This window comes from Ornithodoros turicata, chromosome 4, assembly GCF_037126465.1.
Source record: "Ornithodoros turicata isolate Travis chromosome 4, ASM3712646v1, whole genome shotgun sequence".
NCBI classification, from domain to species: domain Eukaryota; kingdom Metazoa; phylum Arthropoda; class Arachnida; order Ixodida; family Argasidae; genus Ornithodoros; species Ornithodoros turicata.
Window position 1 is genome coordinate 22,009,313 of NC_088204.1, and position 72,089 is coordinate 22,081,401.

The 72,089-nt window shown below is 46.6% G+C and overlaps 1 protein-coding gene and 1 long non-coding RNA gene across 2 annotated transcripts; one reads left to right on the forward strand and one right to left on the reverse strand.

Annotated features, from left to right (window-relative positions):
* Positions 1–25,477: 25,477 nt before the first annotated feature.
* LOC135391409 (presenilin-1-like) lies at positions 25,478–26,653 on the reverse strand. Its single transcript, XM_064621664.1, has one exon. It carries the CDS (start codon positions 26,651–26,653, stop codon positions 25,478–25,480), a length of 1,176 nt encoding a protein of 391 aa, XP_064477734.1.
* Positions 26,654–27,011: 358 nt separating this feature from the next.
* Positions 27,012–36,799, forward strand: LOC135392798 (uncharacterized). Its single transcript, XR_010422225.1, has 4 exons — positions 27,012–27,144; positions 35,061–35,182; positions 35,299–35,413; positions 36,533–36,799. It is a non-coding gene; the product is annotated as an uncharacterized LOC135392798 (long non-coding RNA).
* The last annotated feature ends 35,290 nt before the right edge of the window (positions 36,800–72,089 follow it).

Here is a 72,089-nt window from a genome sequence, read left to right on the forward strand (position 1 = left end):
TTCTAAGAATCCCAGGTACATAATACGTGTGCATGCATGAAAATACTTTGAATCAAACCGTCAACCGTGATATGTCGAGTGATATAAATCTTGCGACACACATAGGGCACAATTTGCGAAAAAAGAAGCGCTAACCATTTCTTGTTCTATGTGGATGGAAAATTGCTAAGTTTGCTGAGTTATGCAGCCTTATGCCATCAAACTAACCAAGAGCACATATTTACGTAGAATGTTGCATTCGGAAGACCATTCGCCAATTTCCAGTCCTGAGGAGTAAATGTCGGGATAAGGGGACTAGAACAGGGAGTAATTGCAGTCCAGGGGACTAGAAGCTGCAATTACTCCCCATTTTACTCCTTTCTTTGTTAGTGTGTACTTGTTGAAAAGACACTCCTTAATCACGGATTAAAACTATTCTGCCTGCTATTTGTCCGTGTGCGCAAGTATAGTCCGATGGGTGGCGACCTCTTCAACAGCCGCAGCGAGCCCATAAACCTAAACAACACATGTTGAACACATGCATTCTAAAATGGGATTGCAGCTGTTGGACGCCTTGGTGGCAGTGGGAATTTGTGACGCCAGTGCTCGCTCTTGTAACTTAAGGCCTTGGCTCATTAGACATCATTAAGCGGTAATTTATTTCCGCAGTCAGATGGAGCAGAAAGCACCGGTAACTGCCGCTGTACGCAGCCCTTAATTAAGATTTAACGAGCAACGTATTTATAATTTAATGGCATTCTAGACGTACCTGTGATCTTGTACGTTCCCGTGAACAGTTTTCTTGCACCGTGTATATAGCGGAGCTCGAAGGGAACGCGTACCCGTGTTGAGGCTGCTCTCCGTGCATCCGACTACCTTACCATCAAAAAAGGAAGAGGTACGATTAGACGGGAGAAACCGGACTCCATCAGCCGCTTCTTACATGCCGACTCTGTCACAGGCAGATCAGCTGCACTAATGGGCACAACAGTCAGAAACGTGTTTCGAGGGAAGGCACCCGGCCACCATGCCTGTCGTGAGCGTGCTTGGAGTAACGGCAGAATTTCCCCCCAGCTTGTAGCGTTTTTCGTAAGCATCTGGTCAACCTTTCATTCTGAGCTGGGCACCCCTCAAAATCAAGTTTATATATATATCTATATTTCGCGCTGGCAGCGAAGCATCTGTGCAAGGCGTACAGACGTGCACAAATGGAGAGAGGACAGCAGGAAGGAGTGGGGGACAGGGGTGGGGGGGGGGGTGGCAGTGAAAATCAAGTGCTACTGATATATTACAATCGGACTTTTCCGTGTGTGATCGCTTTATTTAAGTTGCGGTTGTGCAGTTGAGTACCTCAACGTTGTCGTTGAGCTTATAATACGCAGTCGACCCTCATTTATATGACACTGCCCGTTTCAAGCGATAAATAAATGATAAAAAAAGATAAGTGAAAGTAGACGAGCCATTAGTTGGTAACCAAACCTGCGCTTATTTCGGAGGGCATAGCAAACTGTCCATCGTCATTTCTGTAAAATATATTTCCTGTAAACTCTTATTGGTGATGTTTAAAAGAAAAGAAGAAAAGACTGCCACAGCCGTTCTCTATGGACTTCGTGCATTCTCAAGAGTCACAAAATTGGGTTCGTCACTGTCACCGGACTCATGCAGGAGATCACTCAAAGCGGCAGCGCTACTGACATAATCTCTCATCGCGGAGAGTGTACCATCATGTCGGTCAATGTTGACATACACTCTTAAAAATGAACTTCACCGCATAGCACGCTCCTAGCCAACCATCATATCGAATGATATCGTTATCTGCCCCGATTTGTCGAAAACGGGAGGCGTACGCCTTTTCTGTGACACTTATGCTGTTCATAATTGTCACAGAAAAGGCGTACGCCTCCTGTTTTCAACAAATCGGGGCAGATAACGATATCATTCGAGATGATGGTAGGCTAGGAGCGTGCTATGCGGTGAAGTTCATTTTTAAGAGTGTAGTCCGGAACTATTGTGCCGTTCACAGCTGTCGAACTTAGTTTTCGTATCAGAGAACGCAGATGACTGGACTGTGGTGGGGTGACGTTGTGGTGGAAGAGAGTGAGGTCTGCCTGCTCAGGATGGGTGGCATGTTACACTCTGACTAGTCTAGTCAACGGGCGCTACACGGGTACAATGGGAAAGGGTAAAATTCCTGAAGGCTGTCGCCCCCGCTTGACGATACACGGGATGTTTCAGCTAAATCCCCGGGCTAAATAATTCGCGAACTGGTGCACCAATCGAATAACTTTCTTTTTGCAAGTACTTGTCCGACACCACCTACAAGTTCCGTACCGCGTGAATCAGTGGGAGGCGCTTATTAAAGAAACATTCAAAGGAGTTTCGTGTAAAACATAACTTCTAAAGCAGGGTGCCGTCGGCATTAAAATGGTTCCTACCAGGGTTGGCTACCGAAAATATTATTGTTTCCGGTTCCGTTTCCGGTAACTGAAAAACTCGGCTGTTCGTTTCCGTTTCCGTATCCAACAGTTTCTGTTTCCGTTTCGTTTTAAGAATTTCGTTTCCGTTTCCGTTTCCGAGGTAATTTCGGTACTGGTTTCTGTTCCTCATCCGAAACTCGTGCGGTCTGGTTTTGGTTTTTTCATGTCAGATATTCTAGTTACATAATGGATGCAAAAGGACAGCCACACCAAACACAAACACTAAAGACTTTAATGCAAAGTTCTTCACGAATCTTATACACCCCAAGTAGACGCCTCTCTAGGTTGCGGAAATACATGACTTTAAGTTTCAAAAGTCTCCGCTCGTGCGCAAAAATAACACGTCATCCAAAACTTTCGCGTCCATCTTGCTGCGCAGTGGGCTCAACACGAAAGAAAGTCCCGAAAATAAACGAATGAATTAATGATGACTGGAAGAATAGTGCGGATATATATAATTTTCATATTAACGCGAAAACACTGAGGGAAACGACCTGCGAGTTTGGTTTCCGTTAACGTTACCACTTTTGAATTTCGTTTCCGTTGCGGGTTCTGCTAGTGGAAACTAAAGCAATGTTGTTTCCGTTTCCATTTTCGTTTCCTGTTGAATTTCGATATTTACCGCTTCTCGTTTCCGGTAGCCAACCCTGTTTACTACCTCTTTTGGGACCTCCAGTGAACACCTTTTAGAGAAAAATCTGCAACCGAAGCGTGTCATTTGTTGCAGTAATTAATTGGTTTTTGGTCTACATATTTTTGTCGCGGCTGGTCGCGGCGAAGCGCAAAAGGACGTAATTCGTTGGTGTAAGGACGGAATTCATTGGTGGATAAGGAAGTGCAAGAGCGTCCTTTTGCGCTTCACCGCGACCAGCCGCGACAAAAATATGTAAACAGAAACCAATTAATTACTGCAACAAATGACCCGCGTCGGTGGCAGATTTTTCTCTAAAAGGTGTCCACTGAAGGTCCCAAAAGGGGGAGTGCCCATTTTAATGCCGACGGTGCCCTGCTTTAGAAGTTATGTATTTCACGAAACTCATTTAAATTTTTTTTAATTTAAATAATGAGCGGGGGGGGGGGTCTATCTATTTTGACAGGAAAAGTCAGCCAGAAAGGACGGCTTGATCGAAAGTGCGGCAGACTACGGCAAGCAGTTCCATCACAATCAACACCACCCATCTCATCATCGCCTCTTTATGTGCGTGTGTGTGTGTGTGCGTGCAGGGGTGGATCTAGAGAAGGGGGAGGTCCGGATGTCCTGACTCCTCAATTTCTGTGTCCACATACACAGAACTTCACCACATAGCACGCTCTTAGCCAACCACCATTCCGTATGATAGTATTCTGTGTCATGATTCGTTCGTCAAAACAGGGGGAGGAGCCTATCTGGAAGCGATAAAACCCCGGTGCAGGGGACACAAAGAGACAACACAGACGAAGCACTGACTGACAAACAACTTTAATGGCAGGGACACATCTTAAATACACCAACTGCACACCCGACCCCTAGTGGCGGCCAGGCCGTCATGCTGTAATCACAAATTATCACAAAGTTATCAAAAAGATATCACGCAAACAAGGCACCAGGTAAACGCCCCCCCGAAACAGAATTCGCGTTACACTCTTAAAACTGAACTTCACCGCATAGCACACTCCTAGCCAACCATCATCTGGAATGATATCGTTATCTGCCCCGATTTGTTGAAAACGGGAGGCGTACGCCTTTTCTGTGACAATTATGAACAGCATAAGTGTCACAGAAAAGGCGTACGCCTCCCGTTTTCAACAAATCGGGGCAGATAACGATATCATTCGAGATTATGGTTGGCTAGGAGCGTGCTATGCGGTGAAGTTCATTTTTAAGAGTGTAGTTATCAATGAATTGCTGGATTGTATCCGTTACCAACACGGAAGGCACGGTAATGCAACTATCTCCAGCCTGTTTTATCAACAAGGCTTCCTTATAAAGAAGAACACCTAACTTATGACTTTTAAACATCACTTTTGTGTTTTTAAACAGCGGCTCGCACCCGGAACAGGTTCTTAAGTGTTCCGCCAGCTTACTATACCCCTTTCCCATGAGCCTATCTGGGACATGCATAATGTCTCAGATAGGCACCACCTCCCAGTTTCGGCAAATAAGGGCACAGAGTGATATCATTCGGAATGATGGTTGGCTTGGAGCGTGCTATGCGGTGAAGTTCATTTCTAAGAGTGTAGGGTCCATTAAACACTTCACCTTAGACAATAGACCTTCACCACATAGCATGCTCCTAGCCAACCATCATGTCGAATGATATCGTTATTTTCCTTGATTGGTTGAAAACGGGAGGCGTACGCCTTTTTTGTGACAATTATGAACAGCACAAGTGTCACAAAAAAGGCGTACATCTCCCGTTTTCAGCAAATCAGGGCAGATAACGATATCATTGGCGATGATGGTTGGCAGGGAACGTGCTATGCGGTGAAGTTCATTTTTAAGAGTGTATATCGCCTATCTAGCATGCTGTCCATGGCTGGATTCCATTCTTAGAAAAATCCTGGATCCGCCCCTGAGTGTGTGTCTGTATTTTGAATGCGCTAGTTTGAACACCCAGGAATTTCACTAGACCAATTAATTTCTGTTTCGTCTCCTTCCTCCTTTGAATGAAGCTTTCTGCATTGAAAGCAACATGCTATAGAATCTATGGTGTAAACATTGTATGGATACTAAGGAAAAGTGAGCGAGCCGGAAATATCACAGGATGAGTATAATGTCGGAAGGCAAAATGGTTTTTACCATTCCATGCGGCTTTTTTAAAAATGATACATTCCTTTAGAATATCGAAGAAGCACATAACGTTTTGGTAGTCGGAGTAGATGCATGATGTAAACTTGATGCTTCCTCAACATTGTCACCCTCTACTTTCTTTCTCAAGCTCATCCTCAACTCTCCCATTGAATAATGACTGTCTAAGAAAAGGCACAAGCAGTGGAACATGTGCTGCTACTACTGCATCAACTGCATCATCTACGGCCACAACTACTACTTCGTTTCAACTCTTCCCGTCTCTATTAGTATGACCCTCCTCGTCTTCCGGGTACACCTACGTATTACTTTTCTATGCTTCCATTGCTTGCCTTATCATACTCTCCCAATTGATCCTTTTTCCTACGCTTTGATCTTAGCTAAAAGCCGTAAACGTCACTTCAGACGGTTTTATACACATTATTTATCCCTTCACCCAGCCCTATTGCTAGTTGTTGAGGCAATCATCCCCTTTAGCAGAGATTTTAACTTCTTAACATATATTGGGATTTTAAACGTTATGTAGTTTTAGATAGATGGGTAGAAATCCAGCGAACCGGTAGAGAAGTACGAAGGGAGTTGCCTCAGGACAGGAGCCGCCGATATTTCGAACAGAGAGTGTTCTTCTTCTGGGCACCGTCCTCATCATTGGCATGGTATTTAAAGGGTTTGATGTGACGTGTTAAAGGTTCATGTGAATTGTGGGTCAACAGCCCAGAGGGAAGAAAGGGTTCGAAATATCGGCGGCTCCTGTCCTGAGGCAACTCCCTTCGTAGTTTTAGATAGACAGTTTTAGACACCTTCCTCACTAGTGATATTTAATTTTAACTAGTCACACCACTTCCCATGTTTTCGCGCATTATGACCTTTGTTGTCGATGCGCAAAAAAAAAAAAAAAAAAAAGGAGACTCGAATCATCATCATCATCATAATCTTTTTTCCTACTGGCCTTGCCTTACTCTTCAGTAGCGCCGACTTCTCCTTCCCGCATTCCGGGAACATTTTTTACTATTGCTACATGCTGGTACTATTTTCTTTCTCTGAGCATGCTTCGTTCCCAATCGATTTTTTTTATCTGCACATTCAAGGCGAGAAAAATTCTCCTCAAACAACCAAGGAGTTTTATTTGTGTCAGCGATTCGTCCCCAGCCCTTCAAAGCTAGAACTTTCAGCACATGGTCCTGCAATGGATTAAGATCATCGACAGCACCGACGAATAAAGAGTTTTTGACGTATAGGTAACTCATCACTCTGCACTGTCGATGCGCCCTGTTTTTTGCAAAGATACATATACCCGAATGAACTTTCCGACTACATAAAGTTCTCGTCTTAATGTGTGTCAATCTATCTTAAAGTGTGTCAACGTCATCAATGACGTAGGGGTGCAGGTCGCCTATAGACGACCCGCACCCATACGTTTTTGATTACGTAAGGCCGCCGCGCAAAGAATATGCTGGTGGGCACCAGGGTTGCAGAATGGGATCACCCATTCCATTCCAATTCCATTCCGAGGAATGGAGATTTGTGATAATTCCATTCCTTTCAATTCCTCGGAATGAAAAGGTATGGCTAATTCTCACTCCTGGAATGGCTTGGCAATAACCCAATTCCATTCCTTTAATTCCATCAATAAAAGAAAGGGGACCGGTAACCGTGCTGGGTAGCCCAGCAATGCTATAGAGGAGATTGACATTACACATCACGGAAAAAGCAAAAAGACAAGGTTATTTCGCCGTTGACTGTGTGGCACCCAGACCAGTCCATTCCAATTCCATTCCGCCTGCAAAAGAAAGAAAAAAAAACGCCTAATTCCATTCCATTCCTAGAACAGTTTCCACCATTCCATTCCAATTCCATTCCGGGCCATCTGGAATCATTCCAACCCTGGAGTGGCAACTCCGCAACCCTGGTGGGCACTATCAGCCTATCAGCACACGCGTCTTTCCCGCTTCTTTCCCACCACGGCAAAATATATCCTCGAACCGGTCTTCTCGTGACGTCACATGTTAGTAAACAGAGGGTCGTCTATTCCACCCGCCATGGCACGTCATATCAAGATATCATATGGTTGGGAAAGATTAGATCGTTGGCGAAACAAGCCCACGTTACCTACGTAAACGTTCGCGTTGCCATCGTGTAACTTCGTCGTTTTCGCGCTTCGTGAGTTGTAGTTGTAGTTGTAGTATCTGCGGCACACATGAAGTTTTCCTTCGTATCTCCTTCGCTCAATGGCATGTACCATCGGAAACAACCATCAAAATAACGCGTGTGATCGGTGGCTTCAAACGCACGTGACTTTCTTTCGCCAACGACGGGTCGCGACATCTGGCGCTGTGACGTAGATTGTTTGCAAACAGCCAATCGTCTATTGCATGGATTGAGATGCGTAATAAAGTTTCTTGTCTGTACGCATATAAGTAAGGCCCACATAAACGAGGGTCGACCGAAAAAGGAATTCGGTGAATCAATCAATATACGCAACTGAGGATCGGCTGTTATTTATTGCTACACAGAGGGAGAGAGGGAGAGTGCGATAAATAACTGCGTTTCTTCCCTATGGGTGCCTTTGATACGAAATGAGAACAGCAGACGACAGTGATCTTCGGAACGAACTTGCAGACACTTTAAACAAACTCTTTACTTCTCGACCCTTCTCGTATAACCCTTGTTCTCCAGCATGCCACGCTAAAACAAACCTATTGGTGGAACTCGATTGCGAACAACACGCTGCAATTACTCGCGTCGTTCTTCTATTTAATAAGGGGGTATCGCGATTATCTCCAAAAGCGGATAATGCACATGAAGAGTTCGAGACTTTCGGTCCACTTTCATCCAGCCCCCTTTCGTCCATGCTGTCCTTGTCATGGGTGGGGAGAGGACCACGGCCGCTGAATCGATCGCTGCCGACATCCAAACAGATAGCAAACGTACCAGAAGAACATCATTCGCAGCAGGTTGTTACAGGGACAAACATTTCTTTTCGTGCGCGCGTTTGAGAAGCCCTAATTTTGAAAGAAAACTTTCGTCCTCTTTGCCTTTTACACGTCGCCGTTAGCGCTGTTCTCTGAAATTGTGGTTAATCATGAATGGGCTGTCCCCTTAAGTTTGACACGTTCTTCGGAGCATGCGGAACATCTGTTACGCAGATAAAAAAGAAAGAAAGGAAGATAGAGCTGGAGAAGTTAATACCAAAACTCAGGCACAAGCACAATGCCTATATATTGTTCGTGTCTTGCTTGCTTTACCAGCTCAATGACATTTTTCTTTAATGTCATATACAGATATCCGGACGCCCCGGGGTTCACCCTCTATCGCCCGAACGCGGAATTTCAGGACAAGCGAACCAAATTCGGAGATGCGTGCATCTTTTTGTTCCAGAACTGCTCCTACTTCCGCACAATGTCGTAGATCGTGGACGTTCTAACATAACGACCAGTGACTTCTTTGGCCGGGGAATGCTCCGGCAATGCTCCTCCATGCTGAATGGTTCCAGTGCTTCATGTCCGGGTACGGATACCGAATTCCGGATAACAAAAAGCCAATCGTAGCAAGTTCGTTCCCGATCAAGCAGTCCGGATCTTTTACAAGGCGAGTCACACACAGGCGTATCGATAAGGATCAGTTGCACAGACGACATATTTTCAGCCAGACAATATGATCACCAGGGGGTGCCAAGGAAAGTGTACTACATGACTGTGCTGTACCAGTGGTGTAGCCAGAAAAAAAAAAAAAATCGGGAGGTGATATATGGGGACCTTACACGGGAGAGGATGCTTTCAGCCTCTTTTCCCTCTAACCAAATACACTGCCAAATGTACGAGTTCTGGGGGCAGAGGTGGAAGAACCCTCCCATATGCGAATGTTTCCGTACTCTCTAAAGAAAAGAAACTCCACAGAACTTTGTAAACACTTTCATTACAAGTAAAAAAGTCTCAAACACAGGTGCTTTTGAGTAATAACATATTATAACCAGCAAGGTACTGCAGCAATGCGCACTCACGGAGCCATTTGTTGTGAATGCCGGTCCCGCTATTCACAAGGCACCTAATACGCGCAGCGAACGCATTATTTCAGTTGACATTTTCATCAGTCTGTTGCACAATCCTCTTTGTGTTTTGCATGTTGGACGCTCACACAAGGAATATGTTTTTAACATCCGCAACAATCTTCTGGCCTTCTGCCGAATGCGATCCACTCGAGCAGTCTGAGCAATTCCGCCTGCCTCCATCTATGGGGTCTCCCGAAAATTGGCGCGACCGGATGGGCCTAAGTCGAGACTAATCCCTGTTTGGCCACTGGCGCGCGTCGCCCCTGCCTCTTCTGTCGCCCACTACCAAATACCTACTCGGCTCGGACTTCGTAGGCAGCGTCGCATTTCTACTGTTCGCCGCCGCTCTGGCTGCCGCTCGCCAAACGCTGCTGCAGGCTGCTGAAAAAAAAAACAAAACAAAAAAAAAAACGCTGGAGAGACACCACATGCGGTTGGGCCTTTATACCTCTCTCATACGGGAAATTCAGTAGCATTGCCAGCAAATGATATTCGAACTCAAGAAGAGGCTGAGAGGCCTGCGATTGGTCTGCTCAAACGATCTCCCACGATGATTGGTCAAATCGTTTGAGGAGACCAATGACAGCCCGTTCCGCATTGTCGGGAGTGGGAAAGCGTAAATTGCGGTTTTTGTTTCTCTCATAAATCACGAGTGACGCAACTGAATGAATCCCGTTCCTTCTGTGTTAGAGTCGATGTAGCGGCATCTTTCATTCCGCGAGGAGAAATCTTTGCACTTTAGTTCCACCCTTAGAGGCAAGAGCGTTAACCTAACTTGAACTTAACTTGAACACCATTCCGGTCTGCGGGCCCTGGTGGTGCTATGTAGAAATAACGGCGGAGGGTGTTTTTGTCATCTATTTACAGTTAGAGGGGTGATTCTCGTTATGAAGGTGTTGTTTTTTGCTAGGCGCTGCCAGGGCGGCTCTCTTCCCGATGAAAAGCCGATCAAAACCCAAACGAAACTTTACGCTCTTCCGAAAGCTTACAACATGGAAACTTCATTCACATTTTTGTTCCGTAAAATATTGAACAGTTTTTACAGCAGTGGAAAACTTTTAAATTTTAATGAGCCCTTCTCCAAGCGCAGGCGCTGCGAACTCCCTTAGCCAGCAAAGCTGACGCGACTCAATACGCCATCTATCGGGAATGCACGCAACGCCGCTCAAACCACTTTCCCTTTCGCCCATTGTGAATTGGAACGGTGTAATACAAGACGCTTGTCGTCGAGAATGTCCGGGAGGGCGCATCCAGGAACACTGCACGTTTGGGTGGCTGAACAGTAGCTGCCTTTCTGTACACGCACTGTTAAAACAGAGCTTCACCACAGAGCACGCTCCTAGCCAACCATCATTCCGAATGATATCATTGTGCGTTTTGATTTGTTGAAAATGGGAGGAGGCGCCTATCTGGGACAGATTATCTTGTCCCAGACAGGCACCTCCCCCCTGTTTCGAACAAATCATGACACAGAATGATATCATTCGGTATGATGGTTGGCTAGGAGCGTGCTATGTGGTGAAGTTCTGTTTTAACAGTGCAGAGGAAGCTAGTATTCACGTAGTTCAGGCATCCATGCGAATCAGTTGGAGTCGGAGCTTTGCTCACTGCATTGACACGCATGCGGTAACGCGTAATAATAAATATATGTACAGGGTGTTTCACCTAAAGTGATAAAAAATTCTAACTGGCGACGTACTCGCCGGAGGATTGTGGGACTTTAGGCAATTGCCTTCTGGAAACCTTTGCCGCCATTTAGGAAGGCTTTGGACAATTTTTAATTGAGGGAAATTTATTTTGAGTGCGTTAGCATTAGGACTGTCAAAATGGAAAACGCCGTATGTATGTGTATGTGTGTGTGTGTCTGTGTGTGAGATGGTGAAGCCTCACTGAGGCAGAGGTATAAGTGGACATGTAAAGGGGTTATAAGAGGGTAAATGTAAATGGAGGTAAATAATTTTAAATTGAAGTAGTCGAAGGTAATTAACAGTAAGAGGTAGGAGTAATTGAAAGTAATGAGAGGCAATTAAAGGCTATTAAAACATGAAAGTTGTGTTTAAAGGTAATAAATATATGTAATTAAGAGAAAGATGAAATGAAGATTACCCACGGTAATCGCAGGTTACTGGAGGCAATTAAATGTGATCAAAGGTAATAACGTCAACAACAACAACAACAACAACAAATAAGTTAATGATAATGAATGGGGAAATTCGCCACTTAAGGTGCGGCCCACTACCCCAAGGCACAATGGGTCAGGATGTGATGTGTCCTGATGATGAGGTGATGAACGATGCTAAATAGGGATAGTCAGTGGAGTAAGTATGACATCACAACGGTAGGCAAAACCACAGCACACAAAAATACACACACAGCGCACACGTACGCAGGCAGATTATAGGGTAGAAAGGAGACCAGTGTCCCGGAGAAACATCTTGAAATACTCAAGAACTTGACGATGGTCAGTCTGGTTAGACCCAGGGCCGAGAATGGTTGCCAATGTGAGTGGTGCGGCCGTGATCGACTGCAGGCGACACTGTAGAGCTGCTCTTTGGGAGGTGTATAGATGGCAGTCGAGGAGCACATGCTTGGTGTCCGCCAAAACAGCACAGCGAGAGCAGAGCATCGAGTCAGAGCGGCCGATCAGATGCTTGAAATGGGGGGTGAATGCAACCCCAAGACGAAGCCTGTGTATCAGCGACGCAAAATGGCGAGGCATACGAGAAGGCATGGTGAAGCCAAAGTCAGGGTCCACTTCACGCATCAGAACTCTTGATGGAACATCTCGAGACCATTGCGCATGTGCGAGAGGCCCCACCACATCATTTAGGAAGGTTCGCCTGTCGCCTTTGGGGAGGGTAATCCGCACGCTTGATCGGGAATGATACGCAGCTGCTGCAGCCTCGTCAGCCTCTTCATTGCCGCGGATGCCGCAGTGGGCAGGAACCCACTGGAGGTAGATAGAGTGCCCGCTGATCTCAAGACGGCTTAGTTCCTCCAGTATGTCCACCACCACAGGCGCGTGTGATCCACGAATACCCATGTTCGCTATACACTGGAGAGCTGCCTTGGAGTCGCAGTATATCACCCAGCTGCTGATAGCGGCTGATGCAATGTGCTTGAGGAAGAACAAAATGGCATGCAACTCCGCAGACGTAGATGAGGTGCGGTGCGAGAGGCGGTATGCGTGGCACGACGACATAGTCGGGATGGTAAAGGCAGCAGTGGAGCCGTGTAATAACGTCAATTAAAGAGGATTAAATGGAATTCAAGGTTACCTCAGGTATCCTCCGGTTATCTTCGGTAAAGGGTAATTACAAAGTAATTGAAAGTAATTGAGGCTAATTAAAGGTTAAATAAATGAACTTCCATATAGTAATCGAAAGTGTCGAACCGGAAGTCAAGTAGAGACCGCAGGTAGACAACCGGAAGTCAGGTTAGACCGAAAGTGGAGAACCGGAAATCGAGCTGGACCGGAAGTGCATACCGGAAGTCCAGTATAGACGGGAAGTGGCCATCCAGAAGTCGGGTTTAGACCGGAGGTGGACAACCGGAAGTTGGATTTAGACAGGAAGTCAAGTATGGACCGGAAACGGCGCTTAATGCTGACGCATTTCCCTCCCATTTACCGCTAAATCGCCACTGAATTTTTTTTCAATTGAACTTTGAAAATTGCCAAGCGAACCTCACTTTTTTTACAGAAATATGAAGTCCTCCACGGATAACCACAGCCCCAACAAAAACTATGCACAGTATCGCAACAGAAATAGTGGGAAAAATTAGTAAAATTTCCGCTTTAGCCCCGCATGCTCGATTGTCGCAAAGAAGAGCGCACGGGAGATGCGGGGAGAGGAGGAAGTGTTCCCTTCCTCTTGTTTTACCTTTCTTTCCCCGCTTTGACCTTGATGCAACCGTCTTATTACAAAGAAAACAATACAAGTCTTATCACAAAGAAGGCAAAAGGCGGGGACACTTCCTCCTCTACGCACCGACCGATCAACCGATCGACCGTATGCACCATGCCGGTTCCCGAAAGCCCCCTAGTAAGGGCACGCAGCATACCGTATTTAGCGAAAACCCGCAAAAGTAACTGAAGGAAGCTCCGTGAACCGATTTTTTCCAGCCCCGTAAATAGGTCACATCGTACACTTCCGCTCGTCAAAAACAAAAACAAAAAACAAAACACAGTTTCTTCATGCACCGCATAGCACGCTCTTAGCCAACCATTATCTCGAATGATATCGCTATGTGGCCTGATTTGTTCAAAGCGGTAGGTGTACGCCTTTTCTGTGACACTTATGCGGTTCATAATTGTCACAAAAATGGCGTACGCCTCCCGTTTTCAACAAATCGGGGCAGATAACGATATCATTCGAGATGATGGTTGGCTAGGAGCGTGCTATGCGGTGAAGTTCATTTTTAAGAGTGTGGGGCATATCATTACAGAGTGTTAGTTTTGTGATCCTGTCATTCGAGTACCTGAGGTGTGAAAATTTACGTAAGCGTGACTTTCTTATAACGTTTAAATGGGCGTAAATATCTCGAATGCACGTGACGGTTTCGATCTTTCTAATTAATGGTGACAGATATAACAGGGCTCCTCCTCTTTATCTGGATCCTGGTAGGAGACGTGACTAAATTAAGGTCTTTCACGGCAAAGTGTACATTCTCATCGGGAAGGTTCCACGCAGATATTGACCCCATCTCATAATAAACCATACAGCGAGGCTTAATATAGCTGCATGGGGAAGACACGTGCCGTCAGCACAGCGGCTTATGGGGGAGCGGATATATTTATTACAACAAAGAAAAAAAAAAGGGAGGAAAGGTCAGCCAAACGGCATGTCGGCTTGCTATTCAAAAAAAAAAAAAAAAAGAAAGAAAGAAAGAAAAGAACAAAATAAAAATAAATAAAAGTAAACTAAAAAGAAAAGATAAGAATTGGGAAATAAAGGATAAACTAACAAAAGGTAAAAGCAAGATGAGATAGATTAAAGACAAAGATGACTTAAGAAAAATGCGTATGAGGGTGAGAGGTGAGGGTGGGGCACTGAAGAATGAGATGGCTCGACTTGAGTTCACAGGCTGTTCATAGGACCTGTGACGCTGAGGAACGTCAAAACTGCTTTTGTCACAGACCGCTGTGTGGGATGTCGTATTGGGCCGAGCAGAGTGGCTGGAGAAAAGTCTGTGCACCGCAGCTCGCGTAGGCGTCGTCTGAGCGCTGCTCGAGGGGTGTCGAATCTGCGGCAGCCGAGGAAAAGGTGTGGGATGTCAGCTTGAACAGCGCAAGTGGAGCATTTGGGCGAGTGGAGAACACTCATTTTATAGCGAAGCAGAGGTGTCCTGGCGACATTAAGTCGTAGTCGGTGTAGAATGGGCGCTTCTCGACGCGAGCAGTGGTGTGTGGCAACGAAATCCATCGACGGGTCGATGGACTGGAGGTGATCGTTTAATCGGACAGCGCCCTTTTGAAACTGCCGAGTGCTGCTGTGGCGGATTCGGCGTATCTGTAATCGACATGCTGAGGCTGAAAGTGGTAGTGGTGGTTATTGACGGGGACGTCCCCATGTGCCCGATGTGCTAAGGCGTCTGCGCGGGTGTTTCCGAGGCCGTGTAGAATAGACAGGCTGTGTGCTGTTGAAGCTGATACATCTTCTCCTCGACTGTCACAGGTTCGCGCCCCTCGAGCCACGCTCAGACGGCGCCTACTCGAGCTGCGGTGCACAGACTTTTCTCTGGCCAGTCTGCTCGGCCCAGTACGACACCACACACAGCGGTCTGTGACCAACGCTGTTTTGACTTTCTTGAGCGATTCAGGTCTTATGAACAGCCTGTGAACTACAGTCGTGCAATCTCACTCTTCAGTGCCCCACTCTCACCCTCAGCGCATTAACCTCATGCTTTTCTTTTAAAGTCATCTTCTGTAATTCATATCATCATTCATTCACTGTTTGTTACTCATCTTTTCTTTCGTAATCTTTGCCTTTAATCTGTCTCATCCCTCTTTCACCGTTTTGTTGGTCTATCCTTTACTTCTCAGTTCATTTCATTTCTTTTTTATTTATTTTATTCTTCTTTCTTCATCTCCATTCTTCTTCTTTTCTTTCTTCTTCATTCTTCTTGTTTTCTTTTTCATTTGTTTCATTCTTCTTTCTTCATCTTGATACTTCTTCTTTTTGTTGCGGAATAGCAAGCCGACGTCCCATTTGGCTGACCTTTCCCCCGTTTTTTTTTTAAATTTCGTCTAATAAATATATCCACCCCCCGTACCGCAATGTGCCCAGAGTCAACGCTGTGTGCACGTGACGGAGGTCAGCGCATGAAGGGCCCCACGACGATCCCGCAATGCAACGTAGAGCATTTACAAAACCGCTTGTCCTTCAAAGGCGCATCATATAATAGCTTGGTCAGCAAAAAATTCAGCCTTGTTCTCGACTCGTCCCGGCCAGAACCGTGACACTGACCACATGAGTGAGACGAACAACAGGGAGGTATAATAGCTAGAGATGTACGCGGCTAAGTAATTTCGTACCTGCGCCAGATGTACCACAACATGTACCACACTCACCCGCAAACCGCAGCGTGTGCTGTTGGTATACCCGCACTACTGGGGACGCAATGCGGGTATACCCGCATTTTACCCACCATCTGCATCTACACCGACTTTCTATTGGACAATAACAAAACAGCAAAAAAAAAAAAAGAAGAAAAGAAAAAAAAAGGACAGGATCATTCTGGATGACAGTTACTTCTTAGCGTGTCATGCAGTGAAGTTCTGTGTTCAGGGTTTGCATGGGAAAACGACTGACATGGTAAGAGCTAGTGCAAGAAGTAACTTCAAGCGCGGAACCACAGAGACAGGGTCCAAGTTACATCATGTTGTACTATCAAGCCCAGACTTCTATACGTTGTTCAGCTACTGGAACCTGGTCGTGATATTGTGAGATGTTGTGTGAGATGATGAGATTGTATTGTGAGATGATCGCGATATTGTGAGATGAGATGTCAGCTCGTGTGCTGTCGGATAGAGTTGAGTTGAAAGGAACGACAGGAATTTCAAATTACCGTGGGTTTATGTGAACAAAATTTACTTTTCCAGGTATTTTTCTCTATGAAAGCTAAGGAACATGCGAGAACTTAATTACATGTAGTAAGTAGCAATGTAGTAAATTAGTCCGACGACCGGTACCAGCCTTGAAGTGCCGTGAAGTATTAAGTCTATCCGGACATTGTTGCACTGTGTGTTGTAAAGTGTTTTCGCAGTTTACGTACTATACTTTGTTTGCAGTTTAGTGAAAGGTCGCAGGGCGAAGCTATTGCAAGCGAGGAAGGAATGTAGCAATAATGGCTGCAGCGCCACACAGTTGTAACAATGAAAGGCCACGCTTGTGTCAGGGGCAGCAGTTACACGGAGTCACAAAACTCGTGAGAGATGCACAAGACGGTCCGTTCGAGAATTTACTGCCTGGATGTACTTACTGGTTGACTCGAACTTGTTGACAGCGACTGATTAGTCTGTCAGATTGGCGACGAGAATGGGGTCGCAAAACGTTAGTTTAAGGCAGGCGGTAGTGTGGGTTTACCCGCACTACTCGCGGAAGCATTGCGGGCACACCCGCAAGTTACCCCCAAACCGCGGCGACATTGAATTTCTGCCCGCAAATCGCGAAACTGCGCGGGTATGTGCGGGTAACCGCGCGTAAGCCCACACTTCTGGCAATAGCGTGTGTACCTCAATGCGATAACTTTTGCGTTCTACAATTCACAGAGTTCAGTATTTCTTGACGTGTTAACTACATTTCGTTGATAAAACTAGTACTAAAACCTACTAAAGTCGATCCCCGATTTATGAACGGTTAATATTCCTGGAAAAATCGTTCATAGATCGAGGGTCTATAAATCGAGGTGTGAAATGAGGAAGGGGATGTGTCTTGTGCCCGCGAGCCACTAAATAAGCTTCGTTTCAAAGTATCCACACTGTGTTCCAAGAGCGAGCATGCGCCATCATGTTTCCGCGCCACGGTAGCCACGCGCACGCGCACTTTAGCGCATGATGCCACATATCGTGCGTGCGTGAAATGTTCCTTTCCCTTGCAAACAGCTCATGAAGGTTGACGGCCTTGAGCTCACCTTGACATCCTCGGGACGCTCTGGTGGACAATACACGGATTATGGTACATCAATAATACACGATTCTCTATCCCACAGGGAGCATTATGTTCGGAGTCTTGATCCTCAACAGGGGATGGTGCCGGTGTGCTGCGGAAACAAGATGGCGCTCCTTTTCTCCCTTGGACCTCAGTGTCGATATTCTGAAGCGAAGCTTATTTAGTGACTCTATTGTGCCCCAAAGAGGGCACCGTTCATCAAACGAGAGAATTCATAAATCGGGGGCTCATAAATCAAGGTTGACCGTATATGTAGTGAAGACTATCGGCTTTACGAGATGCTTTTGGACAAAAGGAAGTATAAATTTTGATCTATGGGCTGGTGTATGGATAAGTGAATCTTATAGTCCACGATTCACGAATATAGGGTAAGGTGAGGCAAGATGAGGCAGTATTTGCAATTAAATCGACGTTCACCTGTCTGTTGTTCGTCTGTGTACCTCGTCGCTGAGTTCGTCATTTGCAATTGAAATTTTTATTTTTCCTGTAAAAAAAAAAAAAAAAACTAGTCATAAGCATGTTCAAAGGGGTCTAGAGCATTTGACCTGTGAATGCAGAGCGGGCGTGGCCGGTGTAAGGTAAACGCAAAACAAGAAATTTAAAAATGCAGATTGTCTGATCTTGCCGCAACCCTCGGGCCAAGACGAGGCATCGCGTGGGGCAAGATGAGGCACGCCGTGGTAATAAACTACAGAAATTAGTTTTTGCAGTCGATGTAGACAAAGTAAAGTCCATGGGCCCCTACACTATCCCCGTATAAGCCCACCGTCCACATGCTGTGCAATGAAACCACACAGAACCCGGTGCTGTTTTGCTCCACCGTCCTTTGCAAACGAGGCACCGCCAGTGTGATGTGTCGTCGGTCGCTCGCTGTTGCGTGCGCTTCTGCTTTGCTGGAAATATCATAGGAACAGGAAAAATTGCTGGAAAATCCTAGTCAATACGAAAAAAAAGAAATATCTGAGGAACAAGCATAAAGCCGCCTAATAGTTGACTTGTCCGTTTTTAAATTACATTAAAATGTCGCGTCTTGCCCAGTGCATATCATCAAGTGAATTAATTTTTCTGTTCAACACCAGAAAACAAAGAGCGCCCATATGTAGAATGTGGACTTATGACAGAATAAGCCTGCGAAACGCTGCTGTACAGATGACAAGAAAATGGACTACAGAAAATCGTGCCTTTTCGGCGGGTCTTTAGGCTCCAGGCAGAAGTAACAGATTTTTTTTTCTCTTCAACGCATACACCAATTCGGACAATTCTCACGTGCAATAAAGCAGACATGCAGTGCTACCTATCAGTAAAGTCTCAAGCGCATGGACCAACGCGTCACTGATAGTGATACCCCTGCCCTGACACACGGGCACGTTTGAATTCCTTTCCATTAGGTTTCCTTTACAGCTGCAAAGAACACCTTCGCGAAAGGAGTACGTGCCGGTGACACTCGGCAATAGCGAGCTCCTTTTGACGTTTCGTTTGAAAAATATACCCAAATGTGTCGCGCCAGATATTTCCATTAGAACTATAGCCTACACGTACGACATAGTAACAGTAAACATAACACTACGACAAATGAAATCAAAATACGTACTGCAACTGCAATATCTGTAGGCAGACTTCGAGTACTTGAAAAATGAAAACACGCGGTCTAGCCTTCGTTCGAGAGTATTGTCGTCGTACCGCCCTTCGTTCGAGGCTACGCCATACGCCTTTACAGATGAATAGGAGATCGCCGATCTCAGCTTCCCAAAAGGACCGCTTCGTAAAAGCAGATTCTCCTTTGCCGTGTTTCACGTCACGCAACGCCTTTCCGTTAGGTGTCCCTTTGTGCAAAGGAGTTCAAACGTGCCGGTGTGTCAGGGGTATGAAACAGGTGGCGTGGATAAAAAATTGTCGCGTCTTGTCCTGTGTCTCATCTTGTCCTACCTTACCCTATGTCACCCAATGACGCCTTCATCTTCATGTTTGTTAAAGATCTCACGATGTCTCTACATGAAGATTATCATTGTGGCTGTTGCGTGTTAAAACGGGTACACTATTGTTTAGGCACTTGCTGTTTGTACCAGGGATCAGAACCGAAACTGAACGCGAACCGAAAACCGTTAAAAACTCATATTTTTGCTGAACCGCAACTGAATGAACCAACATATTGTTTTTCACGCATTAAACCGAACTGGAACTGAACCGAAATAAATTTAGGCGGTTACCGGTTCGCGAAACGGTTCAGGTGTAATGTGTGTTGTGAGAGATCGGAACTGCGATTTACGCAGCGGGTTGAGCCGCGTTGCCAAACAAATTCTAAACCGAAACTAAAAAAAAACAAAAAAAAAAAAAAAACACCTACAACTCATGTGCGCGAGGTATTTCCACCTCGCGGCTTTTGCGTTCACCCGGTTGTGTTATAATTTTGAGGTCGTCCTTTTGGAAGTTGTAGGCTTCCTTGAACGCGATTTTTGTCGTCCAGCAACCTCAAGTATTCATTTTCGGTTGTGAAAATAACGGCCAGTTCTGAGCAGGATGTAACAGGGAGTACACGATGAGTGAACGTAGAGGGTACAGTATGCTACCGTAACGTTGCACCTGGTATGCAGATCTGTAACACCCAGTGCTGCTGTGAACCACTGCTGTGTCGGCAGCAACAACAAAAGCAGGTTTGTGTTGTTTGAGAGTCGTAAGCGTGTGCTTGCTTTTAATCCATTTCCATTTGCTCAAAATTCACTTTCCTGAACTGGTTAAAACCGATTTAAACCGGTTCAAACCGATATTTTGTGCTACTGCGTCGCCGGATCCGAACCGAAGCAATATGCCTGATCCTGAACCCGAACCGGAAAAAAAGTTCCAATCCCTGGTTGTTATTGCCAACTATAGCATGGGACAAGACGTAATGCAACACTCACGGCGAATTCCGCTGGTTGTTGTAATGCAGAAAAAGTTACAGTGGCTCGAGCGTGACTGCCACTTTTTGTTCAGGATAATACTTACTTACTGTCACACGGACGAAAGCTCAATCCAACGTGCGTCGCGTTTCATTGGTCCTTCTGTCCGCTCTTCGTTCGTGTCGTGTCGGCACAGTTCCTTAAGAAGTCGGCTCGTGGTGCACATTCCCGAGAGTCGTGACGTTACCCATCTCTGTAAGGTCGACAACGGCGAACGCTACCACCACCACCTGTGCTCGTTGCTCGCTTGAGTGTGGCCGACTACGGCAAGCATTTCCACTACCACCACCTCTGGGCTCAGCTACAACTCATACTGCACTATACGCTGCACAAAGACGATCAGCTGAACTCGCCAACGCGCGCAAAAAAAAAAAAAAAAAAAAACAAATAAAAAAAATAAAAAGACACGTCAGCAATGGCGTTGAACAGGACGCATTGTTTTGGCTGCACTGGACATGCTGCTTACTTGAAGGAATGCATTGTGTAGCTTTTATTTTACACGAGGGATCGTAGCCACAATGGTTTGCGTGAGTGCGCGCCGCGCCGCACTGAAACTATATGGTAAGCGCACCGTATACTAAAACACGCCACGCATGTGCAGCGTGATGGCAACCGCTAACGCATAACATACCCTGTCTAACATACTCCTCTTTACTTGTGTTTTGTGTTCCTGTCCCTACCCCCATCTCAAGGAAATGATACCATCAACATACATAAGCGCCTAAACGCTATACTAATGCTGCTTGTTATGTGGTGCATCGCTTCATGGAGGTTCGCTTGTGGCGTTATCGTCAACTGCGCGCCTTAATCGTAATTTGCAACTAGTTGTGATTAGATGCTCGTCTGACTTATGGGGCGCGAGGCAGTGATGAATTCGCGTCCTTTTACTTCACACGTGGACACCCTAAGGAAAAATGAAATGCCGATTGTCTATCTTTTCACACATTTTACTGTCTTTTCACTATTTTCTTACCTCCCTCTTATTGTACCTGCAAGTCCCACAGTGCGTTTAATGGAGTGCCTCTCTCTTTCTTTTACCTCTCTTCTTTGCGAGACCACGACCCAGAGCCACGGGAACATTGGCAACATTCGGATGTCAGACCCGTTTATTTTTCATCTGACCTGGTTGTTGCAGACTTCGTCGGCCTGAGAAACGTCGGAGAGTATGTTTGATCGAAGTTGCGTTCAAGCTCGTGAGTACTCATGACCATGAGGTCTGTGAGAGTCTTCACTGACATTGATGAGCGAAATACAGTTCTCATCTTCTTTATACTGAAAACCTGATCACCTTCATTATTGCTATGCAGTGTGGCAAGTAGATGAACCTCAGCTTTGCCACTGTGCAAAACTTCAGTCTTTCTTCTTTTAAGATGACGCTGGAAATATCACACGCCTGCGGTTCCGCGAATTCGACTTCCACTGCATGCAATCTTCTTCTGGGGAATCGCTATACCCCTGGGGTAGTAGTTCCTGGAAGGCGTCAATAGGCCAGTGAGGTCTTTTGAAAAATGCTTTGCTCTCTGGGAAACTTCTGTACTCTTCAATGTTGCATCTTCAAGTGGAAATTCAGGCCGGATGTAATCAGACACCAAGGTAAAGTAAAAAAAAAAAGAAAGAAAAGATAGAAAAAAAAAAGAAGACTGCTGCTTCGCGTCTAATCAGGCTCCTGAAATGCAGTCACCCTCACCCTCACTTTTGCAACTCTTTGATTCTTAATACTTTGGTAAGGATCTTGCAGTGAAGGACAGAGGGCCTTAATTGCAGTGGGGTTGGCAAACTTAGCCATAAGGTCCTCAAGCAGCTGCAGTAAGAGTCTGTAACAGATGAACTTACTGGTGCCTGTTACTGAAGCTGGCATAGCCCTATTTTTTGAAAAACAAGGAATACACCTTCCAAGAAAAGGCCATGACCAAAGTTTACGTTAGAGGGGAGGAAGTAAAGTAACCGTTTCTCAACGGCTCGAGTAGTGATGTGCGGCATCCTCAGATGAAGGATTTAATCTTTTTGCTGATGGAGCATTGATCTTGAGCTTGTGGTAGAAAATATTCACAAGAACCTCATCAAATTTTGCAGGTGGTTGGGGCGCTCGTTTTTTGGCCGCAAGATTATCATATGACAGGGGCACTCAACCACATTAGATTTTCTTGAGCTTCCTTTAGCACAGTTACAATGCCGTTTTTCTCCAATTATGGCACTTGCGTTATCGGCACACAATGCGCAAGGCAATAGACGATTTTACATGCAGCAGCGCCGTCGGCGGGGCAAGGTATTGTGGGATATTTGAGGGAGAGAGCCCGCCCTTTCGCTCAACCCATAGTTGCAGTGGATGACGCTTGTGGCCACGAGAGCGTGGCCGACTACGGCAAGCAGACGACGCTCTTCGCCTCTCAAGATACCCACAGTGCCTTGCGCGGCTCACTTGACGGCGCGCGTAACTTCGTGTAATCGTGTATTAGCACTGGTATACCACGCGACTTGAGCACGTCGAGGAGAAGGTTTCCAATCTCCCGTCTGGCAGGGTCTACTTGCAGTGTTTGCAAATACCCTCCGCGACTCCTTTACGTAGGGAAGAACTGGGAGAGTTGTCACAGTTTTTACTTCTGACTTTGCTGTGACGAAAGTACGTTTGTCAGGCTGATGAAACCAACGCTGGACTTTAGTGCGATCTTTTGGCTACACATGCACATCTTAAACTAAAGCTGGCCTTCAAAAATAACTTATAAAAGAGATTTGCGCGGAGGTCATGAAGTGTGACAATACGCCCCAGTAGCTGGGCAGGTTGTCACACGGGCTGGGGCAGGTTGTCTCAGCTACATTTTCTCGTAATCTTTATTGTGGAGTTGTACCGAATGAAACACCATTGGAAGTGCATATGGAAAACGAAATAACCGAGAGAAGAACCAGATAGGTTCAGAGAAGAACCTATTATCTTAAGCCTTACGTTTTATATTTCCACGTCTGTCCTAGCTGTACAGGATTCATGCAAGCTAGCCATTAGTGGCTGGTAGACCTGCATTGTAAATGTAAAAAGCGGCATTAAGTTATTATCTCTAAAATGTACTAAAAAAAGCTCCTGAAGCAATTTCGCGCGGATGTAGTTTGCGCTGTTAGTTGCTCTACCAGTTGAAGCACGTGACAAGACAACTTGCCCCGCATCGTATGGAACAACTGACCCCTATGATACCCGCAATGATTTTGTCAGCAGCTGACTTAGCTGTGAAGCGTATTCCGTTGAAAATCCGTGAAAATATTTTCGAAACTTGAATAAACATTATGAACTCGTGCGTTCCTTAGAATTTTAGTGTGTGTCGTGCAAAATTTGAAAATTGCAAGGAGAGAAAATTTTACTCACTCGTGACAGAAACAAGACTTGTGCCGTGTGCACCTTGCCATCACACTTTCCATGACAATGGAAGTTTCTTCAGTTAGTGTTTGCTCGTGCCTCTAACAAACAGCGGGAAAATATGATATAATGTGATGTGATAGCGGGAAAATGGCTCAGCTGCTCGGCTTCGTTTTCTGTAAATGGCGAGTGTGACAACCGTCCCCGGCTTGCCCTAGTTAGTTGCCACGATTCGCGTATAGTTGCGACGCACTGCCATTGCTCCCGTCTGCCGCGATTGCGAAAGCACGTCGTCCTCAAATACTCTAAGATTGCGTTTCATGCCTCCGTAGCCGTTTCCCCGATAATGACTAATAATTCGCCTCGTCCGTCACACCGCACTTGGGAAACATCTTCCGCACTAACGGTCCAACGTGCGCACTCGCAGTCAGACGTAGATTGCGCTCAACGAGAGAACTCGCGAAAGGGCACGGGACGCAAATCACGTTAACCAATGTAGTTGTGCCAGAATGAGATGATTGTGCCTTATTAATTTCACGGTATAGCTTTGCATCAGCCTTAGCCAACTCGCTTTTATATTTACAGGTCCGAAGCTCGAGATCCCCAAGAACGCCCGTGGAATCAACGTTTTCGAAACTAAAGCTTAAAAAAAAGAGAGAAAAAGAAGTCGCTTCGTCGCAAATGTGTGCCTCGTTTTGCACCGGGTTACCCTAGGTTAATATTTAGAGGAGGGCTAGGCCTGTGAGCTCACGGCCTACTCATTTACAGCAAAAAGAAAAAAAAAAAAAGAAAGAAAAAGATGAAGAGGAGAAACTGAAGGTTACAAAAAACAACAACTTTATTTTAACGATGATGCTTGGGCACTTCTATCGCCAGGGGCGATACTTTACCCCTGTGTTTTTCAACCTTGGTTCCGCAAGCCTTGTCCTGAAGTTCCGCAGATAGGATACTCCTCAGCACAAGCGAGTGTACCTTGACCACCTCCCAAGGCTCGCTCTTGGACAGCGTTGTTATCGGACCGTGCTTTGATCGTTGGCATTGGGATTGACATCGAGATCGCAGGACTGTCATCTTCATCGGTTGGCTCAACCTGCAACTCAACCCGACGATTTCTCCGCACCACGCTCTTGCTTTTCTCTTAATTGTGTTTCGAAAGCATTACAAGCATTTCCAAAGTCGGAGCTGCTTCCGGAGTAACTTCGGAGCTACTCCCCTGCCTACATGAACTAAGGATTCACAAGCATCAGTGGCAATCCACAATGCGTTATCTGCGGGGATGTATTGGGAAACACTTGAATGAACCCGGCAAACCTCAACCGACATCCCGCGGAGAAACAATAAAAAAAAAAATATAATTAAAAATTAAATATTCAGGTATACAGAACTAAAATTTGCTACTTGTATGAACGCCTCACCCACTTCTACCGAGTTGCGCCACTCGAGGTCGTGCTGGCACGATCAGTGACTCCCTCGAATAAGAGAGAGAGAGAGAAGAGAGCCACCGGACCGCTCTACCCCATTGCTGGCATGAAGGTTACAAGAGTGGATTGTCTTAATTGCTTCTTTGGCTAACATTTAATTACTTAACTAGTCCTAGCTACAAGAAAGTAGCGCTAAAAATCTCGAGAACGAACTTCATATCAGAATAACATTGCACCAAACATTTATTTCCAGGTTAGTGTGCTATTACCTTATTTCGAATGAAAAGATAGAAGGTGAACATCTGACGGTACAATTAAATAAAAACTTGCCGCTGTGTCAGCTGATCGGTAAACATCTCAATTGGTGTGCTAAATACAACAGACAGCAAGCCTAATGCGAGCGACATCGGCAGAGCTGGTAACGGTGTCCCCGCTATGACTAGGAGCAGTAACGTTAGGCACACTCCTACAAGGACGGCCACGAAGCACGCCGCGATCAAGTTCCAGTTGCCGTATGACGCAACTTTGCCCACAAGGACACTGTAGAATACGAAGTCACCTAGTCCCATCACGACTCCACCTTCAAACGCGCCTTCCCGGAGATTCTCCCTGTTGTCAGGGCTGCCACAGGTACTCCCCTTCCTCGTCCTGTCCGGTCGACCTGTAATACTCTTCATTTCTGTATCATCCGTGTTACTGAACCTCTTGGTGGAAACATTGGACGTGCCCGTGGAGAAAACCACCCCCCTGAGAATACTGTCATCTGCTTCTCTCGCCATTTCGATAAGTAACCTCAGCGGTCCGACGACACAGAGCACAGCCATCAAGTCCCAAAGAGGCATGAAGGACAACACGAGCCACAAGGTCCAGTTTGGTATGAGCTCAATTATCATCAGTGCTATGAAGCTGGACTGTATGATGAGGTACACTTGTTGCAGAAACAGTGGTCCCTTGTAGTAGACACAGATAATTCCAACTGTGGTGAGATTCCAAACGACGAATTCGGCCGTAAATATATCCACTTCTACGTTGGTCGCAAGCGTCAGATATCCCAGAAGGGCAACAAACGCCTGGCTCAGAATGAAGCAAGTGTTCATCATGATCCACGTCTTGAGGAAACAGTAGAAATGAAAGTAGAACAAGGCTAGCACTAAGCACGTTGCTGCTGCGATTGCGAAGATGAATACGGCAGCGTCGTATAGCGAGATGATGGCTCGTTGTGTTTCGTTTTCGTGATCTTCGAGGCGTTCTGTAGTGGGGAAGATATCGGTGTTGAGTTGAATGGCAGGGGGACTGAGGACTCTGCATACGATGACTACCATCATGCAGAAGGAAATGGCGGCCAGGAGGCGTACGACGTGCTGCAGGCTGTCATCGACGGCGACCCACAAGTCCCGGAGGTCTTGAGGTGAGGGGCTTTGCGGGCAAGGCGATGGTTCCTCTCGTAGCAAACGCTCTCGCTCCGGTGACGAGGCATTTGAGTCAGTCATGCTTGTTACCACTTGGCGTGACGTTAGCATACAGACAGTGTTCGGTGTTAGACGACGTTGAATCGGTTGAATTCCAACGAAACCTTCCTCTTTTTCTTCTTCTCCTTCCTCCCGCTCTGAGCTTCATCCACCAAGGGAGATTGACCAGGGTAAATTATATCTAAAAGTGAAGATCAGGATGTTGAATGTGCGTGTAGGACAGATAGAGTGCAGAAAATGAACGTGCGGAAGTACAGTGCAATGCAGTGCAGTGCAGTGAGGTATGAAACGTTCAAATGACGTACTTCGTTTTTCTCAATGGCGGTGACGAAGACGATGATGATGATGCCATGTAGTGGTAGTCATGGAACTGCTCCAATGATGATGATGACGATGCAAGACGTTTCCTTCAGAATGTAGCAAGCAGCCAATGCCTGCTGAAAGCGATGACGACGATTGTAAATCGTGTGAAGACAAGCGAGACGATAGGGTTATTCTCCTAGCGAGCAGAGGTGAGGAGTAATGCATTATCAAGGGTGGATTACATTTTTTGAGTCAGTTACGAATTATGTATTGAGTGTATGTATGAATGTGTATGTATGCATGAATTATGAATTATGTTTTGACTGAGTAATGCAGGGTGACATTACTCATTACTTTCGTCGAATGTTCATTGCGTGACGTGAAGGTTGGGAATATGCAGGTTTTTCCAACCCGTCTTTAACAGTGAGCACAGGGAAACAAACACGTAGAGGGGTCTAACCTAGGGAATTCTCCCAGAGGTCAACAGTCGGCGCTTTGCGTCATCAGTGTCCACATGGTGATATCACCTTCTTTCTCCTGTACGCATTTGGGGTAAAGGAGAATCAACGATACAGAAACATAGCCTCTATGCGGGTAACATGTGACGAGTCCACTGGTGACTTGCTGTTTTGGTCATGCACTGCGCTAGTTTATCTTGTGCTGTCAGAGGTCGTTTTTCTGCCAGGACAGAATTGTAGAGCTGGGCATAGGGAAGAGACATCATGAAGCTGGCGGGTGGAGAGTTGTCCCTTCCGTGGGTCGATTTAGTTCCTATTTCGAGCCACTTAGTTGCGATGGGACAAATTTTTATGGGATTTTGAGAAGCTGTAACTGATGTGCCCGGTCAAAAAAGTCCTACTCGACTTGTGTCAGAGAATTTTCCAAGCTGAGAAAGCATCTCCAGGGATATTTTTTAACAGTCTTTTTCGCGGCACGCTCTTTTCATCCAAGCACCCAGAACCACCGAAAACGGGATACTTGAAAGGACACGCTTCCCCTGTTCGGGCGGCTATTGCCTATAGACCGTTTACAGCAGCCAGTTGCTTCGGGCGCTAATAGATGGCGCCACAGTAGCCACGCCATTGCTTGCCTTCTGCGACTGCCTTTGTGCCTTTGCCTATGTGAGTGTTTCCGACATTTTTTTGCCGCTGTGCTACAGTTCTGTGCAAAATCTGGAAAAGCAGACGGAAGACTTGTTGCGTGATTGAGTGTACAAACTGTAGCAGAGATCTGATCGTGTGGGACGAAGCTGTTTGTTAAATTCACGAGCCGTCACTATACAAAGACTGCTCGCGTTCGAGGCCTTTTGCAATGCACGGGTTTCCACAAAGAGAGAAAAGCAAGATGATTCGACAACACTAGGTATCGAATCTTCAGAGGAAGGATATTTCAAACTGGGAGAGTCAGCGAGGGTAAGTAATGCAGCCCTCAAAGTGGCGCAGCATTTCTGTGTGAGCCCCAAAGTCCGCTGTAGGCGTTGGCTGCTGCTTGTGAGAATAGACTCCCCCCATAGTAGCAAGCGAGTCCCACGAAGCGAGTCTCTGTACTACACGTTCTTCTCACTGTTTGTGTCGGCCTGATGTCGGCCTTTAAAATTCATACACCAGCGTTGCACTGGTACAGTACTACACCGACATGGCCGCTGTCAAACAGCTTCGTTCCCTTTGCAAATTCTCTGTAGATCAGCGCAGGCTTTCCGTCTCCCTCTAGCTCGTTGATCATGTGGTTGTATACATCTGAAATCAACAATAAAAGTATGCTACTTCATAATGACAGCGTAACAGCCCTTACATGCTTATCTTTCTCAGGTAGTTGTACCGCAACCCTTGCGATAAAAAGCAAGAAATCACGATCTTACGATATTACATTATGAACGTACCCACAACGTAACGTATGCGCAACAAAAGAAGAGGGGAAAAAAAAACCCGCCGATATATGTAGGAACTCGAGCATAGTGGGGCCGATCATCTGGGACGCACGAGGACAGAAATATCACTCTAAATCAAGCAAATGCACTTACCTGACCGTTGAAGCTTCGGGCATAGCTTCGTGTCATCCTTCCATCCGGAATTCATTATAAAAATTTAAAATCGGAGAAAGCATCTCTGGGTTGCACCACCGTACTATGTGCGCGGTGCAAACAGGCAGCCGAAAGAGAAGGCAAGCAGTGGCGCGCAAGGTCACGTGCGCTAAGATGGCGGCGCCCAGATAACTCTGCTGTAAACTGTCTATAACAAATAAATCAAGGAAGAAAACCCACGAGTGGCAGGTTTGAAGGGCAAGGGCAGGTTGCAGGCAGGCGGGGAGGCCCTTGTAGTGGCACAAATCGTCAGCGCATGCGCCGACGCGTCTTTTTTTCATAAACGGAGGGTGAGGTGTACGTGGGTGCTGTTATATCCGCGTTCATATCGCGCTGCATCGTGGTTCGCGGATAAAAATATAGCGTCCTGAAATCCGCGCGGCAAAAGTGCGGATATGACCTCGCACCGGTTCGCGCGGTTATCCGCATTTTTTCCGCAAATATCCCTAATCGAAAATCAGGAGGGTCTAGGGTAGTGTCCATGGTGTCAGCATTTCTTCCTGAGGTTTTTGAGTTAATTGATTCTTGAGCATTGTAGTCTTACGAGTCCGTGTCGTTCATGTTTGCGGCCCGCCTAGGCTAATTCTTCTTGCAAGCATTAGTGTCTCTGTCGACGTCCCCCAGGTGGAGTCACAATTGACATAGATACAGTCTCGAGCCTCTTTAGTGAGACACTCGTGAACTCGACTTCCACGCTTTTCTTTCCCCATTTTCTTTCGGAACCGTTCCCTCCCCATGCATCTCATGATTTTGCACAAATGGGAATCGAACACGTGTGTGGACCTTTTTCACCACGGCCTATACGCATGCGCATGACCTTGAGGCGTCGGAGAGGGTTATCTCCGTCTTCACTAGATGGCTCTGTACGGGAACTACAGAAGTGGGGAGACCGCACGAAAGGCGCCAGCTCGTCGGTCCCACTCCGGACCGGTTTTTTGTCCTTTGTGCCACCCACATGGATTTGTTTTGACGCGCTCCGAGCGTGGTCCGCTGGAGAGCCACTAGGATACGACGCGTATGTGAAAAAGGTCCATTCTTCCCTGGATGTTACGAACCGCCGTCGTTTCGACGACTGGTCCTCGCTGGTTGAGCGAGCAATGTCATTGGAAGATACCACAGATATAGGAAACCTAACTAAGCAGATAGTTTAATTCGATTTCTTCGGCAAATAAGGTGTAAGATGTTCTTTACAATGTCTCTTGTTTCGTAATTAATAATACCGCAGCCTTGTGTTATACATAGACTTTTCTCTGACGAGTTTCATGTACTCTTGGGCCATTGGACCATTTTCCTGAGAACGCACAGCGCATGCGCGGCTCGCGTTCTGGCTGAAAACAGCCGGAACCAACATACGCTACGCATCATTACTACGCTAACGGTGCTACAATTTTCCCGCTCTGGGGTCATTCCATCAATGAGAGGTTATGCTTCCCGGGTTTCGATATCAAAAATTCAGGGAAAGCATCCAGGAACGATAACGAACAGCTTTAATGCAGAATGGCTTCTTGAGTTTCAAAGAAGTGGCGCATAGCTCACTGGTCTGGCATGGAATGGCACGGCGGGCTGCAGGGTGATCCATTTCCCCCTCAAAATTGACGAGTCAGTGAAGTCCAGAACTGTATTTTAATGAAAGGCCGGCAGACAGGAAGACGACCCAAAACAGAAAGAGAACGAGCTCTCGTGCTCCTGAGTTTTGTTGGCTTTCGTGCACGAGCCGGATGACGTTGGCCCGTGACCGACGATGACGGTGCCGATGAGGATGTAACCCGGGCCGACCGTAGCAACACAGGGTCGTGACAAAGGTCATGTTGCATACATTAAACGGACACTCAAACTTCGTACAGATAGCATCAGTAGGAACTGGGCTTAAGATGGATACCCAAAAAGCGAACATACTCCGGACGCTGGAACAGAGACACGAAAACTAAACTGCGGCGCCTCCTCACGTGCAGTTGTTTTCAGCCAGTAGTAGACGACATTCGAGAGGGCGCCACATCTCAAGAAAATGGTCCATTGGCTGTATGATCAATATCTCCCGTAACGGTCGTCCCTTTTCACAGGAATTACACGCGTGCGATCACACGTGCTATTAACGGGGTCAACTCTAATCCCAAACGGTGTCGATGTGTGTCATCCTTTGCATTTTTTCTGGACAGTTCTGAATGACATGTTCCCCACTTGTTTGCATGCTGAAAAAATGAAAACGTTTGTAAGATTGATAATAATTAGGAGTAGATTTACCCGTGAGGTGAGTCAGCCTGTTTGTGTAGCGACATGCTAACCCACCACAGGAATAAGGGGCGGATCTAGGATTTTTCTGATTGGGGGGTCCAGCCTTGGCGAGCATGGTAGATACAAGACCTAGGTCAATTAAACACTATATGTGTAGACAAAAACTTAGGTGGGGGTCAGGACATCCTGACCCCCCTCTAGATCCGCCCCTGGCCGCAGGGTAGGACTGCGGATAATGTTAACCACCTGGGGTTCTTTCGACGTCCACCGGAAATCTCCGACATACGAAGCGGGAAGCAATGTTTCCCTCCCCCGCACTACTACCGTCCAGGGCCGGAATCTAATCTGCGATCTTGAGCTCAGCAAGCCAACACCATTTGTATGACAACATTTTCGTCAAGTTGATCTTTTTCCTACAAATATGATAACAGCGTATTTGCGGATATACCGTACTCAATATCCGCGGTTGCGGATGCGTGCCACCTATGTCATCTAGCGAATGCGGTCGGTGATCTTATATGCGCGGCTACAGGGCGTATGCGGATACAGTCAATGTTATCCGCGCACACCTCTGAGGATGACATCATCACCAACAGGAAGGAGCCGTGCAGGGGTTGTAATCGTTGGCGGGGACAACTGATAACTCTCTTTTACGTCCAGTAACACGGCGGTCCATTGCACACTAGCACAGGCGTACAGTGGAAACTGGTATTCGCTATGGTAAGTAGCTCAGCTGCCTGCCCCGCTCCCCAGTCTCCCTCTCTCTCCCATTGCCCGTGGAGCGATATCATTGGTCCCTCTCCCACATAAGGGACTACCATTTCAGGTTGAGGCTCACTCTCCTACCGACCTTTGTAGAGAACCATGCCAGTCTACGAATACCCCAGTGCCGTGTATTAAAAGGGAGCCTGGCGATTAGGAGGAGCCTAAAAAAGACTCTTACACACCCTTACTTAAAAGACGCTGACTCTTAATTGTTACGTCATGGCGACGACTAAGCAGGCTTGCTCCATCTAGGTGGTGTTGGACAGACCGTCGTTGCGTATTCCTAAAACCCAATAACTTATTCTTGGTTTCACGTTATTGAGATAAACTGTCTAAATAATGGACGCATCCACAAGGTAGGTACACTCTAAACGCTGTACCTCTCAAAAGCCCCATTTTAAGAGGTATACCGGGTGTTTCAAAAAGATCCCCCTGTCGAATAATTTGTAGACAACTGTGGTGCTATCGAGGAACTTAATTTTTGGTAAAGATCTTTGGGACATCGGCCATCAACTGAGTAGTGAGTGACTCATTTGCATACGCTCACCAATTAAAGAAACATTCTAACTTTTAAATATTACTTCGCACCTTTACGGAATTTTGTTTTACGTATCGGGACCTTCAGCGAAAGATATTCCAAGAAAAAAAAAAACGTCGACACTTAATAATTTTTTCGAGTAATTAATCGATTTCAGTTTGTACTATGTTTCTTGCGCGGAGCAGTGCACCAATGCGCTCTTCGTGTTCGTCCGCCTGGTTGGCACACGGGGGTGACAGAAGATAAGGAACAGCCGCAAGGCCGCAGGAGACGCTTTGGTGGTCCTTCTCCCAACGTTCTCTCTCTTGATTTGATGAAAATGGGAAGCGTGCGCCTTTTTGTACCAATTATGCCGCACATAATGGCCACAGTAGGCTCCGCCTCCCGTTTTCAACAAATCAGGGGCGAGAACGTTTTCATTCTGGATGATGATCGGCTAGGAGCGTTCTATGTGGTGAAGTTCATGTTCATGTGGTGAAGTTTAAGTGTGTACCCCACTAGTTCACAGCGCTCGTGGCGCATTCGTCATCATCCATGATAAGAGCACGCTATGTCCATAGGTGGGGAAGTTACTTTTATTTTGTAGTGCACTACCGTTACTCACTACTTTTTCGAAAAGTAACGCGTTACGTTATTCGTTACTGTTGCGGTAGTAGGTAACGCGTTACTAACGCCGTTACTTCTGATAAGTAATGCCGTTACTTTTGCATTACTTCACCAGTTGTCCTTATAATATGTACCATTTTTGGTTGAGTCACATAAGTGCATTCCGCAAATCAATACAAGCAATGTTTGGCACAAACAAGGGTCACACATGAACACAACTTACATGTACGATTTATTGCAACGCAGAAGTAGTTGATGTTCAAAATTTTCATCGGTGAGCTTCGCCCGTTGGGCTGAGAGGACGCCTAATGACCAGTGAGTGCTCCTTGTCAAGGTTGATAGAGACGGTGACCTTTTATCTCATACAGTACAAATCCAAACAGCCAATTACTTGGTACTTTGTTACGTGTTCAGAGGGTAGAGGCTATTTTTCTGCCGCTTTTGCCCCATTCGTCCGAAAAATACCAGAGGGAGTGAAAAACAGAGGTGGTAGACAAAGGTGACACCTCAACCAGGGTAGGTCAACAACCCTTCTTATGCATTCTTCGTGGGTGTCGATGTGACCTTCTTGTCATTGTTGAAGATGAATAGAAAAAATCGGGGATTTTCCCGGATTCTGCAGGCACGGTTCTCGCTCAAGCTTTCAAGTTCCCGAACACGCAGTAACGCATAACGCCGTTACGCGTTAGTTGTTAAAAATGTAATGACGTTACGTTACTCATTACTTTTCTCCCAAATGTAATGCGTTACCATATTTCACTACTCGAATGTAACGCGTTACCGGTAACGCACTACTTTGTAACGCGTTACTCCCCACCTATGGCTATGTCACCTACGGAACAGCAGATCCGCCAGCGCTGTTTACCAGACTCCTCGAGACTAGTAAACAGCGCTGTCTATCCTGGTGGCAACCTCCATCGTCGGAAGCCCATCCAAAGAGTTCTTGTAGACGTTTTCAAGGTCGTCGACCCACATGGGCGACTGTAGGAGCACGTGATGCATAACAGCAACTAATGTATAACTGTTCTCCCCTTCCCCTCCCCTTTCCCTCCTCCTTCCTCTCCCCCCGCCCCCGAGCAACATGCCGCCCGCTAGGCAGGCAGATCGCTCGTCTATCCAACGTTATCCCCCCCCCCTCCCTTGTTTACCAGTCGCTTCGAGAAGCAATACCAAAGCGTCTCTTGCGGCTGTTCCTAATCTTCCGTCGTCCTCTTGCATGAACCACGCGGACGAACACGAAATTGACAGCCGGATAGCTGACCCAAAGAGCGCATTGGTGCACTGCTGCTCTCAAGAAATATGTAAACCGAAACCGCTTAATTACTCGGAAAAATCACAGAGTGTCGACACGTTTTTTTTCTTGGAATATTTTTCGCGGAAGGTCCCGATACGTAAAACAGAGGTTCCGTAAGCGTGCGAAGTAAAATTTAAAAGTTAGGATGTTTATTTAATTAATGAGCGTATGCAAATGATCCGCTCACTACTCAGTTCATGGTCGATGTCCCAAGGATCTTTACGAAAAAGAAATTTCTTCGATGGCTCCACTTGTTCACGAATTATACAGCCGGGGCACCTTCGTGAAACCCCCTTTTACCTTTTATTTTATGCGGTACAGGAAATCTTACAAGGTACAGTCCCTACAAGGTACGCCGCTCCAAAGGTACAGCCCTTATAAGGTACGCCTGTATCAGGTACTCCGATAGTAAGGTGCAGCGTACATCAGTGAAACTCCTTATCTATGGATAAGGTGCCTTTCTTAAAGGGACGATCGCATCCGGAAAGGTGCGTATTAAACCGGCACGGTAATGTTCGGCACCGCTTCACAGTCTGCTTGGCCATGACTCTCTTGCGAAAACAACTTACATAAAATGAACGAGTTTTAAAGATTCTCACTCCCCCTGCAGCTAAGGAAGCCCAAGCGATAGTAACATCATGATGACGGAATCCAGGCAGACCAATAGGAGCGCAGCGCAGGCGATTGTCTCCGAGCTCGTCTGCTTCGCGTTCACTCAGCAAAAAGTCCTCGGTAAATACGCCGACTTTCGCAGTCTCAGTTCTGACGCTACCATGTCGTGTGGAACACAGCGTCACGCTCCTGGTTGTACGAGCATGCCCGACGCTAACCAAGAAGTGACATTCCAGAAGCCGATCACAGACTCTTCGCGAACTGCAGACGCGCTGCCATCTGCCTTCCCACCGCTCGCCGAAAGCCATCTGGGCGCCCCCTGGTTGGACTTGTCTTAAAGAAGTAAAGAAGGTAACTGGTTTATGTTTATAGACAGGGAATGCAGTTGCCGAGTTTGAGGAACAGGAGTGTCGTGCTGTCTTTCTGTGCTCCAAACTCACGGAAATGTATTCCCGTGTCCGCGCTGGACAATGAGTGTATACTCTCAATGAGCTGTATTACTTTACGCTTGCAAACGTTCCAGTTACTCTCAAGTGATCGCGACGAGAGGTCGGTTAGGAACTGGTCGTGGTGTGCACAAAGCTCGCTGTTTATTGTTGCGAAGTTTGCCTTGACGTAACTTGTAATTATTTTCTTGGTTTCACAGCGTTCTGTAGCAACGTTAATGTAGCAGTGGAGCACAGAATGATAGTTCAGCCCATCGAAAATTGAGAGATTACTGACAAGGTCAGCTGCATTGGTTAGTAATAAATCCAGTACGTTAGAAGTACTTCGGGTAGCTCTGGTTGGGCATTTCACTAACTGTGACTGATTGAACGTTTTACACACATCTAAAAAAGCAATGCATTCGCCGGAGGATGATATCGCATGAATGTCGAGGGAAAGCCAGTTTATCGAGGGGTAATTAAAGTCTCCAGTGAGAAAAATAGGTATACCAGGGAAACGGAGTACAACAAGATTCAGCGCGTCATGCAATTCAGTAACAAACGTAGTGCTACATGAAGGTGGTCTGTAACATACCCCCATGATCATCCTCCTGTGCTTATAGTTCACAACAACCCAAGACATTTCTGCCAACCCAAGACATTCTTGTTTATGGGATTCTTTTCTGAGATGGGAAAGTTCCTTTCTAACAGCCATGTTTGATCAAACGTGCTTGGGACGTCATAACTAACCTTTTCACATTACGAAGAAGTCGCAGATGTTGTACTGAACACTTGTGCCAACTATGGGAAACTCCTTTCTTTCGAGGTTTGTATTTCTATGCTTATTTATCCTGTATTGTGGTTTTGACCGCTTGCGTTCTTCGAGGTTATTCACATCTCTTTTCATGTTTATTCCCCTCCCCCCCCCCCCCCCCATACGAATATTGGAATTGCCAGTTCTGACAGTCTCGGGAGTAACAGCTCCATATTTTCGTTTTACTATCTAATGCAACCGCGGGTTGTTTTTCCCTCTCCGATGCGTTAGAGTGACTAATTGGACCGGCTACTCCTGTACGCTTATGGTAGCGAGGAGTGTCTACCAAGGAGTCTAAAAGGATGTTTGGAATACAGAAGACCTAAGGAAGGAGATCACAGAGCGTGCACCATGTGGATGTGCTGCTGGCCAGTCGCCGAGTACCTCCTTGAGGTCAGGAGGGCCGTTGTTGTTGAGTTGTATTGCAGTTCCATTCTCCCACAAATCACAAACGACGCAACAGCTGAATCCAGTTCCTTTTGTATTGCAGTAGAGGTAACGGCGTCTTTTATTACGGGAGGCGAAGTTTTTGCCACTTTAAATAAAGCTTTATCAACACTACACGTCGGTGTCATTGCGCAGTGTACATAATAGGCAGACAAATTCCAAATAGTCGATGCTAACAACAACAACAACAACAACAGCTACATTGATGACGATGAGATGATGTGTTTCACCGTAGCAATTGCGATACTATATACAGGGTCCCAGAAAACGTATCATTGCATTGCAATTAAGAAAAACTACGCCACCTAGAATCATGCGGTCAACGGCATTTGTTCTTACTAGATTTTTGCCAACTCCTGATGTGAATGTCATGTATCGTAAGTTTAATTATGTAAATATTTGCGATCTGAACTCGGAAATTTGCCAAGTAAAGGTCACTTTTTTACCCCACCAATATGAAGAGCGTGCCGAATTCACTTAAGTTCATGATAATTGACAGTGATATTCATGAGCTATCCCATTGGAAAAACTAGCCAAACATCATGCTTTTCGTAGCACCGAACCATATCGCGCGACGACTTTTTGAGCGCAGTCGCTCTCAGTCCGACGAAAGGAGGTTCGAAACCCAGCCCACAGAGTGATAGGGTGCGTTCCAAAACCTACTCGAGTCAACTCGTGAGTATCTCCCTACCCGAAGCGCCGTTACAAAACCGGGTCGAGTAACTCGATGGCGTCACTACCCGCGTTCCAAAACAAGGTGGAGTAACCAGAGAGTTAACTCGATTCAACTCTCCTCCGAAGGCCGGTCAGGGAAGGTTCGCTCGAGTAATGACGTCATGCTTTTGTCGTCTGCTCTTTTCCACGAAAGAAAGCGCGGTATCGAAACCAGCTGCACGTGTGGTTGTCGAAAAGCCTCGACCTCCACGACGGGCTCTCAATAGACAACTGGACACCGAAATGGCAACACTCTTCCGATACAGATTGTGCGACATGGCTTTTGAGGACCAGGCGAACGTCTAAAGACATGTGAGCCGGATACATTTCCCAGGACAAGGTGAGTCTCTCTGGTGCGCTTTTCTTTTTTGTCTTCATGTACGTTGCTTTTCCATTATCTATTTAGCATATGTTCACTAACAGCTGCCCGGCAATGTTTATTTGTTTCACTGCCTTGCAGCCACGTGGTCCTTGTAAAGGCACAGCTCCTACTGGCCAGCATTATTATTATTATTATTACTTTTGTGTGCGTGTGCGGTACGGCGGAGGCGGAAGAAGCAGAAGAAATGACTAGACTGCTTTACGGCTTCGTCTTTTCCAGTGCGATCCAACTCCTACACAAATCAAATATAATCCGTGAACTCGGGCGAAGGACAAAAGGACAAAACACAAAAAACGAACAGCGCAACACAAGGCTCAAACCAGCAATGAAAATTAAGTTTTTTTTTTCTTCATTGCTGGGTTGAGCCTTGTCTTGTCACGTTCGTTTTTGTGTTTTGTCTTTTGTCCTTGCCACAAGCTCAGGGACACATTGCCAACGTCAAGTATACACCAGTTCGCTTGCAATTTACTTCTATGCTCAAATACAAGCCGTTTGTCGGTAGAAGCTAAGTACGTTTTCTTTGGAAGCAAAATGCTGGATGGGCACTGACCTTCTACATCCTATAGCGAATAGTTGGGGAACGGAAGCTAACCGGAGAGAAATGGAGGGAAAATGCTGCAGCACCGAACCAATACCTTCCAAAGTTGGTCTTTGGCTCAATATTGACCCCGCGAGGTTGCGACTAAGATAATCTCGAACGTCCATTTGCGATAGCTTCTTAGTCACGTGAGGCAAATTGTAAGCCAAGCAGGTGATAGGCAAGTTCTCTATAAAAGCCCGATCAATCATCGTTTAGGTGCAGCTGAAGCCCCCGGTGATCTCTCTAAATGACCAACGTGTAATGGATGGTGATCAACGTAAAGTACACCAAAGCCTAAGTAGCACGAGGGTTGTTGCCCATTCTGTAATTTGATTAGCGCTGCCCTTTTCTTCCTTGAGTAGCGCTCTTTTCCGCTTTAGATATCAATGGACAGGACTTACTCGGAGAGTTATGCAGTCGTGCATTTTCTCATTTAGAGAACAATAATCCAAGTGCAACAGCAGCTATTTCCAAGTATGAAAATTTCTGGATATGCTCATCTATCGAAAATTCTTATGCGGACACTCTCACACAGGTTATCTCCGCTGCTGCAGGTTCTTTTACACGAGAAAGAGACTACCTACACTACGATAATGATGATGATCACTTCTGGCTTTACGTCGTGAGACAAATATGATCATGAGTGACGCAACAGTGGACTGCTGTTCTCCAGGGCAACATCAATCCACAGACCGACAGAGGGTTCTGTAACATGCGCCGAATCCTCAGCACGCAGCGCGCCGTACTTTAATGCCCCTCGTGGAAGACCACTAAGTTGCTGGCGTCCTCGGCAGGGATCGAACCGGCAGCCTTGGGATCTGTCGCCGTACGCGCTGCCAACTGCTAGACTGAGACCGTTTTTCCTTTTTAAGAGACAGAAACATCAAAACCGAAAGTCAGTTCCAAATGCAGGTATGAACAACGATGAACTGCAATGTACAATACGTGTTTCGCTATGTACAAGAATGTACACGATGCCCAAATTCTTTTTATTTTCTTTCAGCATTAAACATATCCCCCCTCCCCAACAAATACATTCAGATACACTCAGAAGATGAGCGATGTATATAATGTAATATTACCAGCTCCGGCGGCACAGTGGATAGGATGACCGCTTTCCACGCCTCTGTCTGGGGTTTTCCCTGGGTTTTCCGGCAGACTTTCCATACGAATGTAGGCACAGTTCCTCCTGATGTCGGCCCAGCACGCACACTAACTGCCCTGTCCCCCACTCCTTCCGGTTGTGTTCTCTCCATAGCCACAGTTGCTTGGCGGAATTAAATTAGGGGAAGGTGGGGCAAGATGAGACAGAAATTTGCAAATGAACATGTAATTTTTATTTTTCGTGTTAAAAAAAAAATAAACGAGCCATAAGCGCATTCTCAGGGGTCTAGAGCTTATGACCTGTAAATGCAGAACGGACGTAGCCGGTCTAAAATAAACATAGAACAAGAAATTCAAAAATGCAGATTGTCTCATGAATAAAGAAATAGGATGTGAACTTACACTGACAGAATAAGCCTGCGAAACGCTGCTGCACAGATGATAAGAAAAAGGACTACAGAATATCGCGCATCTTTGGCGGGTCTTCACATTCGTGGCAGAAGTAAAGTAACTGATTTTTTTCCCTTTTCAACGCACAAACCAATCCGGACAATTGTCACGTGCAATAAATCGGACATGCAGAGCCACCTTTGAATGAAATTTCAAGCGCATGGAGCAAGGCGTCGTCGAGCAAAACGTACGTCACGTCTTGCCCCATGTCTCACCTTGTCCCACCTTACCCTATATACGAAAAAAAAAATATATATAATGTACTCTGTATGACGTGTGGCACCAGGCCATGCTTAGGATCACCACACTCATAGTGCGTACTAGTAACAGTACGAGCAAACTAATAAGACACAGCAACCTTGGTCTCTACCTATTACGACTACTACATAATGCATTCCGTGACAATGATTGATATATGGATGGCATCTTCGACTGGCAGCCACTGATCGCTCTACGGGGCGCACTCTATCTTCGACGGGTCAAAACAGAGCGCTCTGACAACAGCTTTGGCAGAATTGTTTCTTTCTTCCATCCGGCTGTCGTCTGCTACGGTGCAGCAATCCAGGGGGCGCCACTGTCGAGGCGAAGGGAGAGAAGCGAGTGTGTGGGGAGAAGGAAGAAGGAGCTGTCGCTACTTTTAGTATTGAGGGACTTTACACTGAACGTGTACGCAGGGCTATCAAGCGTGTAATCTGTCAAGTTCTCAAACAGCATAGAATCCAATGCTCTTTGAGAAGCTGACACGTTGCAGGCTTTGTGGCGCTACGTACACGTTCAATGGTCGTTGGGTTCATGTGTTGCATTCTTTTTCCCCGACACTATGCTGACAGCCGTCTGACAACATTGCGAGCGCCGCTCTCCCATTGGACAAGATCTGCAACTCCACGACATTTTCTTGACATGCCCAGTGGAACCGCACACTCTTAAAAATGAACTTCACCACATAGCACGCTCATAGCCAACCATCATTCCGAATGATATCATTCTGTGTATTGATTTGTTGAAATTGGGAGGAGGCGCCTATCTGGGACACATTATCTTGTCCCAAATAGGCGTCTCCCCACCCACCCCTGTTTTGAACAAATCAGGACACAGAATGATATTATTCGGAATGACGGTTGGCTAGGAGCGTGCTATGTGGTGAACTCCTGTTTTAACGTCGAGACTGGGAGGTACCCGGGTTCGAATCCCGGTGCCGGCTGTGCTGTCTGGGGTTTTTCCTGGGTTTTCCTCAGACGCTTTCAGACATATGTCGGCACAGTTCCCTTAGAAGTCGGCCCAGGACGCACATTCCCCCAGGGCGTCAGTCGTGACGTTGCCCACCTACGTGAGGCCGACAACGGCAAGCCCTTTCACCACCACCACCACCACCACCACCACCTGTTTTAACAGTGTATCATCACTAGTGACATCGTTCTCGCCCCTTTGAAAACAGGAGGCGTATGCCTTTTTTTTTTTTGTACAATTATGTACTGCATAAGCGATACTAGACAGGCGTACGCCCCTTGTTCTCAACAAATCAGGAAAGAAACCTATGTCATTCGGGATTATGGTTGGCTAGGGGCGTGCTATGCGGTAAAGGCAAAACGACAGTATGCTGCGACAAACTTATTTCACATCGCCAATTGCAGCGCGTTGACCGTAACGGCACGAGCGATATTGCTTAGAGGGCCTTCATCCATTGTCGCCAAGGAAGACGCAAAATGTTGGCCGAATAATAGAAGAAAGAACGAACGTCTACAGACGGGATCCGTCATTAACATAGCAGACGAACTTAACGGAGCCATTATGGCGTCCCCACACGGTGCCCCGTGGCGTAGAACTTGCCGTTGTACATCAGTTGCAGTACTCTGAAGCTATTCAGTAACTCTAGCGTTAGCCAAGGTCGTGCTGAAGACTGGGAGGTGGTGGGTTCGAATCCTATCACTGGCTGTGCGGTCTAAGGCTTTTCCAGGGTTTCCAGACGAATGTCGGCACAGTTCCCTCTGAAGTCGGCCCAGGACGCATACTAATCCCCCCTGTCAACCACCCCTTCCTGCACTCCTCTCTCCATCCGTCCAAATTTGTACGCCGCTCGTTGCCACAGTTGCTTCGCGGCGCTGACACGGAACTAAAAAAAAAAAAAGAAACGGGAGGGTCGTTACCGTCACAAATGCGACGGGCATCCCATAACGAGTACGGGCCCAGTAAAACAAGGTAGACAGTGCACAGTATACAGGCAGACAGTAAAACAATAAAACAACAGTAAAACAAGTAAAACATGGGGGCTTATACATGCTTTCTGGTCTGGGCGGCGGATACCAAATAGCATGGAGATACAAGTATATATTTTTTAAAAAGCACGTTGGAATATATCGCAGGAAAAGAAAGCATTGCTAGGCAAAAATTGTGACGTGAGTTAAGCTAACTGAATGTTGTAAGAAGTCATTGTGCCTAATTAATTAATTAGCTATGACAAATTGACTGACTTGTGGGGAGCACTGTTGAGCGTGTCACGTATACACCCTGCTCCGTGTTTTTCTAGATACGTGCTGAGACCGCCCATCCTTCCGCCTGCGTCGATAACAACAACACGTGGATCTTCATAACCGGTTCCTTCGTTGCTTCTGACGTCATTACACCATAGAAGATGCTTCATAAGGACTGACAACACAGCTCCGTTCTGCAGTCTTGTGGGGGGCACTGTTGAGCGTGTCACTTATACACCCTGCTCCGTGTTTTTCTAGGTGAGGAATTTTCACATACAACCTTCTGTAAATACTCCCCACCTGACTGCATCCTGTGTGGTGATCCTTTTGCGATGGCTTCTGGAGAATCGGACATTTGCCTAACTTGCCTGCAACCATTCAGTAAAAATGGTGCTTTTATGGTTTGCTCCAAGTGCTCGAATAATTATCATGCTGGAAAATGTTCGGGCGTTACTAAGACCACACTTAAGGCATTCTCTATTGAAGAGCGTAGCTCATGGACATGTCCCACATGTATTGTGAGCAGATCAAGATCGAACCAGCCTAACGTTACTAGTGATCCCTCTCTGACAGCCATCATGCAGGAGGTTCTTCGAAACGGACAGAAAATGACTTCCGTCACCGCAAAAATTGAATCACCAGAGGACAAAATAAATTCCCTGTCCAATAAGCATGATGGTCTTGCTACGCAGGTCGAAAGCAACTCGGCTTCTATACAAGTGGCTAATATACGCCTTGATCAGATCGATAATTCGGGTGATCAACGTAACGCAGAAATACGTCAGCTAAAGGTGCAGATAAACGAGCTTGACCAGTACGGCCGTCGTAATAATATCGAGATCCGTGGTCTTCCCCTACTTGGCAGGAGAAGTCTTACTGGACGTTGTTAACGGGGAGTTGCTCTGAAATTAGAACTTCCCCCGCTGACAGGGGTGGACTACGATGCAATGCCAGGCTCCCGTCTAAGTCCAATGCCCATGCACCTCCAGTCATCATAAAATTCGAAGATTGAAAAACGAGAGGTGCATAGCTTGGACAGCGAAGTAAACTGAAACTGAATTCTCAAACTGTGCGCAACGAACGAATCTTCCTATGTGAAAATCTCACGCCTCAAAATAGGAAGCTTCTGTGGCAAGCTCGGATGTCGGCAAAAGAGAAAGGATACCAGCGGCAAAAGATCGGCAAAAGATAAGGATAGAAAAGGAAGGGTTTGGGTGCGAAACGGGCGCATCTTTGTTCGACGCGCAGACGGAACAAAGGCCATTCAGATAACACATACTGAAGACATCACGACGCGGTAGAGCGAAGCGGTACATCGTCCAATACTTCTTTGAGTTTGCTGTAATGTCTTACCTCTCATTAGATGACTTATCTAACGCTGTTTTTTCTGATCCTTTTTCGCTGCATCTTAATGTTCGCAGTCTTCCCAGGCATTTAGACGATGTAAAAGCATTTATTTCTGGTTTAAAAAGTGACTTAAAAATTTTCGCAATGTCTGAAACATGGACTAAGAAAGCTCATGAACCATTCCTCGACATTGAAGGGTTCAGCGATGAGTTTTGTCACCGAGACGACTCTTATGGTGGCGTAGCGCTGTACACTCTTAGAAATGAACTTCACCGCATAGCACGCTCCTAGCCAACAATCAACTCGAATGATATCGCTATGTGTCCTGATTTGTTCAAAACGGTAGGCGTACGCCTTTTTGTGACACTTATGCGGTTCATAATTGTCACAAAAATGGCGTACGTTTTCCCGTTTTCAGCAAATCAGGATAGATAACGATATCATTCGAGATGATGGTTGGCTAGGAGCGTGCTATGCGGTGAAGTTCATTTCTAAGAGTGATACGTTAAAACTAACGTTAGTTACAGTGTTCGACGAGATTTATGTATTAACACACCTATGGTTGAATCTCTATTTGTGGAAACTACCACTTGTCCCACTGCTCGTTGCTGTTACCCCCACCGCCCACTGATTTTCGGCGTCGTTTATAGGTCACCAAGTGGTGATTTGAATTTGTTTCTAAGTGCATTTGAAGAGTTGTTGCATATGTTGTCATTTTCTAAGTTCAATTGTGTAATCGTTGGTGATTTCAATGTTGATTTGCTGAAGAAAGACTATGTGTGTACCTCTTACGTTGAAGTACTTAGTTCCTGTGGGTTCAATCAATTAATTTCAACTGTAACCCGCTTTCATTGTTCTGATGACAGTAGGGGTCCTTTACTTGACCATGTGATCACTAATTTAAATGAGTCGAAGTTGGCGTATGGTTCTGCAGCCTGCGACATATCTGATCACGAAGTAATTTATTTTGGCGGTCGTCCACTTGCACGTCTCACAGAACTACTTCCGCCCCGTACGTTTACGGACAACAATGGTGTTGAAGCATGCCTGTCACAAGTAACTTGGTGCTTTGACAGCTTTAGTACTGCCCAGCAGGATAAATTAACTTATTTTCTTGCTACGCTTTCAAATATCCTTCAAAGGTGTTCTCGTCCGGTCTTCCGCAGTAGGCGTGCAACGGTTAGGCAGCCTTGGATTACAAATGCAATCATGAAAAGCATTAAGCACAAGAGTAAACCGTACAAGAAAACCCGGCTGAACCCCACGAATCGCGATCTCCGCGCCAGGTACACGAGATATAATAACATCCTAAGAGATATCCTTCGGCTTGCAAAGCGTAAATATGTCTCGTCTAGGCTGGAAAGCTCCTCTGGAGATCCGAAGGCTATTTGGCGTACCATAAATAGCGTCCTGTCAAGGAATACCGAGAAAGCGGCACCTGGTGCGTGCCTATACTCGCGCAGGATGGAGTTAAAACCAGCAGTCCAAAAGATATTGCAAACATATCTAATGATTACTTTTGCAACGTTGCTAGTCGTCTTAGTCCTCAGACTGATCCCCCTGCAGACGTCCCTCTTCCTATCTGTAACCCCACATCCTTCTTTTTGACACCTACAAGTTGTTATGAAGTGATGTCTATTATTGATGGTCTAAAGCCACTAACGTCGTCTGCACACGATGGCATATCTTCCACATTTCTCAAAAGGTTTCGTAACTACCTTTCTCAACCGCTAGCAGAATTGTTTAACGAATTTTTTCTGCACGGTGTTTTTCCCGAAGAACTGAAGATAGCTAAAGTGTCACCCATTTATAAAAAAGGGAATCCATGTGACACTTCCAATTATCGTCCTATTTCCTTGCTTCCGACTGTTAGTAAGGTGCTGGAGAAGATAATTCTGCAACGCTTGGAGAGTTTTTTTACTCAAATCAGCTGCTAAGTTCGTCCCAGTATGGATTCCGGAAAAAGAAATCGACCATGCTTGCGTTAATTCATGCAACGGAAAAAATTAGAATGAATATCGAAGAAAAAAATATTGTCTCTAGGCATTTTTCGTTGTTCTAACCAAGGCTTTCGATTTAATTACCATAAAATTTTACTTCAGAAGCTAGACAGATACGGCATTAGAGGCACCCCTTTAAAATTACTAGAAAGCTTTTTGACCCATCGGAAACAGTATGTTATTCAGTCTGGCTGCAGTTCCGAACTCGGAAGGCTCTCTATGGGTGTCCGCCAGGGTTCAATATTAGGTCCCTTCTTATTCCTCGCCTACATAAATGACCTGCCTGGCTTTCTTTCAACTACTTGTTTCCTTTACGCAGACGACACCACTATTTTTGTCGAATCTAAAAACCTCACAACACTATTTTGTAAAGCGAGCTTAGTTCTCGATAAGTTTAACTTGTGGCTATCACATAACAAACTTGTTGCTAACTTTCAAAAAACGTCGTATATGGTATTCCGACCATCTCAAAAGAGCCTGGATTTCACTAATTTGCAGCTTTCCTTCGGAGGGAATATCCTTTCTCGTGTTTCTGTCACCCGGTTTCTGGGCGTCTTTTTGCAGGAAAACTTATCCTGGCACCATCATATTAACCATGTGCGGAGTTGAATCTTCAGTGGATTGTATGCTCTAAGCAAACTCAGGAACCTAGTCCCAACTAACATACTTTTAACCATATACTACGGCCTGATTCATTCCCATATCAACTACGGCCTTGAAGTTTACGGCCTCACGTATAAAGAGCTAAACGCATGGAGCGTTTTTCCGACGTTTTCAGGACGCGCGCGCGCTCGGCGTGCGTGTGACCTCGTAAAAACCAGTTTTTCAACGCGCGCGGAGGGCGTACGCCGGAATCCGTCGAATATTCGCGCGCGTCTGGGCGCGTTTTCCGAGAAGTAGACAGAACCATGGCCGTCGTGCGGCAGACAAGGTGGCGTATGAGCAGCTCGCATAAATTTTTGGGACAATATCCATCACACTAAATTTACGTGAACATTTTAATGGTATCTGGAATGAAGGAACGCAGGAACCACAGGAAAGAAGAGCATCGGCACGTTTTAACAGATATTTGTGGTCGACGAATATAGCAACAGTGGCGCGCGTCACTCGCTCCGTACACGTCCCATGCGTTTCGGGTGGTCGCCTCGCTGGCGTTTCTTCGCCGCGTGTGCAAGGCCATGGCGTACGCGCGACGTTTTGACGCTGAGAAAACGTCCAATGCGTTTCGCCCTACTCTCATCTGAACCCACTGCTTTTTGCCGAGAAGCGTGAGCTACGGATTATCCTTTCTGTCGGCCGTCTGGAGTCGGCGTCGTTCGCTTTTTCCTCTCCTATCTGTACTTAATATTTTCGATCTCCGTGATTATAAAGTTGCCCTTCTTATGCATAACGTTTTCTACAGGTCTTTTGACAGACAACAACTAATTTTCAAAATTTCGTTCCACCATATTCCCTACGGAACGTGTCGCATTCCCTTCAATGTCCGGCCTTTCGCTTTCGCAAATTTCACTTTCAACAGCGGCATTAATCTCTTTATTTAGTTCAATGACATGTCCATTTCTTCATGTCCATTACTTCATTGTAGCAACGTACACCCTTTGCGCATATTATATGTATTGTCGTGTGTCATCTTGTATATTTCCTTGTTTTCATTATGTGCGAGCTACTACCTACTACCTTTGTATTGCCTCTGCCTTTGCATTGCATAAGATGTATTTGAATAATATGTTTTCTTGCGGGACCGTTTAACAGGGTTTCCTCTCATGGTCCCTTATCTCAAGTGTATTCTTGATTTTCTGTAGCACTAATAAACAAATAAACAAAAAGACTTGACGAAATACCGGTTTGAGTGCCGAGCTGTCAACTGGAGACTTGTAGAGCACCTTGGCATGAAGTTTCATCACTACTATTTAGGTTGTCTATCAGGAGACGTCTCATGAACGATCTGTTGTTCTTGTATAAGCTGGTCAATGACCGTATTAACTGCTCTCACCTATTATCTACGCTACATTTTTATTTTACTATTCGTCCTAGTAGAAAGCTCGTATTATTCTACCAACCAGTTAATGAGGAAATGATCCCTACGTTTCGTATGCAGTTTCGCTTTATTGGCTTTAACCATCTCGACATTGATATTTCTATGAATCTTCATCAACTCAAATGTTCTGCCCTTCGTCTACTTTGTAACTGATTATGTCTGATTATTTCCCGATTGTTATTTTTTTAAAATCTTGAATTGATATACAGCTGCTATTTCAGCTGGTTGTTCGTTCTTCTTTTCCTATGAATTCAATTGTATATTATATTTTTATAGTGCACTGCCCAGTAGGCTGTTGTCAGCCGTTGGTATAAGCACGATACAAATAAATCCAAACAAACCACTACCATGTCAGCCTATCTTTCTTAGCTAACTAATTAATTAGGTACGATGAAAGATACCGGCGAATATCCGTCTTTTTTTAATACTCTTTGTGAATGTTAGGTTGGGCAACATGTACGTATGTGCACTAGTATTGCCCTTGGTAACCATGAGATGTGCTACTAGCAGCCTTGATAGATATTGCACGAGAACAAAAATCATGTCAACAACGTTGGTGGACAAGTATTTGACAACGTATGGAGTTCATGAAGAATAGGTGCTCTTATCTCCTTTGTGGTCACGTTAGTGCCAGCTACACAATTGCCGGCTAAGAGTCGTACTGTGTCGTCTGCGTGACAGAACAATCGCATTTTACTCATCTGAGTCGATGAGTGAACTGTGATTGTTCTGTGCGGGACTCACAAATAACCATACAGCTGGAACAAACTTCTAATCGCATATAACGTTAAGAGCAGCGTGCCATTTCCATTACGCTGATCAACCCCTTGATCAGATTTTACAAGAGGGAAAGGATTTCCTGTCTGGCTATGCTAAGAGAAGAGGGGGGGGGCTGGAGAGAGAGAGAGAGATGCTTCCCTTTTCGCGGAACGAGCTATTTCTTGACAGTTAGCTCTGCCTGCATGAGTTCGAGAAGACCATCTCCCAAAACGCTTACTGCGGTTGGAAGAACAGCGCCACTCCAGGGAATGAGCGCTGCCGTCGCGGCTCATTGCCCCGAGTCTCGGTGGCCGGATCCGCGAGGCCTCCTCTACCCTTTCGACGTGGTACACACGCAGCAATAACAATAAAACCAGAAGTGGACTCTGTGAAAGTAGAACACTGTATAGTTGCCGCTGTAGCTGCTACAGCATGTAATACTCGGCGTGACTCGTAAAGAGCTGTAAGCACTTCACTAGACGTAACGCGGCTTTTATTTTGTTTCGCGTCTATATAGAGCCAACAAACATGTTATGGAGGGAGGAATGGTAACCTTCTATGGTCACTTTCTATGTTTCACTAATCCATATTTATTTTTTTGTTTATTGCTTGTAAGGACTGTTTTACAGGGTACGCCCTAACAGTCACGCTCAGTAGCTATATGAAAATAAAAATCCTTGAAATCCATGAAACCATCCCCTATATGTTGGCCGATTTCATGAAGTAGAAATGACGTGCCCCGCCAGTGCGACCAATAGTGATGGATGTGCGGTCACTGTTAGCGGAGGTGAATACCGGACTGGTTGTGGTTGCAGCTTAGTCCACTTTCAAGTTCACAAAGTGCTATAATTGTGTTTATTTATTTATTTTTTGCTTTGATTGCTCCGGATTCGAGAGGGGGAAGGGGGTGGAAGAAAATTGGGTGTTGTTTCAAAATCGAATTCAAAGTGAAATTGACTGCCATTGATATATTCCTTTGTGATCAGATTAGTTTTTCTCTTCGAGTGCAGCAAGCGGCACGCGGTTAAAGTGCACATCTTGGTGAAACATACAGAGCTCGCGGTTTATATAATGACGAGCACCGCACGTTTTAGGATAACTACACTTCGCATAGTTTATTGTTGCACTGAAATGATATTTACGTCATTCATGCGTACAAATTGCTACTGAATAGTTCACGTGATACGTGATTGGACTTCGGGGACAAATCGGGTTTAACCCAAATCGGACCTAAACTGATTCGGGACGGAAGAACCGTGAGGAATCGGGTTTAACCCGAGAAAGTCAGACCCTATAGGCATATTTTCATATCTGTACTAACTACGAATATGTTGAGATGACGCGTGACGGACGTACATCACAATGCAATAAAAAATGAATAAAAGGGAGGGAGGCATGACAAAAATCCGACTGCAACTTGGGAAGTAGTATCACGAAGTATGAACCGAAGTTTCTGTTCTTTAACGCACTTCATACGCTGAGTTCCTATAACTTACATTGGTGAAATTTTTAAGCGAAGGGCATGTAACAACAGCTGACGAGACTAGAAGACTGGCAGGGAACACTGGCAACCCAAGAAAAGAGAAGAGAAGAAAAACTACTTTGCGTGTCGAAGTCGCTCCGAAAGGAAGAGGTGCACCTATATTGTTGAAAGTACGTGTTCGTTTAGTTCCCAAGCAACTACCTTTTGAGCCAGTATGACAGCCCGGAGGTTGGACTACACGCAAGGTTTTATCATGCCATAACGTCACGGCTGATACAGAACACTCACATCCTTTTGCACCGGTCCCAAGACATCACATTTGGCGCAGTAATGAAAGCAATGTGTTGGAGCAAAGCTGAGGACATTTTTTGTTGAATATACGACGTGTGCTTGATTGCCCACAAAGCTGGTTCTTCATGCGTAAACCTAATGATCGCTCATCCCCGGTTCGCTACAGCGCTTACCTGGTACCACCTTGCTTATTGGTGTGGGGCAGTAACGTGTCTACTTTCTATTTTCATCAGGACGCAATGGACATTGCTGTAACGTAGTCGTCGTTACTTGTAGTTTTTAGAGCCAGCCGTTAATGGCTGGCTTTAGCCCCAGCTTTCCTCCTCCGCTTTCTCCTCTTCCTCTCCGTTGCCAACGACTCGCATCCAAGTTTTCCTCTCATACTTGACTTCAGTTTGCGCCGTGAATTTGGCTGGATGTTCCTCGTTGTTTCTCACAAGAACAGTTTGTGACAAATTTACATTTTTACATTATCATTAGTTGAATCCTTCACTCGATTGCCGATCCACCTCACATTCTCTCCAGATGATATCATTAACTTTGACGGCAGAAGCCGATCTGCACTTTCTGTGGTTGCACAACATGCGGACATCCACTAGTTCCATCCTTGATGCGCAAGGAGTTCTGAGTCTCAATCAGCAATGGGGCCATCCCGTAGCCTAGAGAAGCTATCCCACTCCACACTCTTAAAAATGAACTTCACCGCATAGCACGCTCGTAGCCAACCATCATCTCGAATGATATCGTTATCTGCCCTGATTTGCTGAAAACGGGGGGCGTACGGCATTTTGTGACAATTATGAACAGCATTAGTGTCACAAAAAAGGCGTACGCCTACCGTTTTGAACAAATCAGGGCACATAGCGATATCATTCGGGATGATTGTTGGCTAGGAGCGTGCTATGCGGTGAAGTTCACTTTTAAGAGTGCATGACACGCAATCGCTCCTCCAGGTACGTTCTCAACACGTTAGCTTACGCACATGACCGAGCACCAATGTCTGCAGAGAACCGTCTCGCGACACTTTGGCTTGCCACAACGCATGTTCAGTGGGAGCGGTCAATAGTATTCGAAGCCGACCTAACGTCGACAATTCTGAAATGGTGTTGTAGCCAGCTGGAAGGCAGACGCCATATCGTGATGATAACCTTGACCAGGTCATATGTGTGACTCGTCATTATCGGAATACGTGAACTGCTGTTTCTCCACCATCGGTACGTACCTATACCGTATGGCCGTCAGCAATGCCGAAGCGATACAAACGCTCTCTTGCAGGGCATTGCAGGTATCGTCTTGCTACCGCTTGTGACATTTTTTTTTTTGCTCCAAAGCAATCTAAACGCTACTCTACTCGGATCTTCTGGATGACTTGTACTGGTGGTGCGAATACATGACGTATGTCCCATAGCTTTGTGCACGGAACTACTTTGATAATACACGCCTTCTCACGGAAGGAGAACCTACTTCCATCAATCTGACGCACATCGGCGTTTATTCCTTTCTATGTACCAATTAGAGCACGATGCTCTATTTTTTAAATTAAATTGCCCAGGGGCGCGTCGCTGGCATCGCCTGAATATCGCAGCATCGTAACGCTGCTCATTGCACGAGCACGGACGGCGTTACGATGCCGCGGTCTTCAGGCGATGCCAGCAAAGCGCCCCGATGCCTTTTCCTGAATTTCTTCTTTCTTCTCAAAGGGACGGTCGCATCCGGGAACCGATCTATGAAACCGACACCACTGCATCGTTGGAAACGCTGAAACCGTTCGGCATCGGCCAACAGTCTACATTGCAAATTTTTTCGTCCTGAAAGCTCTTACACATTAACTAAACGCATTTTAAAACTCAGCGCTGCCTCCGCGGCTGCAGAAGCTGCAGCGACGTGACGTCACTCCGTAAGCGGAGGAGTAACTGGTAATGGGAGGTTTACGTCGCGAGACAACTAAGATCATGAGCGACATGCGGAGGAGTGAGAGTGCGCCACGCACAGGAGGGAAGGCGCCGTCCAGAGGCCCGTAACTCTATAAGACGGCAGCACGGCCGCGACGTTCCTTTTCTCAAAGGCGTGCCATCATTGGTCGGTTACAGAATGACGTTCTCTCGTTTTTCCAGAGAGGGAATTCCGGCATAGTCTCAACATCCGGCGCCTGCTCTTGTCATGTATTCCGTCGAATAAGAATGAAACTACATCAGTATTTCGCGTGTAATTTTTGATACCGTTGTCACTGGCCTGTGGTCGGGGAATTAAATGACACTAGTTTCGAAATCGACTGGAACAGGATGCGACCATCCCCTTAACGCTCAGCTACGCTGATTTTCGAGCGTTACAGATTGGAACGATACTCATACGACGTGTACATCAGGGAACACTGATTATGTGTGCAAAGTAGTTATCCGAAACTCTTCGCGGCTTTTAGAAAAGTGAATTTTTTAGTTCCACTGACATTCCGACTTGCGGCCCGCAAACCCTTGTCGACGTCACACTCGAGGTCGGGGACGTTTCGGCTTTGCATGACATTTATCTTGGTTTCTTCCGCCGAGCCGGCTGGGATGTCTGCTGTGTGGTCTGCTGTGCTGCTGCGTAGATTGTGATGGAAGTAGTAGCATAACAGTGATGCGCTATTAGTGAGTAATTATATCTATAGGACTTCACTGAACACACGAGGAACGTGAGTTTTGTTTCATCCGGCTGCAAAGCATTTGCTAGGCCTGTCGAGGAAGCTACCCGGTGCATTTCGTGTTCCGTGCTGCGTACCGAAAATGCGTAGGTGCTTCGCCTCCGGCTGCAAGAACAATTTAGCGTGCAGTTCCGGTGTTTCCACCTTCAAAAGCAGCGATTTGCTTCGGTCATTTCGCCCCTGAGTGTTACGGAAGCAACGCGCAACCCGAAGAGCAATTTGGAGTTTGCACACGAAGCCGAAGATATCTCAACCGGGATGCTCTGCAAACGATATGTGCAGCTGGAGATGCGGAGGCAGCAAAAGACAGCGGATGGAGGTAAGTCGCGTAATGTTCCTTTGATAAATCATAAGTCATTCGGTGTGAATGCCATCACATTGAAAAGAAGATATGTTAGACATTCGGCCCTAGCGGGTTTGTTTTGTATTCAGTACCGATTTGGGATGTACCTCATTTGTTCAATGATTGCGCGAGCATCCTGGCACCGCCGGAAACTTTGCACTAAACCTCACAACTTTCACCTTTCAGTGACACATGCAGCCGGCAGTGAGACATTTCATTTTCTAATGAATCAGGTGGGTTGCATCACTTGTGTTCCACTTCTTTTATTTGTATACTATTGCTGTTGCTTGCTAAAGCATAGAGTAACCACGTCTGAAGTGTTTGTGTTTATCAAATGAGTGTCCTTACTCCATTCCTTTCACAGTGTACATTTGAGCAGTAACTGTACGGCGGCACATTTTGTGTGTTTTCAATAAGGTATAAATTTAGATATTGGTTCAACTGTTGTATTTTGGCCACAAATAAGGTATTCTTCCTGGACCTTCAAGGGTTACATTCAAGCAGCGTCATGTGTGCAACAGCACATTCTTTTAATCAGTTTTGTGTGATGGAAATCTAAATCCTCCGGCTGATGTGTTTTGTCCACAAATGAGCTGTTCTTCTTCCAGAGGCTTCAAGGACTACATTCAAGCAGCATCATGTGTGCAAGAGCATATTTTTTTTCTCAGGTTTAACTAAGATAAATCTGTCGGCTGTTGTGTTTTGGTCACAAATGAGTTGTTTTCCTGCAGAGGCTTGGGATTCTGGCGCATTCGACTGCAGAATGTGTTTTCTGCTATTGTGGGTACGATCTGCAGCAGTATATGGAGAATGTTAATTACCAAATCACTTGAGCTAACATTTACGTTCTTACTTCCAGATAAACTTGTCGTACAGGTGCCCTCCTTCTTGGCATGTTTGGTTCAAGCTTGTGTTATCGAAACAATCCACTTGAAGTCTCATTATTTTTTAACTGGCAACTGTATTACTATCACAACACACGATACAGATTTCACTGTATGTCTAAGATACATGTACTGCTTACGACACGGTTGTGTGGCATGAGCTCCTCGTGGTTTATCTTATCTCAAATCTCCAGGAGTTGCAAGAGCATTTATTTTGGGTAACAAACGGGTGAAGCATATATGGTCTTTCTGTAAACACAATATTGGGACAGCGTTTGCGATGACAATCAAGTAAATATGGGCCACAGAACTATACTGACAGGCGATTCCAAACAACCGTGTCGCAAGCAGTACAAAACATAACCCGTATTCTCATGTACGGGCGAGCTGGTACATGATTACTACACGAAACCCGAGACGCAAGAGGCTGTATAGTCTTGTTTTTCCTGCGTGTTTAGGGCAACTCATTCTGCCCGTGCCGGGCAGCGTGGGTAAAAACAGGTACTGTTGTTTTCCATCCCAAGACATGAGCCATAAATACTATACAGCAATACTAAATCATGTAATCTAATAGTTGTTCGTGTTCGGACAACTCTTATGGCATTTATGGCCCGTGTCCTGGGATCGAAAACAATTGTAACTAATGGAAATTGATGTTCTGAGGCTGGAACACAAATAACAATCCAGATGCGGTAATCCAGTAATCCAGATGATGTGCGTTCGAGTCCTGCAGCTGGCTAACCTTTCCACTGACTTCTTCCTTTCTTCCTTAATGGTGTCTGTTTTTGCCACAACTATTAAAGTACAGTACACAATTAGAAATAATGTATCATACAGTAAATCAGTATGGCAAATGGCAGTATGAAGGACTGTTGAAGACCGTGACTATAAGGGAGGAAATTTTTTTTACAGTATTGGCTTCACCGGCACCGGCTTCATTGGCACTGCGGGACCACCACAGCTCAGAATGATAACGCTCTGAATACTGATTTGCTCAAAAAGGGAGTGTATGCCCTTCTTGTACCAACTTCCTCATGTGCAAAGTCGTACAAACATACTTTATGTCAATGCTAAATAGCGTTTTTAGAGCGATTGGCGACGTGGAGAATTCGTATATTCAAACATGCGCCGGAAGTTGAAAAAATTGCTCCGTATGCCGCAGATACGCTTCAATACAACTCAAAGTTTCGCCGACCACATCACTGTTGCCCGTTCACAGCTGTCTCTGGAATGGAGACGTGGTGAAGTGGAGGCGTGATTGGTCAAACGCATGTGTTTTCCGTATCAAGAACACATGTGTCTGAACAGCGTGTCGTACGACAACCGCCTCCGCACTGGATCTGTACCGTAGCCGCAACGGAGAGAGGTTGCAGTGTGAACCAGGGAGTCCAACGGAGCGGGGCGTAACGTCGCGCAGCGCACCGCCGGTGAGTTCATAGTTCGACGACAGTTGGCCAACTATGACTATGTAGCGGACAATGGGGAGGGAGAGGATATCATTCTGGACTCTGGATGGCCAACATTGTGTTGTGCGTGAGTGTCATTTTGAAGAGATGTAGGTGGTACAAGACTGTGTTCCCACATTCTCGGCAGCGTCGACTAATAACCACAATAAAGTATAGAGGCTATATTTATTGCAGCATATATTTGTGTCTCAACATATTTTTTTGTGTGTGTATGTGCCTAAAAATCTGGATTCGAATGATGACAAATAGTTGTCTGCCTCATGAACAGCACTAACTGTGTGCCAGCCTCCACGACATGTCTATGACATACCAAAGTGATTAACATGCTCCATAGGTATCTGCAATGCTGAGGAGTGTGAACTTTCTATAGCTTGTTGTTGCAAAGAAAAGTACTCTGATTTGTAAACAGTGTGGTGCCTGGATGTGCCTTCACAGTTCTACATAAAAACATAAAGTTTCAGGAAGAAAACAAACTGAAGGTTCATAGCGAAAACCCCGAGATGAGAGGTAGGAAGGGGCATGTACAATGTTCCAATGTTGTGTATGTATGTCCCTTCTTGTCCCTCGTTTCTCTATCATGGATACTCACCAGCTGGCTTGCTATTTAACCATCTTTTCGTTGACAAAGGTCACTTTCATGAACTGGACAGCGGCCAACACGCTTTCTAGAAAAAGAATAATGGAAGGAGCCCAATATGATTTCTAGGCTGTGTGTGGTCATTGCTTTCTGATAAACGGTAATTCACAATTTCAGGACGGTGGCTGCAGTGGTGGTATGTTTGTGTTCACACAGCGTGCCCTCTGGATGCGATTCTCAGTGGCGGATCCATGGAGGGGAGAGAAGGAAATCGAATATATAAACTGATGTGTTAATTGGGAGGGGCGATTGCCCAACCGTCCCCTCTCACCCCCTTGGATCTGCCACTGGTCGTTGGTCACCTGTATTGTGCTAATATGCACATGGCTACAACAGACTATATTTGTATTTGTTTGAATAGAGTTGGTACAGTGCATTGTTTCTGTTTTTTATGTGTGTGTTCCCTTGAAAATATAAAAGAACAATTTCTCCACTCTGCAAGTCTCTTGTCAACTGTACTTCGATTTTCACTAAAAGCCACAGGTGAAATCTGGCCAAACTAACGTTGAAGGTCCATATAGATCATAGAGGCCTAATATATTAGATCTGTATGTGACAGTGATATAGCGTTTGATATTTCTAGCACAGTCAGGCTTAGCTCCTGGTTGGTGGAAACACAAATGATGCTGATTAAGACCAAGGGGTGCAGTAGGTGACCAACATAACTGAATACACCAGGGCTGACTCTCACCAAAGTTTGTGACATTATACTTTTGAAGTAACAGTAATATGCTGCGGTGCTCCATTCATGCGAAGGCTCTTTTCTCTTTCGTCCCCTGTAACCTAAAAATATTAGGTCCTCAGTATCGCCAGTCTTAGTTGTCGAGCAGTGGGGAAAATTAGCTGGAGCTCTTTCGCTGCGTGTATAGCATATGTTTGTAAGTCAAACGTCGCCACACTCTAAATCTTTTCACACCTTTAAAGGTGTAACAACGTGCATGGCGCACGCCTTTTTAGGTGTAATTTTGGTACCATCATAATGGAGCACGGTTTCGCACAAATTTTCTTTACTCGAGTGTTGTCTGTCCTCCAAAAATTCAGTCTTGCAACATCTCAACATTGTTCAACGGTATTGTAGACACTTGCGCGTGCTCGATTATCGATAGCGATGCATATATGCATTAGCTCGTACCTACGATATCCAAGGCATAATGAAAGCAAGATTTGCACTGACACTTGATCTTTAGTAATGCTTTCCAAATTTTGTAAAATATGATCCTGGAGATGCAATGTTACGCAACCAGGTTGAATGTGCATAGCGCACACCTTTAAAGGTGTGAAAGAGTTTACAGTGCATGCCAGTACTGGACAGCTGTTTCGGCCTTCTTGGGCCTCATCAACAGTACGCAGGCAGGCAACGTTTGAGCGGATGGCGTCTGAATGTCACGTGGCACGTGATGCCTCCCGTCAGGGTGTCCTAAGACACCTCTGAAAGCCCAGAGGTGTCTTAGGATACCCTTTGGCAGACACCCCTGACACACAGAGTTGCCAACAAACGGAGCAGCTCCGCTGTAGTTAGGGGCTGAAATTCGTCCTCTAACACTGTCCATGACCAACGAATGGCTGCGCCCGGGCGGTCACGCTCTGGAATAGGAGAATCCCATTGACAGCGCGCCAAGTACGTTCTCTAGAGTCTTCCTATATTAACTCTATGCTCGAGAACATTGAGGAAGGAAACACAAGGAGCGGCTCTTCTCTCCAGACCGTAGCGTAGCCACCCTCTAGTGGTCGTTCGAGTCAAAGTCGCCATTACGTCCTGTCCACCACGTGATCCCCTCTAAGGTTTCGGTTTTACAAGGCTTTGATTCTCACGCTGCTCTCCGTGTGCTTTTCGGAAGTAATTTATTGTGAAAATGTGAGCGCCATCGTAGAAACGACGTATGTGTTCCTGTCCCGGCTGCAGCTCTCGTTGAACGGAAAGCAGCTCCGTCACGGGGACACGTTTTGTTCGTAAGTACACGATCAGTTGTTTTAGTCGCCTGTGTGTGTTCGACTCATCTTAAATTGTTCGCTTGGGACCTGACACTGTGCCCCAGATGCATTTCATATCCTGTGTTGTTGTACAAATCCGATTAATGGTGTTCTGAGTACGGCATTGTTTACCACTTAATCCAGAAACGTACCGTTGGAAGTACCGTTGCCACATGTGATATATTTCCGGTTCCGCGTACTCCTTTTGCGTTCTGCACACTGTGACTGGTCTTACATCCGAACATACAGAAATAAAGTGCAAGCACGCGTTGAACGTAATACTGCCATCTGAACTGTGACACAACTACAGCTCGCGTCGTCTGCTCTGGTGGCGCCGTGCTGTCTGGAGGGTCACGTGAGCGGTCACGTGGTAGACAGGAACATCCCAGAATGCAATGCGAAGCCGGCTGCGCTAGTCCCGATAGAAAACTGTCGGAGGGGCCGCTCTTTGTGTTTCCTTCCTCCATGTTCCAGAAAGTGGAAAGTTGAGTTGTCGAGTTATTTAGTGAATGTTACATTGGAATTGCCACGTACGTTGACTGTTTCGAACAATGTGTATCATCTGCGGGAAGTTGTTGGATGTAACGAGGTATTGAATTGGGCATTTCACACTCTTCAACGTCCAATCTTGCCGTGCTGCTTGGGCATTTGTGCAACATGGGTACGTACCATTTTCTGTATTTTCAGTCGATATGGGGTGTACACGGGCAATATGGGGCTCATATTGCCAGGATTTTCCCAATATTGGCTCAAACTGGGCAATATGGGGCCCATATTGCCCAGTTTCAGCCGCTAAAAGAGTCAGCGCACGTGCAAGTTTCTGCATAGAATAAGTGCGTCAGGGAACGGCTGTAGCCCTAGCAACCTTAGCAACGGGCTCACTCTTTCCTATTGACACGCAGACATCAAAAGAACCCAGACACGGAACCATCCAACGCGTCATCCAGTTTCCCTGTGGTGGTGGCCCAACGGGCTACTTTCCACGCTTTCGTTTTCGAGGAAGAGGGAACGCCTCTCACAAGCAATCTCAAACATCTCTTCAGTGCGAACAATTACGCCTGCACCGGGGTCCCCATTTGTACGTGCGGCGGCCACGGGCACCTGAAGGGTCTCCACCACCACCTCCGATTTCTCACGAATAGATGTGGCTACAACTATCACCGCTACCTAAGCTAAGCTAAGCAATAATCACTTCCATCGTTCGCGAGCCAACGAGGGGTGGAGCTCTCGTTAACACGAACACGTGATACGTTTCACGTGACGCGTGACGCGCTTTTTTCGTTAACGGGACAAATGCGTAATCTCTTGCTCGCGTAACGACCAACGATGTCGTCTGCCTAACGAATGTGTTCACGTGCTCACAGGCTTCATCGCCTACGTGGCTCATAATATAACGAGGCGCGAGGCACTCGGGAGCTCGAGCACGTGGTGTATGACGCGCTCTTTTCGTTAAAGTGACAGGGGCGTAATCTCCCGGTCCAGTTCCGATCAAATTAGGTCGTTTGCCTAACGAGTGGGTCTACCCACTCGTTAGAATGTGAAACATCTTCATTTGGAGATTTGCAGAAACGGAATTCCTGCAGAAACGAACATGTATTGCTCCACGACTGTGTACAAAATGACATGCTCCCCCTTTCATCGTATTTACACTAGTGTTTACATGAGGGCTGTGAGATATTCTCAAGAAGATGCAGATGAAGACGAGAAAGAATACGAAGAGGTGACAACAACAAGCCATAGAAAAACCACAGACAAACCATGCGAGCTATCCAAACAAAATTAAAGAACCTCATTGGTCGACAAGATTACAGCCTCGTTGGCAACTGTAGTTTGTTCAGGGCGGTGACGTCACAAATCGTAACGGCTCGTTACGAGCACGATAGCCTTAACGAAGAAGCTAAACGAGGAGCAGGGATTGTGCCACAGCAGGGCGTCGATAAGTTTCTTCGTTTCGTTATTCGTAACGACACGCTGACGCTGAAGCTGCCCAAGAAAGATGGCGGAGTGATTCTTCGCTTGGGCGATCACACAAGCAGCTAACTGTGCCCCATGGACGTGATGGCGTCAGGATGCCTTTCAACTGGACGGGACAAATTCTGTAAAGTTCTTCCGACCGCCAAGAAACGCTCTCCGCACCGTTTGTGAGGACTTGTGACCGTGTACTTCACTCCGTCTTGATAGCTACGGGTGTTGTGATGAACAACAAAGGCGAAATGGGGGGTAGGGATATGTTTAATGCAAAGTAAGAAAAAAGAGAATGGAAAGGAGGCGAAATGAATGCATATAGTAGTGTTCGAATAGTTCTCTTTAATAGTACATTGCGGACATAGTGTTGATGTAGCAATGAAAGCAAGAGCAAATGATTCTGTGGAGTTTCTGAGGTCGATTATCTTGAATAGTTTCATAACATTCTGTTGCTTCGCGCTGCTAACATGGAATTAAAACAGTTCACTGACGTTCTGTTCAAGCTCACTAGAAAACTGTTGCACTGCGAATATATTTTATTTTAGGCGTCAGGACGCCTTTCAACTGGACCAGATAGATTTTGTAAAGTTGTTCCGTCCGGGAAGAAATGCTGTTCGCACTGTTTATGAAGCCTGACTGTAAGGCTGCGTGTTGTACTTGCTTGAAGAAAAAGTTACATAAAGTTAAAGAAATAAGTGTACACGTTGAGGAGAATGGGCAGCCTCCTCCTCTTCCTTCTTTTGATACTTCTCATACCACTACGTCTTCCAATTCTGGTCTCGGACTCCCATGTGCTCTAGAACTCAGCACAAACTAGTTCTCGTATCATACTTAAGACCATTCTCACCCGACACCATCGTCAGGGTAGGAAAATGATTTACAATTTTTTGCGTATAGCTCGACGATTATCCTTACAGTGATGTACATATTTGTTAATTATTTTCACACGACTAGCGAGCCATATATTGAGACGGGAAGAAAAAGAAGATGACGAACGAACATTGGAACGCAATGAGCACGTATGAGAGCACGAGAATGCGAGCTATCGGAACAAATGAAACAGTCCTATTGGTCAGAGAAGATGCAGCCTCGCTGCCAGCCTGCTCTTCGCTCAGGGCGGTGACATCACAACACGTGAGCGCTCGCAACGTGCAAAATAACCACAAAGAAGAAGCTTCACGAGGAGCACAGATTGTGACCACGCAAAGCGTCGATAAAGTTGCTCGTTTCGTTAGCCTGAACGACTCGTTCAGCTGTCTCGTGCCGTTAAGCTGAACGTGTGAAACGATTAAGCCCCCTGGTTTGTCAGTGCCTCGCTCGGAAGACTCAAGCACAGAGGCTTGACCTCAGAGGCTTTCAGGTTGACCTCACCCGACGTTTCGTGTGGACAACACACGTCAACTGGAGCCCTAGGGGTAAACGCAAGCACCTAGACACTTGGGAATCTCCATCAGGCAAATCTGCCACCGATTACTCTGTTGTTTGTGACTCGGGAACATTAGGGAGAGCCGCTCGCGTGAAGCTCAGAACCGAGGCAAATGTACGCGGAGGACACCAACTGACGGGATGTTCAGCCCCGCAACTTGGACACGGGTTCTTACATTTCGAATGCCCGCGGGCGCAACACTTGGCACAACTGGGTGTCGTATATGTAATTGCGAGGTGTCCCTCGAGAGAAAATCGCCGATAAAAGCGACGCACACCGTCATAATCGACTTTCACCACGATGTCACAACGCGGAGAAAATTAAGAACGGGGGATATCTCCATTCTACACTTTATATTTCCTGTTCGCTTGATGCACGGCGCGCTAGTCGGCGATACATAGTCTCCAGTGGAAGCTGGCCCATGGTGTCCTCCCACTGCGTGAACGTTTGCACCGTTTTCGGATACGTCGCACGGACGGTTGTCCGTCTTGTGGTATGTCTGAGGCAGCAGAACGTTGTTTTTTGCGATGCCATATTCTACTTTTACTGTGGAGTAGGGCGGCGCAAATATTTGGGCTCCCAGCAGTTGATTGGGCCACCATAAGGTACCTGGAGCCGTTGCGGTCGCACGCGCAGAGCGGAAGCAACTAGCATTGCTGATTTCGGAAATTAACTTCCAAATTTGGATTCGCCGGTGCCGGCTGTCCTTTGGTGGCCCAGATGTTGGGAGAAGGGCTATTTTTCAGGCAGTGAGAGCCGGGCTGCGTGCACATATCATCCGTGAGCAGTCATTATTTGGGTCTGTGGAGTGCTGTCGCCGCTGGCTTACAGCGACTCGGCTCTTTGATCATGATCAAGGTGAGTGGCATATCAAGTTCTAGTAAGCCCACTAGGACTGTACTGCTCCCCCGTAGCGACTCTTCCGGAGTTTCAGGATTGTTCGCAGGGTATGGCACGTACAAAAAGCAATCTCCCTTTGGAGCGTTGTTATCTGGTATGTAAGATAGAGTTTGTGTAAAAGAGGCTACCTCCATAGGTAGTTATCTTGCTTGATGACAATACACACTAGTACTTCTTGTGCAGGATTTCTTGGACTTCCAGGATCTTTTCATAACGGCTTAGGGCATTTCACAAATGCAAGCGCGGCGCATCTAAAGGATAGAACATGACCAGCACCTCACGTACTCGAGAGCCCGGGAACATCAACTTGCCGTTGTAATAGCACGTTGTACTGCCCGCTAGGCGCTAAACATAATCTTATAGCGCCCAAGAGTGGAAGCCTATACACCGTCCCACTCCAGGGACCGGAAAACGTTGGCAAATAGCTAGACACAAATCGTCAATTTCCAAGCCACGAAGAAGATGGACGGCGAATGCGTGAACGCGAGGCGGCGATGGCACAGTCATGCCGATGCGTTCTCCACATCTCTGCTTGAACAACGAAATATCTGTCCTATACAGGGTGTCCCAGAAAACGTGTCATTGAATTATAATAAAAAAAACTACACCACCTAGAGTCATGCGGTCAATGGCATTTGTTCTTACTGGGTTTTTGCCACCTCCTCGTGTGAATGTCGTGTAACGTAAGTTTAATTATGTAAATTTTTGCGAGCTTAAGTCGGAAATTAGCCTAGTAAAGGTCACTTTTTTACCCCACCAATATGAAGAGCGTGTCTAATTTAGTCAAATTAATGACAATTGACAGGGATATTCAGAAGCTATCCCATCGGAAAAAATAGCCGAACATCATGCTCTACGGAGGTCGCACAGAATAGCGCACGATGACTTTTTCAGCGCGATCTTTGTCAGTCCGACTAAAGGAGGTTGGAAACCCAGCCCTCCCCGACGTCGCAGAGGGAGATAGAACAGGCACGGCGTATCACGTCCTACTTTCGCTGGGATAATGCTTTCCCTCTCCCAATTTAGGAACTGTTACTTTTTCTACTATCACTTTGTGGGCTGGCTTCGGAACCTCCTTTCGTCGCACTGAGAGCAATTGCCACAAGACAGACAGCATTCCGTACGACACATCCGAAAACGGTGCAAACGTTCACGGAGAGGAAGGACGCCATGGGCCAGCTTCCACTGGAGACTAGCGCGCCGTGCATCAAGCCACCCTGCAGTGATACGCCGCCAGGCGAATTTCTTTTGCGCTGCTGGCCTTGCGGGACCCGGTCGCATTTCCCTGATGGCGGCGGAGAAATTATCGCCCCACAAGGAAATGTCTTCACCTGGGTATTGGACGCGCAGGCACCGCACCGCAGCAACACAAGGACCAAAATAAGCAGGGTGTATTTCGGCCCTGGGACGAAGCTGGAGACTTTCTATGAACCACCTTGCGGGCGTATCCCAGAAAATACTGTACGTGCAGGCCGGGTGCTCCGAAGCACTGAGCGCCTCAAAGAGAACTCGCGATTGAAGCGCCCAACATTCTTCTGGCACAGCTGGTACTCCCAACTCACCCGGACATCGGCACCCGTGTAGTTAAAACATAGAACCCCATTCAACGGATCCGCCTCATAGAAAGCGGGATGCATGTCGCGTGATAGCAGCTTGTATTACCGCTGGGGGCGGGGATAAAACAACCGTTAAAAACCCCAGGCGACTGTAGTACCATGCTGCCAGCAGTCGGGCCCGAAAAGTAATCGGCAGATCAACAAATTTAAGCTGCCGCAGCACAGGATTACAGCGGCTGAATACTCGGGGTCAGTTGACAGCGGAGACTCCTACACTGTCGAAAACTACTCCTAGGATTTGAACTTGAAATTTTACAGGGTCTTGAAACGGTGAAGTACAGCTTTGCTGAACATTTAGGAAAAAGCAACACTTTTGGATCTGTTCAATCTTGCCCCAGAAACTCTACCGTTGTCTTCAAATGCCAACCTCTCGCACAGTAGTATGACGGAGATATCGTCAGCGTTCGCAAACACAGGCGGTGGACATCTACTAGGTAGCCTTAGGATAACTGAGAGTGAACAGTCTCTCGCGGAGAGGGTTGATGGCAATGGCATATAAGGCGGGGGAGAGATGGCATCCCTGTCCGACACCATACGTAACGTCAAACGGAGGCGATAGTTCACCAGCTACGGAAACGACACTTTTTGCGCCTTTGTATAGCACCTCAACAAAGTGCACCCTTCCCATATTCCCTATATCCTCGTCGGGTGAGAGTAGTGTTCTGAAAGGTTTCAATTCACAACGTTTGCTTAAGTGTCACATACGGATACAATACAATCACTGCCTACTTACAAGAATCTGCGAAACCATATGCCCTCAGTCGGCAAAATAAGTAATATCTTCGACCGATCGAAAGAAGCCACAACTGCTGCAGAGCGTGAAGACATTATCCAATGGATGGCGTCACGTAACGCTATCCTGTGGAGGTCTGACGACCTGCAAGGGACAGAACACGCCTGACATCGGCGTAGCACCTTTTCTAAGAGCGGCGAAACACGTAAAACAAGTGGCCAGGATTTTGTAGTCGCATGCCAATAGAGTGAAAGGCTGGTATGCATCAGGATCTCGTTTTGTGGACGGATCCTTGCAAGAGAGGACAACAACTCCACTCTGCATGTTAGAACATAGCATCCCTCGGGACAGGCATCGATTAAATACTTGAGTCATGGAGTTACCTTTTTTTAAAATCACTAAAACCTCAGTGCGAAGGCAAAAACCTTGTTCCATGGAGTTACCAATTACCCTCCAGAAACGTATGTAGAACTCAAATGGGAGGCCATCAACGCCAGGACACTTTCCGTTCGCCAACAGCTGCGAGAATGTCCTGTTGCGTGAGCGGCCATATAAGCCTACGTGCTCTACGCTTTCCTCCGGCAGTGGGCACTCTCCTTTATTGTTGACTGATTAGAGGAGTCACAGAATTAGAGAGCCCATCTTCCTTATCGTTTTAGTCTAGTATTCCCTATATCCTCGTCGGGTGAGAGTAGTGTTCTGAAAGGTTTCAATTCACAACGTTTGCTTAAGTGTCACATACGGATGCAATACAATCACTGCCTACTTCCACGAGTCCCGCTTCTACCGCCGGGACGAGTTCCTTCTTTTCTTGATTTCGTTTGTTACGCTGTGTACTCGTACGCAGACACAAGCTATACCATTCTGGCTAGAAAGTCCTGAAAAGTTCCACACGAGAGTTAGCGACCTCGACTATGTTGGCACAGGTTCAAGCAGAGGAAAATTCCATTTCACCAGTCACCAGTAAATGAACCGCCGAAGGGGATAAGTCGAAAAATCCCAAATCGACAATACTTAAAGTGAATATTTGGTAAAGTAATTGCAGCTGGGTTTCCTCGAATAATGGAAATGCAAAATGTCTAACATATATGTATGTGCCTACTCAACATGCATGTCCTGTTAGCATCGCTTTTGGGTGTGTGACTTAGCAGAAACTGAAAAATGTCCAGGAGCATGACATATCCACTTTTGCTCGGCAAGCCCATGACACTGAGCAACCAACTGTCCTTCCCCTTGCGCACTCCAGGTGCCAGCTGGAAATCCGCCGCTGCATTGCCAAGCGCACACAGCTGTTTCAGCAAGAAGCTATACGAACCAATGCCTTCCTTAAATCCATTGACCCTTTAACGATATATGTATACTGTGCCTAGCCGCACCTCGCGCATCGAGGAATCGTTGCTTCATCGGCTGCGGCTGAATGTGGCACGAACTCCACTCCTCCTCTTTAAGATGAGTCAGCACCTATCGCCTCTTTGCCCCACGTGCCAAGTAGAAGCTGACGTGCCACACATACTTCTTGACTGCCAACGGTACGAAGATCACCGGTCGAGTCTCCGTCGCCGCCTCGCTCATCTAGGCTACCGAGAGCTTTCCCTCGCGGCGCTACTTGGCCCTACTCAGCACGCTGAAGTCACGTCTGCACTGACACGATTCCTTCGGGAATCTAAACTCGTGGACATGCTCTGATACGTCCTATGGCCAACGATTAGAGAAGGAGCTGTTTATTCTGTATTTTTTCGTAATTTTCTGTGTCCCAATTGCTTGTATCCTCTTTTGTTTGCTTGATAGCTTTTTGGGAATAGCAAGACTACACCGTGGCTAACCTTTCCTTTCTCTTTTTTGTTTTACTTCGCATTAAACATATCTCCTCCCCCACCCCACCCCCCATTTTTCAATTGCGAACATGGCATGGATGCTGCACATCGCGTGAATGGTTATACAATCTATCGATCTCATCAATCCTCTGAGAGCTGCACAGCGTTATACATTCGTAATGACCTCGTTGCTGCTCCCATAGGGTCAGTTTGTCATCGATCTTATGATTATGTCACCTGTAAGATCCGCCTTGGGCACATGCTGTTAACCGTCGTCAGTATCTATCTACGTCCCGCGGTACAGGTTCGGTGGACTGACCTCCACCGCTTATTCAGTTCATTGGAATCCCCAGCTCTTGTACTGGGTGACTTCAATGCTCATCACCTGGGGAAGCCGTAGAACGGACGGTCGGGGAAGGAGATTGTTAGAAGTAATGGAGCCTGGTCACATGTGCCTCCTCAACAACCGACAGCCAACTTATATGCGATCACCAACGTCACTCGATGTCCTGGATCTTTCCTGGTGCTCAGCGGACATAATTCGCTACACGTCGTGCGCTACCGATGTCGACACCCGAGGTAGTGACCACTTTCCCATCTATATTTCGCACGAAAGGCTGCCTCTGTCACCCACTACTGGACTGATCCCTTTCACGAATTGGGCACTCTTTCGTGCTGGCCTCCGAACATCTGTGTACACCGGCATGTCCTCAGAAACCCTCTCGCAAGGCATTCGTTCCGCCATGCAGGACGCGGTAGTCATGTCTAAACGGGTCACCGGTCACGTCGGTCATTCTCCCGCAATTAACCACCTCAGAGCATTACGTCGCCGAGCCGAGAGAACGGCTCGCCGAACTGGGCAACTTCCTGACATCGTGGCGTACCGCCGGATGAAAACTAAAGTAACACCAGAACTTGAGAAAGAGGACCGGAAGCGTTGACGTAAGTTTTGTCACCACCTTTCACCATTTGGCCCCGCCACAAAGATCTGGAGGACAATTCGAGCTCTGAAGGATGCGCCCCCACAAAAGAATCCTCTCGCCGCATTGGCTATCGTTAAGAGTGTAGACGAACCCACGCTCGCGACAGATTTCTCCGTCGTCCTAACGACACCAGCGGCTGCCTCAACGTCTGCAGCACACCACAGTTTCGTCCAGAGCCTTCAGACAGAAATCCACCAAGACTGGCCCCGTCCACCGGCGGTTCTGGACCGCGACTTTATTCTCATTGAGCTGAAGACTGCGTTGAAACTTGCGTCAGATAAAATCACTTATGCCGCACTGCGAAACCTTGACGAGCCGTCACTCCAAGCTCTCCTTCATGTTTATAATACGTTTTGGCGACAGGAATCCGTACCCATTTTTTTCTTCCAATCATCATCATCATCATCAATCCGTACCATCTACTTGGAAGAAGGCTTTAGTTGTTCCAATCCTGAAACCAGGCAAACCCCCAAATGCCCTATCCTCCTTTCGCCCCGTGAGCCTGACAAGCTGTATGGGCAAACTGACGGAGAGAATGGTTTTGCATCGCCTCGACTGGTGGCTCGAAACAAGGTGTGTTCACTCAGGAAATGGCTGGATTTCGCCGCCACCGAAGCTCTATGGATCCAGTTCTCGATCTGGTCTCTACCGTCCAACATGCTCGTGCTCATCGGCGGATCGTTATATCGGTCATCCTGGACATTAAGCGCGCCTATGATACCGTCTCGCACATCTGTGTCCTCCACGGGTTGCCGTCTTTTGGAGTATCTAGTCGACTTTTTCAGCTGGCTTCACGATTTCCTTACGGACCAAACTGTCGCTGTCCGCACATCCCACGGCCTAAGCCCCAAGCACCCTGTTCATCAAGGCGTACCCCAAGGAAGCATTCTCAGTCCTACACTTTTTAATGTGGTCATGGCAGGACTAAAATCGATAGTTCCACGCAAGGTCTCATTCTCCGTGTATGCCGATGACGTTGCCCTTTGTAGTGTAGGCAAGTCACGACCAGCCATTCAGCGCCGTTTACAACAAGCCTTAAACAACGTTCATCTCTACCTTACGCGACTTGGAATGGACCTTTCGCCGGAAAAGTGCGTCGAGCTCCCTTTCACCCACAAGGCTATGAGTAATTTCCCTCTTTGGGTTGGTGCACGGAAGCTCGAGCCTGTGCGTTCCCGTCGCTTCCTTGGTGTGGGCCTGGACTCCCACCTGCGCTGGGCTCGCCACATTAAGCACCTTGAAACCAAAGTGCAGCGATGGCTTCCTGCCATTCAACATCTTTCTGGCTTCGGCTGGGGCTGTGATCAACGCTCCCTCTTAGCCGTTCACGCGGCTTTGGTGAGGGCGACTGTGCTTTATAGCCTTCCAGTTTGCATAGGGTTTCTACAACATCGTTCAATACCCTTCGGTCCCTGTTCGCCCGAAGCCTTCGTCGCTGCCTTGGCGTTCCAAGAATGGCTGAAACACGGAAAGTCCTAGCTGAAGCTGGAGAACTCCCGGTGGAGGTCCTCCGTGAGCGGGAAACGGCTCGACACTTCCTACGTTTGCGTGCGAACGTTCCCCGTGACCCACTCCTCAGGACAATTCGATACCGCCCTGAAAGTGATTTCCATCGCGTGGCGCAGAGGACACGCCACGCTCTCACCGGCTTCACACCTAGGACTGTCACACCGCCGAACGCCCCCTGGTCTCTGCCTGTGCCACCCACCTTCCCACGTCTCCCTGACCTCCAGGTCCGCAGAGCTCAGGTTCCCCCTCAAGCCCTTCGAGCACATTGTATGCTCTCCTCGACGCGAAGTTTTCCACCTCTACCGCCGTTTACACCGATGGCGCATCTCGAAATGGCAAGTCCGCGTCAGCATTTGTCATCCCCGACGAAGGCGTATTTCAAGGACGTCGCCTTTGGCAATGTACATCATCCACAGCTGCGGAACTCTACGCCATACTTTTCTTTTTGGAGCACATCGTTCCATTCCCACCCCGGAATTGGGTGGTCTTTAGTGACTCAGCATCTGTGTTCTCTTCGCCTTTTTGGACGCCACAGGACTTCGATCTTCATTGTAACGGGACCCATTCCTTCATTCCCTGCTTCGCCCCCGGCGATGGAACACCCCACCCATTATCCTGAAATAAAGTTGTTGTTGTTGTTGTTGTTCCCCTTTTTCAATGTAACACCGCATGCACAAGATTATCGAGCAGTAAAAAAAAAAAAAGAAACATATTCCACGAGTCGGATTTTGATGACTGAACAATGGTGATGCCAGGTAGGGTGAAGTCGTGTGTGTAGCGGAGCAGCCTGGATCAGACTTATCGCGCTGCAAGACAAGCGCAATCCTGAAAATAATGCCCTGTAGATGACCAGTATAATATGACCTTACAGATTAGTGCTCACGTTTTTTTTTTTTTTTACTACAGCGCTCAGTAACTCTGCTGACAGGGTCACGTGAGGTAGGAAGAACGTATTTTCCGGTAGGAAGTCTTAGTTGATTTCCATATCATACCAAAAGTTAAGCTACAACATTTGTATGCATGTGTTGGAAAAGGGCCTTATGTCCGTCCCATTGACACGCATGCATTTCCCGTTTCTTACCCTCCTGCAGCGGGTCAATAAATTGCAATACGGTCCGATTTTTTTTGGCAGGTACATACTGGTATGTAGATGTCATTGCAAAAGAAATGCTCAAAAGGGGATAAGTCGACTTATCCCCTTATTTCATACAAGGGCTCAACTATCTTCCAAGATATTGCATCACCTCACTTCCGACGCGGTCAACCAAGATCACCACGGAGCACCACTGCCTGGCATGTCTCGTATCTCTACATTCTGCCTTCCAAAGAGCTTGTTCCGCTATCGCTGCGAACAGCACAATCACAGCACTGTAGAAGATCTAGAGCACAATATTCTCCATTGCCCACACTACCAACCTTCCCGAACCGTACCCTCCGGATCGCTTAACGAGCTGTACTCCCGCCCCCTCTCTCTCACAAAACTGCTTGGTCCCTGGCCACATCCAGTCCACCAACGCTCTGCACTCAAAGCTCTCTTCACCTTCCTGGATACCATAGGACTTCGATCCTTACTGTGAAAGGGTTCATTGTTTCATTCCCCGCATGACCACCAGCATTGGGGTAGAGTATCGCCCCTGGCGATGAAACTCCCCATTCATCATCTCGCAGTAAAGCTGTTGTTGTTGTTGACGCAATCCTACAAGCTAGATAACAACACTCTCTAGGACAGTTTGCTTTTCGTACTGGCCATACCAAGCGAACAATCCAAGCACGGGAGGGTCGCTGCGGAGGGCAGTGCAGTCCTAGCGAGCTCGCTAGAACATGATTTGCCACTCACCCTGAACGTGGTGGAAAAGTAGAGTAGACGTCAGCCAGCGGCGAGAGCACTCCACAAGACCGTACAGTGCTTCCTCATGGACAATGTGGCTACGAAGCTCTGCCCTGACAGCCTCAAATATAGCTGCGTCTCCGAAGTCTGGGCCAACGAACCAGGCCCAGGGCCAGTCGGCAACGACGGTTCCAAATTTGGAGATTTGTCACCGTAATTAATAAAGCCAATTGTTCACGCTGAGTGTACGGAACAGGCAACGGTTCTAGGAACTGCACGGTGGCCCAGGTGGTCCACAGCTGAAATATTTGCGTTAATCTGCTGGCTTGTAGGCAATTGATGTTCTGAGGCTGGAACACATTGAAGGGACAAATACATACAAAGCCTGAGGCACTTGAGGCTTTGTATGTATTTGTCCCTTCTATTTGTTCCAGCCTCAGAACATCAATTGCCACCATGTTCAACAGATGCCGCCTGCGTCGATCCCGTCGTGTGTATGAGTGAGAGAACATGTAAGAGTGAAAGTGGGATGAGTGAGATAGTGGTTGGTTTGTCCCTTCAGATGGACGTACCCTTGGAAGTCGCTGTAGACGCGTGTTAGCTTAGCTTAATTGGTAGAGCCCTGGACCGGTAATCCAGAACACGTGGGTTCGAGTCCTATAGCTGGCTAACCTTTTCAGTGACTTCCTTCTTTCATCATTAATCTGCTGGCTGGCTGGCTAGGTTAAGCAGTTGTTAAGCAGGGTTAAGGCATTCCAGAAGCGCCTGTAGAACTCAACTGGGAGGCCATCAATGCCAGGGCACTTTCCGTTCGTCATTGGGGAGATTTTAGGAAAAAATCTTCCTGGGAACAGCACCACAAAGGATGCTGCCCGGACGACCGTGTTATTGGCCGCGCGTATTGAGGAGATTTCTTGGAAAGAATCTTCCCTGAAACAGCACCGCAAGCGATGCTGCCCCAACGACCGTT

Coding starts and splice junctions, on each gene's coding strand:
- LOC135391409 (XM_064621664.1), bottom strand. CDS start 26,653: ATGACTGACTCAAATGCCTCGTCACCGGAGCGAGAGCGTTTGCTACGA.